This window comes from Dinoponera quadriceps, unplaced genomic scaffold (assembly GCF_001313825.1).
Source record: "Dinoponera quadriceps isolate SergipeBrazil2010 unplaced genomic scaffold, ASM131382v1 scaffold3164, whole genome shotgun sequence".
Classification (NCBI taxonomy): domain Eukaryota; kingdom Metazoa; phylum Arthropoda; class Insecta; order Hymenoptera; family Formicidae; genus Dinoponera; species Dinoponera quadriceps.
The window spans coordinates 358,584-430,672 of record NW_014557186.1 but is presented as its reverse complement, the minus strand read 5'-3'; the positions used below and the strand labels follow the sequence as shown (position 1 = coordinate 430,672).

Genomic DNA, 72,089 nt, shown 5'->3' with positions numbered 1-72,089 from the left:
AAAGCATAATTTATATTTCATGATTTACAATTTACATTTTATAATTTACATTTCATTGAGCATCTCAATAGACTCGCTAGTAAGTTATATGTAGAAAGAACTCTATTGAATATATAATCTATATTTCTTTCATTAATAATATAATTATTTAAACGATGAGAAGATATGATTATGCATTGCATTGAGTGTATATTTTGCGCCTAAAAAAATTTAGCTTTTTAAATTGTGTTATCAATTGTAAAAATGAATTATAAAACAAAATCATAATGAAACATAGTTATTTAATAAGTTTTACAAATAGCACTTTTTTAAAATGAAAAGAATGATGATGTTTGCATACATGTATGTTGTGTTTGAAAACGGTGTGAATGACAGTCGCTGATAACGCCGTTACATAAGTCGGTATAGTAGAAATCTTGAAACCGATCATAGGTCCCTACTTTATCATCGTATTAATATGGGTTTTATTCGACTAGAAAATGTCGCTTCTTTCATCACTCTTCGAGCGATATTTGTAGTGGGATCTTATATTTAATATTATTACTGTCTTAAGTTCAACTTCAGATATTTCATAGCTCATGAAATAAGTGGTATATCTCAAGACGAACTTAAGACGGTCTTAAATATAAGATCTGACTATAAATACCGGCCTTTATTGCTCGTATGCTTAGAACTAATCCACATTTAATCAGTAATTGAAGGCACAAAATTAAAAATCTGAAAAATCTCTATATTTTGGTCGTTACCTGTGACGTGACCAAAAATTTGGAGCAGGAGCTTTATTTCGATTTGCAATAAAAAATAACAATGGTTTAATGCCGTGGTCTAATACAAGTAGATAAAATCTCGCGTTCTGCATGAAAAAATTTCATAAATCAACGTAATGTGTATGACGTGTACATATGGACGGAAGCTAATCTTGATTTCTCTTCTTTTTGCATCTGCGCTGGGAAAATCTTAATCTAATCTAATTGAGCATCCTTTTTTTATTTTGTGGCCTCTGGGTGTAGGGGGACCTCCTAGATCACGTCAGTAGTATTACAGTCCCCCCCTTTCTCCGGGGGATTTCAGTCCGCTAACCGACAAAACTTTTTAAAACCTGTTCTCTGGCAATAAGGATACAGTAGTCTCGGAATCACCACTAGGAGTAACTAAAGGGTCCCCTTTGTTGAGTTCGCCTTACAGGCAGATGCTCTTCTGTAACAGGACCACACCGTTACTTCCATCCCTGTGTCCTTCTCCTTTCCATATACCGCTCTTCATCGACAAATGTAACCTAACCCAATCTAACCTTTCTTTTCCCATTTCTATTCATCCATATCCACTGAACTATATAGGACGTCTGTATGTTTGTTTCTCGCTGGATGTTAAATAAAGATAGAATGACGCTCGCGTCGTTGCGAACGTTAAAAGTGGAATCTGCTTATAGCAATGTTTGCCGATATCTAGATAAAGTTATTTAAATAATTTCTCATCTAAATATCTCATCTAAAAATTATCTGAAATGATGTTATGGTCTATATTCTGAATTCACTTTTCGATAAAATGAATGAAATAATATAGACCTATGCGTTAAGCCTGTGTCAGGTTAGAGATTGGAAATTAGATTTCAACAAACCAAATTTCAGTTTTGTTTGTTCTTTTTAGCTGCATTGCTGAACTGGTGCAACTAAAAAGAAAAGACTATTTGTTTCAGTTGGTCAATCTACTTTAAGCCCGCATCAAACAGTTGACTGTGAAGGCCGACCCGACTGTCGATTACGACTGTTAACTCTTGAAGGACCTATCATAGTGAAGCGTCAATAACTAGTTTATTGTAATTAATCCATTAAGAGTCACAGTTGGTAGTCTGATATGGGCTTTATAGAAGAAGATTGAAATAATAACTAGGTTCAGAAAACACACCGATTAGTGAGCAGTCAATGATTATTGGTCTTTTTTGTTCGACCCTTAAATTTAGAGCAATTATGTTGACGAATTACTTAACCGTTGTACGATTTTATGATCTCGAATAAGATATTTTCATAACCTGCAAAAATTGTCAGTTTGCAGTTGACAAGCAGTGATTTTGTAATTTCCCTAAATAACAGTATAAAAATAAACAAAAATAAAATGACAGTGCTCAAAGTAGCTTTTGCAAGTTCAAGTGAGAGTGATGATGAAAATATAGAATTTTTTTCTGGTGAGGAAACTAAATGTCAAAAATAACCAAGAGCAAAAAATTTTATTTAAACTGTGATCTGCGCCTGTAACCAAAAGAATTTATACATTTTTGACGAAGTTGACATGCAAAATACATTACTCGTGGCATTCCTTACATCAAGCTTAGTTATAACTAGTTATAACATATTTAGTTATAATTAGTTATAATTAGTTATAATTAGTTATAATTAGTTATAACATATCTGTGTCAACGAAAGTTGTGAATATTTGCTTAAAGTAAAACAAGTTTATGGAAACATAGTAATTGAATATCAATATTTAGCTATATGAATCAAGTATTCCTAACATATATAAAGTAATATACAGGGTGTCCGGCCCGAGTGTGTCAAACTACACCCTTGTACGCGAATTTTTGACCAAAAATTTAACGATTGTCATCGACCAAGCACCGTATTCGCCAGTTATGGCCCCGTGTGACTTTTTCCTGTTTCCCAAACTCAAATTACCATTTCGTGGAAGACGTTTTGAGTTCATTGAAGCCATAAAACAAAATTCGCAGAAGGAGCTGCAGGCCATATCGGAAAGTGCTTATAAGTGTTTCGACAGTTGGATTATTTGTTGGCATAAGTTTATCATATCAAATGAGACTTATTTTGAAGGCGACAAAATAAATTTGGATGATTAAACCAACATTTTGTGTTTTATTGAACAATTCCCGGTATTTATTTGACAGAATGTATGTATGTATATAAACAGTAGAAGTAGGAGAATGTTAAATTCTACATGTGAAAACAAGAATTTATTTTGTTTCACACATTTTTCCTAAAATCTTTTTTTTTCCGGCGAATTGTTCCCTTGAATCAGATATTTTAGTTTTGAGAATAATTTGTGAAGACGATATGAACAGATGATAGAATTGAGCAATGTCTGATATCAAAGTTTTTTTATATAATATGTAAATTTATATTACATAGTATGTGAACATATTAAGATGTTAGTTCATGAAAAAGAATTTTAGGCTTGCCCAGATTTAATATTGGTCGTAATTGAAAAATCCAACATTATAATCAGTTACCTTGAAACTTTATATAACATTAATCTGAATAATCTTCTTATGTGATGTTTTCTTTTACTAAAATAGTGGAGCTTTACACAAAAAATGTGAGCCATTCTGTGTTTATTTATGGGTACATGCTATAAAATTACTCAGTTTAATTGCTCCACTATTTTAGTAATAATACTCAATTTTAGGATATATTTTAATTCAGTTTAGAGCTGTTCTACATTTTTTGTAGTTATTTTATAGGATATAAATAAAAATTTTTTTTTCGTTATTGAAAATCAAGAAATTCTGTTGTATTTCTAGGCGAAATGAGCGAGTTAAACTGAATTTATATGTTTTTTTTTTTCAGTCCAATATAGATATCCAGAATGGAATAAAGATTAAAGAAGAACCTGTCGATGCAGTAATGGATATCAATGCTACCAACGATTATAAGCTTCTAAGGAGTCATTCTAAACTATTTGAAGGTGACAAATCATTATTATCCGAGAACGAAACACAACGTAAACACGTAAACCATAAAACAAAAAAGTGTGTACGTGATGATTATTCCGAGGATTCAGATAGCACTAAACTAATCAAGATTATTAATTTAAAACGTAAAATTACAAGAATTATGCGTGATACTTCGCCGATAACTATAAAGAAACCAAAATATTCCGATAAAATTGTCACCAATGACCATACCTATGTATCTAAAACAAAAATCCAAAATTTAAATAGAAAAAAGGACAGGCGACTCATCGCGTCAAAAACAGTTACTACGACTAAAACACAACATATAAACACTGCAGAAAAAAACATTCGCCAATGTGAAATATGCTTCATGATATTCAAGAACTATCGCAGCCTTAATCTGCATCGACTATATTTTATGAAAATTGGAAATTTTCTGTGCCGTTCTTGTAAAAAGTATTTCCCAACACAAGGACTATTATACTCACATTCTGCAAGCTGTCGCAAAGAATATGATTATTCTCACCAACATGATTTACTACACTGTAATTATTGCAGTCGTCAGTTTAAGAAAAAAGGCGTCTTACAATCTCATTTGTTTCACTTACATATGGAATTAATCTCTCCGAATAATGTAACTGAAACTAAAAATTCGAAAATCGTCCCTGAAAGTATATCTTGTAAGTATAATACTTCGAGGAATGACTTACATGAAGAGACGCCATGTCCAAGTAATTTTGATAAACCAAAAGAATTAAGTACTATGCTTATTAATAAGAATTGTAAACAGTCTCGAAATAGTTTCGATGACACAACGAAGATTGATAAATTAGTTGAAGAGGAGCCATCCAATGAGGAAATGCCACCTAGAAAAAAATTACGACAGCTAACATTGAATGAATGTATTGAATTTTGCAAAAGAAAACACGATGTCAAGATTAACCAAAAGAAGTTAAATATCACGGAAGGTAGTTGTTCCTCTACATGTGCTTCGAGTCATGATGAACAAGTAGGAGAAAATCGCAAACCAAAGCTTTCAGAAGAGGCAGTACACAATGGACAAGTTGATACTTCAACTAAAATATCCAATAATAATTTAGGACAAGTGACAAATGTTTCCACTTTAGCGCAAAGTGAAAAGCATGGAGAATGTCCTACCAAAGAACCTTTTGTAAAATTGCATGCAAAGGTTGAAACAATGAAGTGTTTTCTGGAAAGTCTTGCAGATACAAATATCAAAAGTGAACTAGCCGAAAATCAAACAAATAGCACAGTGTCACACGAGCATAGCATTCCCTATAGTTTACGGCCTATGCGGGCTATTCGGTTTTCGGGAGATTTAGGCAGTAAGTTACTTAGAAAATCTTCGCTTAACTCAAAAAGCAGTATTGAAACGAAACAGAATGTAATTAGTTTAGACAAAGTAAATTCAGGATCTTCAACAAGTAGAAATCATTCTAGTTTCAAGGATTGCTCAATTACTTTAAAGAGATGTGATGAAAAAGTGGAAAATCATGATCCCATTTCTACAGTTCAAACTACATCTGAACAAAAATTAGTCTCCACAATTACTGAGCCGAAGTCTGCGCAATCTCAAAAGAGTAGTACAAGCAATAACGTTGTGTTAAAAAAGTTAGAGGTTTCTTTGGAACGTTTAAAAACTGAAGCAGATGAAGATAGCCCGGAACTGGAAAAGGACGCCGAGACACAGGATAATTGCTTTTCATGCGGAATCTGCAAGAAGAGTTTTCCAACAAAATTAATGAAACGTGCACACATTAAGTCGTATCATATAGCATATATGTCAAGTATATGCAATGCGCGATATACGATGAAACACAAATTACTTCAACATTACTTGCGCGAACATACATTTAAATTAAATGAGTGTTGTGTTTGTAATGAATTATTACTCGATTCTACAGAGCTGAAACAACATTTAAATTTTCATTGTTTGAAATATCTCCAAAATAAAAACGATCAATATCCCATAAATATTGATATAAAATGCTCGACTAAGGGGACTTTCAAATGCATTAAATGTGATGAAAAGTTTTCGTCATATTTCTTGTGGTCAGAACATGGTCGTTATTGTCCGAACATGATCGTAATTGACAAGGAAGTGAAAGAAGTTCAGGAGAATCCTACTAAGGAAGCGAACGTGTCTTCAGAAGTCATTCTTCAAGCTGATCACAAAGAAGACGCCCATGAAAGCACAGTTAAACATGATGAAAGGATTCAACATGATGCCTCACCTGAACTTCTAGATAATAAACCTTTAGAAAATGCGAACAAGAATCAAGTAACGTCAACTGATGAAGAGCTGAGAAGTAACGAAGAGGAGCCGGAAATCATCATTCAAGATTCGAGCATCATTGAAGAGGATCTGAGAATTAACGAAAATGAGAAAGACTCTTTTAGTAGGAAAGCCATTTTCATCGTGGAAAATGTTAGATCTGTCAACAAATCACAAGAGCTTATCAAGCTTCCGGAGACTAATAACCCCACAATCATCAATGACCAGAATATTGCAAGTGTACAGCCGAACAGAATCACAGAATCAGGTAAGACGTATCCATGTGATATATGCGGGAAGCGATTTCAGAATAAGAAGAACTTGGAACAACATATACGCAGTTACAGTCGCGTCAATGTTTTCTGTCCGCTATGTAATACTGCATTCAGCTCAAAACGTTTCCTACAAACGCACATCGCCGCGGCGCATGTGCCACAGCTATCGAGGAACTATAATTTCCACTGTGTGTTTTGCAATCAAGGTTTCACAAAGAAATATGAGCTTCGGCCGCACGTGTTGCACCTGCACGGCCGACAGATGCTAGAAGCAATTATGCCCAATTTTCCCGATAATCAAGGAAAAGAAGAACCGGATAACGGAAATGCGACGTGCACCGTATGTAACTTGGCATTTGAGACCCTTGATCGTTACGTGGAACATACGATGTATTACTACAAGGATCACAAATTCACATGCACGATCTGCTTGAAAGATTTTCAAGGCATGTACATGTATCATCATCATAACAAGCTCACTCACTACTCGGAGGATAAACGCAAGTCCTACATTTACACTTGCAACATATGCAATGAGGGTTTCAATCACGAATTACATTTCTATTCACACAATATGCATGTGCATTCCAAGAAAGAAAGTTCAACCGATATCGCGGGGCAGCGCGCAGAAAATAATCAGCCGGTAATCAACGTGGAGGAAGAGGGGGAAGTTATAGATTTGTCTACGAATCAACAAAAAAAGGTTGAACTATTGTCCCCTGAGTTCATTTGCCAAATTTGTCAATTACAGTGCACGGATGCTGATGATTTGAAAAGTCACGAATTATTCTACACCAACGATGGCGATTTTAAATGTAACCTCTGTAGCAGACGGTGCAAAACTCTCGATTTACTTAATCAGCACAAGAGCTTAACCCATATCTGCCGTGATGTCTATAATGAATATATGTGTCCAAACTGTGAAGAAATATTGCCATCGGTCACTTCACTGAAATGTCATGAAAAACATTTTCATGTTAACTTAGTGTCCTGCGATAATGCGAATAATTGTAAGAACTGTAGCCAGACATTTTTTTCAAGCACTGAATATAAGGAGCATCAGTGTAAACCTACCAGCAGTAAGACTAAAGAGAAATACATATATCGTTGCTTTTACTGTGATATGAAGTTTCTTTCTCTCGATATGATCCAGGCGCATATTATTCAAATTCATTTCGGTAAGCTGTTGGCTAAACATATTGCTTCAAAGGCGGAACTACCCACCGTCGTTAGTGACGATAAGATTCAGAAGAAATCCATTCCGCAGCTAGTCGACCAAGTATTGCTGTCTAGAAAAAATCTATCTCAATCTTTTCCGCAATCTGATAAAAGCCCGAACAATACTTCGACTACGCAGGAAACGCAGGATCGAGTTGTCGTTGAACCAACTCCAGATCAACTCAAAGCTTTATTCCTAATTGATGTTGATAAGCAAACGGCTCCGAATGAATCTGAAGCCGTTATATCCACGACGATGGAAAAAGAGCAGAATAATCAATCTAAAGCTGACACTCCATTTCGCACATCCACCGGATCAACTAATCACTCAAACCCCAAGAAGCATCATAAGCAATTTTTATCTGATTCCTTTAATATATCGTTAGAGCAAATGTTAGATGGGCATTCGATCTTCTCGTCAACTGAGTCCGCTAAGAAATCTAAAGTAACTTTTACAAGTGTCCCATCGAAGCCAGTCACCGGATCGAACATTCCAATTGCCGTGGCGCCCATCCCTAGAAACGAAGAGGTGCAATTACAGAACCATGTATCAGTGAATAATAATACTGATTACACTTGTCCGTTGTGTCCATTACGGTATCCGTCTTTGATGTATTTCCACGCTCATCTAAGATATATTCACTCGGATGTAATCCGGAATGATTTGGTTTATCCACAATTGGACCAATTGACCGAGAAGATTCCTGCAATAGAATGTCTATTGTGTCCACATATCAGCACTAACGAGAAGAGATACAAGAGACATTTACGATATTCCCATTCGCCTCACAAGTATTTCATGAATTTTAAAGAGACGAAGAAGATCAGTAACGCGAGCATTTCCTCAAATGGACGAACAGTAATATCAGAATCACCCGAAGTTATTACTGTGGAGGATGACGATGATAATATCAAGAGCACCTTAGTTGGGCCGACAACTGCCAAAACAGCTGTCGAGGAAACCACGCGCATTCCTAACGTAGAGAATGAGAATATTGGTAAATTAAAAGTGAAACCCTTCGCAAAGATTATCGAGAACTTGACTATTGATCGTGAAATGGAGCTATTAAAAGGAAGTCACTAAGCAGCGCGTTCTTATGAAGGTATAGTTGAATAATTGATCTCGGGAGATGAAGTAACGACAACGTGCGTTTATTTTAAGGAACACTATCGAGAATCCCGACGATATTTCAGCCGGGAAGGAAGCGTTGCGTTTTACAATGCAAGAAAACTAACAAGTTAAAAAAGGATACTAATAGAGGAAGGTTGAATTTGTAGTTTCCCTGCGACAATGTGATGAAATGCGGCGGCGAATGGAGGAAGGAACAGATTTAATAAATAGATGACAAAAAGACAAGTTACATCGATAAAAGGAAACATTGTTTACATTTAAATTTCGGAAAAAATAGAGTAGGGATATTAGTAATAAGGGACAAAATGAAAATTATTGAAAAAGCAAGAAACGTTTCGGATATAACTATTCGTCGCGCGAAAATAGTTGAAAATAACTATGATGAAGATCGCTGACTCATGTATTACGACATTAAGCGGGTTTCCTCATTCGGTGTAAGAAAAATGAACATATTCCGTGAACTTTTTTGCGGAAATGGAAAGGTTCACGTAATCTTTTTGCACGTTGTTTATTGATGTTTAAAAAATGTTCTTAAATTTTCAGAAGTTTGTAATTAATAATAGTAATGATATTATGTTGAAAACAAGGAAATTAAAAAAATAATAGAGTCCATAATTGTTTTTCAAAATGGTCTGAAACGGATAAATAAGATTGCATCTTATTCTATATAACTGTAGCTATCGTCAATCCTACATCAATAGTTGTCAAAAACGTAAATAACAAAATAGCGGAATTTGTAACAAAAATGACCTGCATTCCACGCGCCGCTCGATTTAAATATTTATAACTTCGCTAATTTTTGAAATATCATCAAACCGCTTTAAGTACATATTTTTGAGACTTAAGGTTTGAAAAAATGCGAAGAGAAAAATCGAAAAATTTCAATGTTAAGTAAGGAAATCCTTTTCGAAAGAATTTCTTCAGTTTCAGGGTGAATTTAATGTATGGGTTCTACTATACACACGACATGTAATATTTTGCTATGTAATTAAACTGATATATACAAGTGTATGCATGTATGCGATAAAACTGTTTTTAGGTAAGCATATTGTCTGATTATATTTTGAATTCATAATTTTGTTTGTTTTTGTCAAGTTTAGGAACAATTAGTTGATATATTATATCCATTACATATTGATAAATACTATGAATTGTATATAATTTATTTCATGAAGTTAAATACTACTAAAATTGCATCTAATGATAAATATTTTAAGTTAAAATAATTCTCTCTCTCTCTCTCTTTCTCTCTCTCTCTCTCTCTCTCTCTCTCTCTCTCTCTCTCTCTCTCTTTCCCCCTTTCTTCTCCCTCTCTCTTCTCTTTTCTTTTTTCTCTCTTCTCGCTCTCTTTCTTTTATATGTATCTTAGTATTAAATTAAAAAAGAAGTTAGACTTTATAAAGAGACGCTTAGGTTTTTCTAATAGAAATATAACCTGTTCATTAGAATATAAATAAAATTTGTCAGTCAATCTTTGTATTACTCTAATATTCTTGGCGTTAGAGAAACAACATATTTAAGGAAAGCTACATTGTAAAATAAAAGTTTAGAATTCTCATATTTAAAAATTTTTTTAAAAGCCAAATATAATTAATAGAAATTTCATGTTTGACACTCTTTTTACTTATTTAGTATTATTAAATTTAAAGTTAAGTTTAACACGTTGACTGCCAACTACGAGATATCTCGTAGGTTGTTTACTTGCCCAGGACGCCAACTACGAGTTATCTCGTCGCTTCATTACTTGATTAAATCAAATTGGCTTCTTAGACCAGAATCGTGAAAAGTTCCGTGGCTGTCAACGTGTTAAAGATACGTATTTGCGATGTAATCAATGAACAACCACACGAGACTTATTTAACACATACCTAAATATAAAAATTGTATTTTAAAATATAAAAGAAATCCCTTTTTCTCCTTCCTTTTCTTTTTAAGAAATGGTAAGTAATATTATTATATATATATATGTATATATATATATATATATATATATACCGATTCCCGTGCTCATCAGCTTATGTAGATTAATTAATTTCTCATTAACTATTTGCGAAATGAATTTCCTGTTCAGTTTAATCTGTTCTACTTGCATGCCACGGATGCCGAGAAAATTATCGAACACTTTGTATATAATAATAATAAATAGTAACTAGTCAACTATAAATATAATAATAACAATGCACCGCGTACCGCGAGAGATCGAATGTATCTGCCGCATGATGCACGTTGGTCCCGAAGTTCTTAACGAACATTTGCAAGATTCTCCTCCACATTTTCCTCCGTCGGGTCGTGGGCCACTACCATATTGGTGAACTTCTGTGAAGCAAATCATATTATTGCCGCCAAATACTACGCGAAGAGAGTTTTACGCGACCGCAAACGTGTATAAAGTAACGACAAAAGTAATGATTCCATTCGTTACTACTATTACTCAAAAATGTAACTGTGTTACCGTTACTAATGTAAAGAAACAACACGTCGTTACCAAATTGTGATAGAAAAAAGTAACTTGTAACGTTAACAGAATTAAAAACACATTACTTCTCAACCTTGGAATATACTTGGAATATACCTCTCAATCAGATTTACCAAGATTTCAAGATCGAATTTTATGACTGAAAAACTGTCCTTTCGATGTTTTCCTTTTTAAACATTACGTTAAGCTACACAAAGATACAAATTAAGATAAAAATAATTGAAGATCGGAACAACGCAAGGATAAAAGTTAAGTCAAGTTAAGGGTAGAATTGGAGAAAGGTTAGAAAGGTGCAAGTATATAAACGTGGGGAAACAATAGGACTCAAAACTAATTTAGGGAGAGAATTTAACGGAGGAGGACGAGGAGAATACTTTCTCGCCAAGAATAGCAAGATGAGCAAACGAACGAGCCCGAATCGCTCCCTTTTGGGGCGTGAGGCGATGTGTAACAACGAAAAAAAATTCGTTTGCAAGAATAACGAGCGGTAAGTGCTCGGGTAAATTCACGGGTCTGAATAGTAGACCGCCGCATTCTTGTCGACGAGGGAGCGCGCCCCGGTACCCTCCGCGAAAGTAACCCGAGTACAAGAATGGTCGTGCTTGTCTTCGACTTAGTCTGAAATTAGCAATTAGTTAGAGGGCCAGGTTGTCAGGTGCCTGTGGTTGTCAAGAAACGTATGGAAAGTTTCCCTTGCGGTTTGCTCGGGGTTTCGTTTTTGGAGATGGGGCGTTTTAAACGGTGTACAAGCCCGTTCTCGCTGTTTGCACCGATATTCTATTTCAAACATTATTATGTATTCATTCTCATGGATACGATTTTAAGGAGTGGAGTTTTTAAAAGGTGTCGCGCGATATATTAGATATTTTAAACAGCCTGCCTTAAAGCCCGTCTACTTAGGTTGCAACATGCAAAACGCAGTTGAATTGTAACTTTCCTGCTGCCTTTTACTATGTTCTGATTGAGAGAGAATATATTAGAGAGAGAGAGAGAGAGAGAGAGGGGATATTAGCGAAACATTAGAGCAACGTTGCGTTATATTTTCAAATAAAAAGATATATCCCTAAAATGACATTTGTGATCGATACGACAAACTTGTAAATGTGTTCGGACGGGCAATTTTCTTTTACTCGAAAAATCGACAAATAAATTATCGAATAATTTCAGCATCTTTCTCACGCCGCTTGCCGCGCTATCAAATGGCAGCATTAATCGCTCGCTTGTGTTTAATTACACGGACGATAGCACGCGTTTTCGCGAGCGGCAGGTTCATCCTCTTTACGACAACCGGGTTTTCTCGGACTCTTAGTCCTCTCCCTCTTATCTCACACCATCCATCTTGCTCGCGCGCTTCTTTATCAGACGAAATCGCGAGGCACATCTTCTGGCGGACTAACCGGAAGACCTTAGGGACATTAATAATCTCACACTAAGCTGTCTAAAAAGGGTTACGATATATAACCGGGAGAGTATATGGGTTTAACACCACCAAGAAATTGAGTTTCATCGGCGCCCAAAGGCTATTGTGTTCTCCAACTAAATCATACCTGTCTGCGCGGAAATAGAGGANGGCAGGGGGGGGGGGGGAGAGTGAAACGGAGGATGGCGATGCGCGGAGAAATAAGAAAGTGTCGTTGCAGATAAAAGGGAAGTGTACTTCGTTGATGGAATCCATTGTCTCGCCTATCGATTACGTGTCTCCACGTGGATTGAATCGCTGGGAGGTCAGACGATTCGATCACTTTTCACGATTAAGCCGGAGCGTGACTATCGATTACGCTCGGCATCGCGAAAAACATTCCAGTGAAGTAGAAACCGTAGTTGCCGCGAGTCGCCGGTTTTGCGAAAGTGATTTAATCGATAAATATGAGTGAGAAATCGACCCTCATCATATGGCTTCCCGGTCCCTCGCTGCGCTTTATCTATGACGTCATAGACGGTAAAACGCATGCTCGAAATTCCTGCGAAATACGTTGAAATCAAAGGATGGGTCGATAAAATGTCACCCGCGATCTCAGTTGAGCACAATTGATAAGGTATTTCTAACCTTTATTCGCTCGAATCGAGAAAAACCGCGAGAACTGACGCAAATAAATCGACATTTGTGTTTCTTGACTGTGAAGTAGCCGGACTTGAAATGGCAGTTTCTATTTATATCTATGGTATCGCGAGTTTCAATTCACGATACGTATGCTTGCACCATTAGTGAGCGCGACACGCATGGTTCCCGTCCATCCGCTTTCACAGACCGGCAATGTTTTGCACAGCTTTTAGTTAAAGGCGCACGCCATTAAAATATATTCACAACTTTGTTTTCATTTCGAAATCGCTTCTCTATTCGCGCACGCGCTTTGTAGTTGATAGCAGGCAACAGTTTTCGTATACACCTGTATTTTCCGTTGAAAAGAGGCGAGATACAAACGACGAAATTGCACGGCATCATGCGACCCGTTACAACGCGGCCGCCTTCCTTTTTCCCGCGTGACAATGCGCCCTGGGAAATGCCATTGTCCTCGTTTTTTCGCGTAGAAATTTATTTTCCCACGCACTTTTTTCCCCTTTTCAATCGAGAATCATCCCGGTTCGGTTCTATCGTAACTTGGAGAATCGGAATATCGACCGGGATTCCGCGTAAGATCACATCGAATTGCACGTAACGTGGTCGTCGCACTGGGGTCGTCTCGACCCACCCCCTCCCGATATCCGAAGAAAAGGTTAAAGAAAAGGACGCCCTGAGCATTCGATCGCTCGGGGAAAAGGGAACTAAAGAGTCTCATTATGCAAGAGAAAAGTTCACAATTGCATTTCAGCCTTCCTCACTCGGAGCATTGGAGCATGTATTTCCTTTTTTTCCGATTCGGAGAAGTAATTAAATCGGTTGCACACTCAAACGACGCGGCTATAATCTCCCGAGAAGCGCGCCGGAGGAACGCCGTAATAACGAAACATAATAAGTCCGCGGAGGAATTAACGATGATGTAAAGCTTCGCTCGACTTTTATAATTTGTAATCGTCCGCCGGAGAATCGATCAAACCCCCCCCCCCCCCCCCCCGCTGCCCCGCCGCGCATCTATCCTTTCGCGTACTCCTTGTTTTTCTCCTTTTCCCACTAGGGAGGAGGAGGGCGATTGGAAATTATTATCGCGAAGTAACAGCCTTGTGTAAATTCGCGATCGATTGAGCCGCGCGTTCGATTGGCTCGAATAATACCCCCGCTTGTTGGTTTTCGTTGAACGATAATTTTACACCGATGTCAGCGCGCGCGCGAAGCGATAAGTAGCGGCAGCTCTCGACGAACGTCGAAACGTCGCATTGTTCAAGCAACCCGATCATACCGGGATTCCACGAGTTTTCCACGTTCCGCCGGATGTCCGAATAGTGAAAAAATTCACGTGGTTCGCGCCACGCGCCGCATTCGCCCGTGAGAGAGGGAAATCCCGGGGATGACCTTCGACAACCCGAGCTGACTTGAGCCTGATTTGAATTCGCGCCACTTGCTAGATGCTGATCCGAATTGTGAAGCAATATTGTAACAGATGAGCGCCGAGGCAATCCAGCTCGCGCGAGAGCGTTCGCGCCATCGCTAACGACACGTCGACGCTTCTATAAACCGGAATCATCGATACTTCGTGTTTCGTCGATTATCAGCGCGAGCTGATCCCGCGGCCGAGATACAAATTGCATTATAATCCTCTCCAATCTGTCGCTAGTTTAATGAAAAATCACAGCAATCCCTCAAAATCCGGGGATTAAGCTGGATTGTTCAACACAATTTATCAAAGATGCTTAGCCCGAGGGTCGGCGCGAATTCGAATTGCATTGCGAATTGTATTATGAATTTCATATCGCGCCAAAATCACCGGTGTAAAAGTCACCGTGTTCGTGCGCGCGCGGATTGACGTAACATTTAACGGGCGGATTTTCCTTCGACGTGAATTCATCCCGATATCTCTTCTCTCCCGAGCCAACGTATAAGTGCGAAATGTTTGATTGATATCCATAAATATAATTGGATATATATATATATATATATATATATATATATATATATAAGACTTTTCAACTCAATGAGTTCTACGCTGCCACAAAGCGGGGATACTCGGCTCTGAGACACCCTGAATGGATTGATTAATTCCTCCTTACCTTTCGCGATCTTTGCAAAATGGTATATGATTTTCCTGTTCCAGTTTAATCCGTTCCACCTGCGCATCACGGATCCCGAGATAATTATCGGACATCCTGTATATATATACTTTCAAAAAGCAAAAAGGCAGCGGCAGTTTTTACCGGGGGCTGAACACCGATATCGAATATTTGACAAGTGTTTCTCGCTCTGCCATTCCGGGCCGTAAAAGTTTCGCCTGTGTATCGGTATTTGTAATTGGAGAAAAAGCTGGACACTTCGCGATACGCCAGCCACACGGAAATGTGGATTATAACGACGTTCGCGCAAAACTAATTTCGACATACCTAAATTTAAATTCACGACGAGGAAAAAGGCCGGGGATGGGGCCTGATTTACCTTTTTCTTTATTGGCGCTAGATCAATATCGAGTATTTGACAGACTTCTCTCTCCGTCCTCTTTCCACTCTCCTTCTTACTCTCCCGCTCGCACTCGATCCCATTCCCTATCCGCCGGTACAAACGGAGGAACGTTGCAAGTAATTTATTTGAAAAATCATCAAAGGGACGTGGTCTATTCTGACGAAGCTTTTCACGGTTATTGCCTCAACGCTGATAGGTCCGGGTGACGTTTCTGGTTGGCTGACCGGCCATTCGGCGGAACAAACGAGATCACTTTGCACGATTACATCGTCGTTGAATCATGCGTATTAATGGGGCAATGTAACCGGAGTGCCTTTTTCACGCAAAATCCGAGCGGAAGGGTCATTTCCTGTTTAACGGGAAAGCACGATGAGATTCATATAAGTTTCAGCACACCTGTAGATTATCTGCGCCGAACATTTCCGCTCGGCGCAGAATCGTGACGAAAATATCGGATTTAATAGCTCGTATTTTCATGCGTCCGTCCGGAGATTTGTCGGAACGGTCGACGTTTGAAAAATCAACCAAAAGCGCGGCCCCCGGCCGGCGGAATCTTATCTCGTTTTTCAAACGTCTGCCGCGAGATAATTTCGCACGAACGAGATAAACTGCCGTGTGGCGTGCAATGGACAAAAAGTCGCTCGTTAATGCGATCCCGATCGGGGGGAGAGGGGGGATCGCGGATACGGCGGAAGTGCTTGTCAGTGTTTTCGGTGTCCTATTTCACGACGGAAATGACATCACTCGTTAACCGTATTACAAAGCGGCGCTTCATCGCATTGTTGGCGCACGTCCCCGACGGTAAAACCCTCGGATACATATGGCACCGTCATTGTTACACGTCGTGATTCATTTCGCCCACGGAAACGCATAGTTGATCGAATCGACACAATTTATTCGCCGCGCTTTCGCTGCGCCAAATGACAAATTACAATGTATCGGCAGCGGGCGATCCGCAAACAAGAAAGAGAGAGAGAGAGAGAGAAAGAGAGAAATGAGAGACGAGAAAGAGGCCGCCGCGGATGTTTGATTCGTGATGGGATTTCGCGAAAGACAATCAAAAGGTAAAGCGACTCTTCGTCTTCGTCGGAGATCGAGTGTAACTCATTCTAACTTTCGCCACCACTCATGCTGCCAGTTCGCCCTGCCAGTTGTGGAATTTGCAAGCTACCCATGCGGGGTTGCATTGATTGCGCCCTGGGGCGAATTGCATCCGCAGGCATGACGCTGATCCCCNCCCCCCCCCTCCCTCTTTCCCCACAAGTAGCGTATAATGTAACGGATGCAATGCTGAAATTGATGACGCGAGTACAGACGCGCGAGAGTTGCGTTGCCGATCGAACAGAAAGCGGGACAGATGGCGATCCCGCCAAGATGAATTCACCAAGATGAATCCTAGGGAATTCTCGAGCGCCGTACGTAATTTGGAAATTTGAAACGAAATTACGAGTCGGAATCTCGGTCTTTGTTTTCACCGCCGGAAATCCGTGCAAATGCGCGCGTTCAGAAAGAGCAAAAGAGAGAGAGAGAGAGAGGGAGAGTCGGTGGCTCCACACGAATTCTGAAAGCTTTGAAAGCTTTGAAGTTAATTTTTTTTAATGCATACGAGAGTGGTTTGTGAAGTAACTTGGTTTGGATCCTCATAGAGAACATAAGCAACAATTGTGATCATATAGTTTCTTATAATAATCCACGCGGAGTTTCAAGTCGTTCCGTCATTAATTCTTTGTTTGACGATTTCAATACAAACGTTTCGAGCGACAGCGCAAAATAGATAAAATTGGAATTCGAGGTGTGATTGAATTTCTTCTGGAAGGGAAAATAGCGAGGGAAATCTGTGAGAGAATTTTTCCTACATTGGGTAACTCATGTCCTTCCTATGAAACCGTTCGATCTTGGCTGAACGAATTCAAGCGTAGTAAGCATTGAAGATGCACCACATTCTGGAGATGTCATGTCAGAAACTATCGATAAAGTCCATGATATAATTTTGCACGACAGACGAGTGAAAATCTGCGAGATAGCGTAGGCATCTCAACTGAGTGAAATCGTCTCATATTCTATGAAATGACAATGAATTGAATATGAAAAAAAAAAAACTTTACGCGGAGTGCCGCGTTTGTTCACTGAAGAGCAAAAGCGAGTTCGCATGCGAACATCAGCTGACCGTTTGGAAGTGTTCAAGAAGAATCCAACGGATTTCATGCGGCGTTTTGTGACCGCATGGATGAAACTCGGATTCGTCATTACACACCTGAATTAAAAACGCAATCGATAGTCTGAACGAGAGGTGAAACGACCCCGAAAAAGGCGAGTACCGTACTATCGGTTGGAATGGCATCAGTTTTTTGGGATGAGAGAGGAATTCTCCTGATCGGCTACCTTGGGAAGAAGAAAACCGTTACTGACCAACACTATGGAACACATTTGGGGAAATCGAAGGCAGGAATCGCGGAAAAACGGAATGGCGAAAAAAGTGTTATTACACCACGACAATGCACATTTAAATGTTGCCTATCCGTATTCGTCCTATTGATTTAGCACTCTCGGATTTTCCATCTGCTCTCGAAATGCAAAATTTTCCTGACTGGAAGGAGATTAGGATCGAATGAAGAGACGGTAGAGCCGGTGAACGACTGTTTTGAAAACCTCGGAGAAACCTACCTCCGGGAGGAAATCGGGAGCCTGGAGAAACGTCGGGGGAAGTGCGTTGAATTTCGAAGGGATTGTGTTAGAAAATCAAGTACCCCGTGGAACTAAACCTATCGTCCTTAATATCAGGCCAAGTTACTCTTCAAACCACCCTCCAGGGCTCTTTCGCGTTATCGGGCCCGCGAGCAAGCCGCAAAGTGCATGTGGGGACGTCACCTATTGTTATCGAACACGAGCGAACAATACTGGTGCCACCTACCGTCGTCGTCGCTATCACGGGTATCAAAGTTGAAAGATAAGCATCGCGTTTCAAACACAATGTGCATATAGATGAGTCCTCGTGCGCGCGGCACCCAAAGTACCGAAAACTCTTCTCCCGGATTACAGTTATAATTTAATCATTCAAGCGCGTGCATTTGCGCGCCCGCACCATGGGAATCTGATAATCCCGCGAAAAGCACCGGTTTGTCGCTTTCGGCGGTCGACGTTGTCAATTAAAACTTCCCTCGTGCCGCAGTCAAACTAGTTCCGACGCGTGTGCGCGCGCGCGCGAACCGCTTTTTTCTTATCTCACTTAATAACCTCGCGCTTTTCAGCTCGATATTGAAATAATCGCCGTTTCAATTTCAACTCGGACTCCATTTTTCGGCGGCGGTCGTGTGTGCAACGCGCTGACGTGCGCCGAATGTAATAACAAGTCGCTATTCTGTCGTCTAACTGCGCATTGAAGAGGTCACGGTGCATTTTAATTTGATGCGATGAACTGCTCACCATGCAACTAATATTATTGTATTCTGCCCACGGCAAGCTGGAGGAGATGGCGACTCCTAAGATTTTAGAGCGGAGCTGACGAAGGGAATCGATTCGTCGCCATAGCGAATAAAGTCTATTCCATCCAGGTTCAGCTGGCGAATGAATCGACTGCTACCCACATACGTGGCTTTGCTTTTTTAAAAGGTGAGTTCCCAATCATGCCTCCCGCAAATCCAGCGGCTGGCTCGAATCATGCACTGGGTTCGAGGTCACTGGATTCTCGGATTCTGATAGGCCGCGACTTCGCGTCTTTGAGGATGAAGATAGCACCGTTCCTAACCCAAGCCCGGAGCCAATTATAGGCTCGGACAAAATCACGAGCCTCGTAAAACCTCCTGGCAGCAAAGTCCAGTCGCTCATTTATAGAAATGTTTCCTCTTCCAAGAGCTGGTGTCACCTCAGTATCCAGCAATACCCCCTCGAACGTCTCCGCGCCAGCAGGTCGCCCCTGAGAACTGAGAAAGACGGTCCAGCGAGAGTTCCCTGCGGACGGGTCGGTCGGTGGTTTGCCAAGGTGAAAGACCCGCTGGACGTCAGAGCGAGAAATCGCTACTTGGAGAGCAGCTCTTATGGAAGTCACAACGGAACACGAGTCCTTATCCGACCGTTCAAACCCCTGATAACAAGCCCGAATCTGCATTGACTGCGCTGCATTGACGAGGGCCAAAACAGTCGTTTGCTCCGTCCTCAATTGACCGTTCTCAACTTCCAGCGCCTCAGTACACCTTGGAAATTCATTATTCCTCTCCGAGTCTTCCCAATCTTCCATTGACCTCATCCAAACGAGATGAGAACTGATCGAATTTTACAGCAAGATCCTGAGAGAGAGAGAGAGGGAGGTACCCCGAATCAGAAATAGGAGGAAGAATAGGAGGAAGAGTGACAGCGAATGAGCTCGAAGAACCGTAAAAATATCTCCCACGCCATCGTGATGTACGGAACGCGGAGGGAACGAAGACTTATTCCCCCTTCCTCCCTGCCGGTGCTCGCGCATAGTTTTAGAGGCGAGGATTTACGGGCCTTGCATCCACACTCTCGAAAGCCCAAACTTTGTCCGATATATTAAGGGTCGCCTATGTGTCGCGCACTCGGCGACGGCGATTCGACAAAGATATTCCGGGCCATCCTCCGCCGCCGCCTCGGCACCTTCCGTCCCCGCAACCACCGCGCGAGCCAACTCCAGGCGGGGTAGAGACGCGACGTGCTCTTCTGTATTTGTTACGTTTTCCCCCGTGGACATAGGCACGCGGAAAATGCGGCCCGCCAAAGTTTCGTTTCCGCTGTATAAATAATGGAATATTTGCGCCTGCTGCAGCGAGCCCGTCCCACTTGTTATCGCACAAATATGCGCAGGAAGTTTAACAGCTTAACAATTAGTGTCGATGAAAAGTAGAAGAGAAGGTGGTATTATGGTGGTATTCGTAGGCGCCATGACTCCTCTTCGTGCCTTCACTATTGGATGGCGAATTCTGTCGATTATTTGCGGTATCGTTTATTCAGTGGCGCCAGTGTTGCACAATTGTGGGTAAATGGAGGCTCCACCATTTGACAAACGGCAATATTACCACATGCATATATATATAACACGCATGTCTGTATGGCCAAGCGAGGTTCTTCGAGATGCGCTTCGGAAAGTGAAATGAGCCGAGTTGGCGATATGAAAGGAAGGAGTTCGCTCATTCGCACGTTTCCGTGCAGATAGCGCGAAAAGTGAGCTCAAGGCTCGATATTTTGATCCGTCTAGACCAGAAGGTCCCCTCAAAAGTCCAAAGAGAGACTGTCGTCTCGAGTTCCTCTCTCGCGCTGGCTGCGTGGAAATATATAAACGAGTTCATTCTTTCACGCTTTTCACATCGCTCGGCCAGCTCGGCTCATTTCACTTCCCGAAACTGCGTGAATCTTGGAGGGTTTCGTTTGACTATACGGACATGTTATTTATGTGACAGCACCGTCGTAATATTTTTGTCAAGTAGTGGCTATCGTCTATACACGATTGTGCAACAGAGTGGCGCTAATATGCCAATACGCCGGTATTTGTTACATATTTAGTTTCGAACGTTTCGAAACATTTTCAAGATACATTTTGGAGCACTCTATTCTACTTCCGTATTCTTTTTAAGCTTGAGCGTATAATCATAATATACGTACATTTGAGTGTTTCGTTCGTCATTTAACACTTCACTCGACTGTACACATATTGAGCCGTGCAAAGTTAAACAATAGCATGACATTTTGTTACCGTGGCCCCCTAATAGTATTCGTAATATGACCTCTTTTCGAGATTTTCATTTCGAAATAATCACTCGACGAGACCATTCTGATTTATAGTCCACTGCCGCACATCTGTCTGCACATCTCACTGCACTGCAGTCTTTCTGACAGATCGCATCTACTGGCAAGTAAGTCAATATCTGCGTTAAAAATTCACGGTTATATTCATTATTATTCCTTCCCCAAGAGTTTATTTCGAATAAATATATAATTTTGTAACAGAACACTCTGCGTTATTTTAAACAAAACCAATTTCTGAAATCTAATTGGGAACTACGTTACCACACGCGTTTCTTTTTTTTTCTCAATCCATTATACAGTGTCGTCACATTTTTGTAAATAAAGTCTTAAGTAAAAGAAATATTTTATTTTAAGTCCAAAATCGATTGAACAACGGTTTGACGAATGCAATCGTTCGGTTTCCAATTTAAAATAAAATTGATTGTTGACAAAGTTATTGTAGAAAATGTAAATGGGGGGCCATACTGTCACTTTGTGCTCTACGCGAGCGGCTCTCCCGCGCGATTAATGTTGATGTTTCGAATAATCTTACAATTGCCGCTATCGTCATTGTTGTTCCTGTCGTCGTCGTCGTGATATCGCGTAACCGATAACATGATATTATATTTAAGCGAACTCTATGTATGTTATGCACTGTGCTACGCAACCGCCACGGCGAGAGTATCGAAGTTTTGTTTTTTTTGCATGGTCGGCCGGCTGATAGCCGGACTATTAATTTGGCCGATTGGATTTGCGCATTCTCGCCGCCTTGTATATTTGCTAGATCGTTTCGAATGATGGTGCGTTTTATAAACGCACGGGACGGTTGTAAAGGTAATCTAAATTGATAGAGTGGACGGTGATATGCCGGGTGAACTATTTGCGTTTTGTTTTATTAGTAAAACGTGGGGAAGGCAGGAGATAAATTTTACGGGGGAAAATGACGTGAAAAATGTTGTAAAAAAAGAAGATAAAAACAAAAACGGATCCTTTTCATCCTCCTCCTCCTGCGAGAGAAAGAGAGAGAGAGAGAGAGAAAGGAGGAGGAGGAAGAGAGGGGGGAGACCAGGTGGAAACTTTGATTCTATGTTAAACCTTGAATTATACAATACAGTAGGCGTTAAAATAGGAAAATAAATTCCATTCTGAATATACTGTATAATTCCTGTGACCATGACGCTGTCTGAAATTTCGGTTTCCGCCGTTTTCGCAGTACTCGTAATCGGCCGGGAAAAATCAATACATCGAAAACACGTGTACACGTTGAATTTTCTGGTATTGTAGCTTTTCTAGAGGTTCACCGCCAAACGTGCGTCCAGTCGCACACGCGCTGTCCAGGGATTATTTTCATCGATATGAACACTATCACTAGGTAGTATCTCGCACGCGTCCCCATTCCACGACTCCGAAGGGTATTTTACTTTCCCGAGATTGCGTCCGTGCAACTACGTGTGCGACAGCGAGGGGGAAAGAAAGGCATGGCTGCGTCCGCGGAATAGCAATACCTACTTTTCCGCTATCTGGCACAGTGTCCACAGGTTTACCGCAACTACAACCCGTTTGCTATATTCCTGCGCTCTCCCTGCCTCGTCCGCGCTTCCTTCTTTGGCACATATTTTCGGACACGCGAGTTTATACTTCACATTACGCGCGGACGTTGACATTCAGCTGTGCTGACTGAAAGAAATCACGATTCATGGGTGGTGTTTCCATCCTCCCGGGATGCGTTTTTAAACTTCTCCTTCGGTAAATGCCACCGCACCGACGTCCGCATGTTTCAGCTTGTCGACGGTTTGTGTTGACTAAGTTGCCGCGCCTAAAACTGTCGACACACACATACACACGACAATTTGCGTCGGTATGGCCATACGGGAACGCGCATTGCAGGCGGAAAGGCCGAGAATGGCTAAGAATAAATTATTATTACTAGGTCGACGGTTCCCGTTAAAAAGGAATATTCGATCTCGTAGACGTCGAAGATAAATTGCCCTGCAAAAAGATATCCGGGAGTAAAAGGATAAATGTAACTGCGACTCTTTCGCGCTTCGGCTAAAATTCTTTTCTCGCTCCCGCCAGCCGCACACTTTCGCCCACCACGCTCGAACTCCGTTCCTGATAAGGGAGTTCTTCCCGGAATACCAAAATTCCTCCTCGCTATCTAGTCACTCCGTTTATCTCACGACGTCGTTAGTCCTCTCGCGCAAAGCGAAGATTGATGAAGCGTACAAGGGTGTCACTTCAAAACGTGCCGTCGCCACTGCTTTTCCTTCGCAGCTCCGTCTTGTTCCCACGCGCCTGATCCTCCTATCGCCCCGTCCTGCCTCCCCCCCCCCCTCTCCTGTTATTACCCATCCTTTATTTCTCTCACTCTTTCTCGGTGCATAAATTTCGGCTGTACCATCTTTATTTTTTCGCCATTCACGATTGGTCGTCCTTTTCCTCAGGAAATGTACTTTCTAGAGCTTCCTCTTGGAAGAAAGGGGAATATCCTTATTGACCTTTGGAGGTAAGAGAAAGGACAGTTCTCTTGGGCTCATATTTAGTGAGGAGGCTCAGCTTAAGCTCCTTCCTAAGACCCGAACGAACGTCGGACTTGGTTGTGTCTAAGATTATCGGCAGCCATGAAGTCGCGTCGGGAGAATGGACGCCTGTTCGCCAAATAACTCCCTGATCAAAATCTCTCCCTCATTGACAATAGAGACCTTCGTTGAATCCGTAACCTCAGGATTAGAGGAGGTAACATTACCTGTTCCCTCGATACCTGATAGATCCTCTGAAAATACGGGCTCTTCGACGAGCGCCTCCGGCAAAAGACGAAACGTCCTCGGACAGGGTTCGCCTCGCTGGGGTTCCGAGTTCCTCCAGGTTAACTCCATCGGGGAAAACTCGTCAGCTCCGGGAATTCGGATAAGGTCTGCATCAATTTTCGATCAGGGAACGAAGGATGCGCGGAGGATTCTCTAGACCGTCTGGTGACCTCCTAGGGAGGTTATGTCGGGAGCGTGATCTCCTGATCACGCGATCGGACACGATGCTCGTGTTTTCTCGATGATTTTCTTCATCTTGAAGAGCTCCGCGAACGACTTCTCCTGTGTTTCGGCATACTTACAAAACGAAATCGAACTAAATAGGAAACTAAAAGTGAACTCTGCAAGAACGGGAAACATAACGTGGCCGGAAGGTGGTGCTGGCGCGCAGCGTCGGACGCCGGCGCGCTGCTTTTGATCTTGTGAACTCTGTTGGTAACGCGGAATCGAAGGCCTAACTATATAATTGTCCATCCGAACGAGACATAATTGGCATAACAGATAGATTACGCTGTAAATGACTTGCTGGTAAAACGATTGCCCGACAAGCGGAAAGCCCGAGTTCGATCCCAACCAAGTCCGACGTTTTTTACATCATATGACGTTAAAAGTGGATCGTAGGTACAAACAAAGATAAACCGCAAAGATAAACCAAACAGAAGAAAAACCGTAAAGATAGGGTTGTATGGGGGTTGTACCGACCTTTAATGAACATCACGTTCGGTATGGGAAATATTTAAAGGATATACGCAATCTACTATTGTAATATCCCTCGACATTCTCAGAATCTACTTGTGCTATCAGGGAATACTATTTTAGGTGTTCCTTAATTGCTTATAACAAAAAGTATAAAATTTCGATGGAAATATTATAGTACTTTATAAGAACGAATTTGTATAAAATAATGTGTAAAATACGGTGTCGTTCTGACGCGAGTCTGATGCTGCGGCATCGCTAGTTTCAATGTAAATCCACGGGCGCATGCTTGCACTTCTTTCTTGTAGATCAAACGGACAATCCTAGCACCTTGCGTTTTGTGTTGCAGATAACGGAAGTTCGTCGAACGAAACGTCCGATACTGGGCGAGGGCCATTATCATCCCGAATTGCATCTACTTACTGCGCGACCACATTAGGCGGGCATTTCCAGTGAAGCAGGCCAAGAACAAAGTTGTCAGAAACTTGGAGTGGGCCCCCCGTGGGCGATTCCACGGCTCCAAACTGTCATCGGTGAAGGTGCATTCCGCTTCATCCCACGTTCTCAATGTCGTCTTCATCGTCGTCGTCGTCATCGTGACTGCTGCGGCTTGCGCGTCTCGTTCAATTCTCTCTCGCGTGTCGTTGTTCCGCCGCTTACAACAAATTCCCGGCGAAGTTACGCGAGACCCGAATAGCGGATTGGCGCGACTGTTAATTAACCCCAGCGGTGTCGAGCGCACTAGACTTAAAACAACTTTGTCATGTCGATTTTCAAATTTACTTCAATTTCAATATTTTCGATATTCAGTACAATTCAAACGTGGCCTTCTGGAAACACTGGTTCAATATATTCGAATGATATCAAGTGCTGCCCTCTCACCACGAAGTCCAAGAGTTCTCAATCCGCTCCTGTATAGTACGTAACATTGGTACATAAGGAAACATCAGATGTTTCCTTATCAGCCCTTATCAGACACATCTGCATCTAACTCGCGCGTCCCTGATCAGGAGTCGATTCAGACTAGGTAAAATGGATCATGTTTCCTTCTCCGTCTGAAGCTGTTCGAGATGCGTGCCAATACATCCAACATGCGGCGCGGAATATCGCGATCACCTCTCCCATTCCCTCGTCCGGTGCTTCCTGTCGCGCTAGAAATGCGCAGTTTCTCGGCCTTTCGGCCCATATGCTTGCAATTGCGTTGAATAAAGCGAGATTTTCCTGGCGCGAGCGGCTCGGCTCGGCGTATTATCGTCGCTTTGATACGAACTCTCTTGGCGGCGGAAAGCCACGTGTCGCTATCGAAAAAAGAACGGTGAGGTGTCGCCGCTTATCCCATATCGCCGCCTCCTTCCTCTTCCCTCGCACCTGCTCAGTTCTTCTCGTCCTTTCGACGCGTATCCGTCGTGGTTCTCGTGAACGAAATAGGCACGGCTCGTTCGCCCGCTCGCTCGCGCGCGCGCATACTGCGTCGTCAGAAACTCGTTTAGAAAACTCTTCAGCGTGTTGATCTTCTGATACCCGCCGTTGAGGATTTAACGTCGTTAACTATTTTCAAATTCTTTATTTTGTACCTTCCAGTAGAGTATTCACCCATTTGCTCTGAATAAGGTTGTTTCAGTAATCACTTTTTTTAACACAATTTTTCAGCCGGATTCCTCTCGTCGTTTATTTTCGTAAAGGCAACGCAACGGCGAAGCGCGCGCACTTGACTCCTTTTTCGACTTTTCTTCGAAATGTTTTCATACATGGGCGAATGTGGCCCACATTTTTTTTTCTGTTTTCAACCAAATAGGTGTGTCGAGTGACAATGAAAAATTCTTCAGCGTGTGGAAAAATGTTTAACGTTAGCGGAAATGCATTGTTTAGCTTCCCGTGGCAAAAATTATGATTAATAATGATTTTCATGTTTTTTTTTCTCAACGCAAGTATCCCTCCAATGAATATCTCTTTCTGTATCTTTTTCCGCAGCTATAATCAATCAAATACATCGCGTCTCTGCGAATGTGGCGTGAGGAATTAATAATCAATTTTATCATAATATTATATATATTACATTTGATATTCTTGCTTAATGAGCCAAATAATATTCATGCTGAATAATCCGCACAACAATATTAAACATGCTAATAAAGCCCCTGATAAATTGTTTCCAAGGCAAAAAAGAGAGGGGAAGACAATTTACGTCGGAAATAAATCCTTGCTGTTATTACACATCTCGTGTATTACACTTCCTCCTGTGTCCACTACTTTATTTACTTGTCACGCCGGAATGACGACGGGAATAATTTCGAGGGCATTATTCCCGTCGTCGAATTCTTCGTTTCAGTCGCGGCGAATGTGTTTGAAGGGGGAACAACATTACATGGCGGGTAATGAAACATACAAGGTGACTCGACGAGCATTAACGATCGAAACGGGGACGCGGCGTTCTTTCGCGACGTGACGTCGTTATTAACAGGATATCTGCGTAAAGTCGGGTGGAAACCTCGCGTCTGCACCTTTCACATCGAGCAGTGATAAGGATACAAATCATACGGGATTTTTCGAATGGTAAATTAACCCCTTGCCACCCGCTGACTGACGTGGCAATGTGCGACTCCTGATACACTGGATACAGGCGTCATTCTGCAGCGTGCTAAGCCGAAGATCGCTCGCTCATATAATAACGAGGTCAAAATTCCTGCGCGAGGTATGACGATGTTTCCCCGACGTCGTAATATTCTCTTCTCGCGATATCAAAGTCCGCAGCCAACGTTCTCTCTTCTCCATTTCCCTCCATCTCGACTGTATTCGCGCCTTGAAATTTGCACGCAGCGACAGAGCGCGGAGACGCGAGCGATTTTTCAGATTGAATTCTTAAAATTACACAGACCCGTCGTGAATCATACCCGTATGGATCGTTTCTTAAACGGCCCTCCTCGTTCCGCGCGAGGACAGAAATAGGAATAAAATTCATGATAGCGCGAAATGCGCCCCATATATATTCCCGTCGATAACTGAACGGCGTTGCAGCTCTTTGACGCCTCCAACTCCTTCGGCCCGCCGAAAATATAAAGAACGGATCGCAGGAGAACAACGGGCGGGTCTTCTCGCAGCGTACGACGCGTACACATTTCTCCCACGGTGCATAATATTTTTCGTCCGCGCACACATATGTGTAAATTCGCGCAACGGGAAGGTTACACCAGCGGCAATAACATCGCAAACGCGTATGCGCGTTCTCTCAACTTTCCGAACGCAGCGAACAAAGCCTCGTGTCGCGCGCAAAAATGTTACGCGCTAGGATGTTAAGCGTTTTGAAAACTCCTCCTCTTTCGCTCCCCTCGGAAATTTCGGTACGAGCGTTAGGAAGAGAACCGACGTTAATCCACGTAGATCAGCCGGATCCGAGAGGGAAAAATAATTTGGAAGGGGCGGCGCAATCCTGTGTCGGGTGTCGTTAACGTTGCCGCTCTCTCGCACGTACACGCGAGCGAGTAAGCGCGTCTGTCCGTTCTTGCGTGTTTGTTTCTCGGTCTGTCCATTGGAATGCCGCCACTTGCGCGCACCATGACGGTTCAATGCACCGTGCCGGTCACACGGGGCTATATTTAACTGGTTTTCGATCGATACCGGCGAGCGGCGTAAAATGCAGAATGTATCGCATCGTGGGAATTACGGCACATTCGGCCGATATCGATGCTCGATGCCACCTTCGGCGCACTGATATTTTATTCCCCGTCATGATATTTATCGAACGCAAGCGAGCTAACGCGCCCGGGTCTCGCCGAATAAAGACGTTTTGGCAGTCCAGACAATAACTCCGGAATATTCCGTAAACACTTCGACGTTCTATTCACACACACACACACACGTACACATATATAGATGCACAACAGTCGGGACCGACACGGTCGATGTGAAAATGGCAATAACGAAACGTAAGACACCGGCCGTCCAGATGTCAAGTCCGTCGCCTTCGGCCAACGAGAGCCGAAAATCGAACTTTTATATCGCTCGTTACGAGATGGGAGTCACCACAACGCGCGGGCGGGGGGAAGTTCTGTGGGAAATACGTAATTATTAGGATTCCTCGAGCGATGTTTTCAACACGACGCGATAGATTGTATATATTCGACGGCAGACAAGACAATTTATTTATCGCTTTGCGCGCCCGACGCGCACAACGACGAGCAAAATAAATAATTATTATTTTCACGGAATTAATTATTAATTATCCGGGCTCGGATAATATTATAACGAAAATACAAGTTTATTTACACGCGGCCGGCAGATTTTAACACTAATAAGTACGCCGAAATACATATATTAAGGCGGCAACATTATCGTATTGTCGGAATTTATATTTAATCATTCAATGGTGAACATTTACGAACGGAATATTACAATACCGCGTGTCCACTTATCCATCTCGATATCTCCTTCATTGATCGACGCGTGTGTACAGACAAAATTAGGTTCTTTCCTCCTCCCCTCTTTTTTTTTTTCTTTTCTTACTTTTACCGCGTGCAAAACCGCGATTACGTCGCGTTTCTACAGCGGATATAAAAGAAGGGCAGTTGCGAGACGTATTCCGCGGGTCTTAAACCGGAGGGAGAACGGAGGGAATAAATTTGTAAAATTATTGGAATTCGAGGTGGATGAAATTAGTTATGTGGAGGGTTAAGATGACGGCGCGCGCTCAATCCGGAGCGACGAGCGGAATGTAATTATCGAGGATCAAATTTAGAATGAGCCACCCGCCTCACGATATTAGCGGCGCGCGTCGCGCAGGCTTGATACGTAATTGAGGATTAACTGGCATGCGACGTTAATCGCGCTGCCGGCGGGCGGCGTCTCCTTCGAATATTCATTAAAGACGAGGGCGGACGGAGACGGGGGAAAGTTCGTCTCGTTCGACTCAACCTTTGGTTCATTCGGGTCCATGCATTTTGCACACCGTTGAAACTTTTATCGTCGTTATGGAGGAGGATTCGCGAATGTATGTCGCCGGACCGGTTAATCCCGAGACTCGGTATCTTATAGGTCGTTCATTTACATGACACACGCACGTGTATGTACGTATTACGTCATCCGAAAAGTTCCGAGATCCCCTCTCATCTATTGCGCTTGAAACTAGTTTGCTCGGCAGTGCGTGCGGGTCGAGGCTGATGGGTGAGGGCTCGTTTGAGAGAGGAGGCTTTGCGCTTTCAAAATGCGGACTTTGATATTGGCGAACGGAGCAGACGATGTTGGATAATGCGATCGCGAAGATGGACAGCGAGAAGCTTCATACGCAACGTTGTTCTTCCGCTTTCGGAAACACCGCGGTGGAGACTACCCGTGAAATCTGTCTCACGGGGAGGATGCAAATCAAACAGTCAGCGGGATGGTTCATGCAATTCCGTAATGGTGATTTCGAGCTCGTGGATGCCCCACGGTCTGGAGGACCTTCCATGCCGCTCGAGAACCGCCTGAAGCCAAGCAGTCGATGAAAATCCTTGCGGAAATCTGCCGGAACCGTGGACATATAGTATGGACTGCGCTCGGGGTAGAAAAATATGACCAGCCTCCTCACTCGTGTTGAGGCGTTGCGACGTGTTCTCAAGAAAAAATTCCACAAAGAAAGGGTGCTCTGTTGTAGTGTGACAGGAAAACGAGCATGAGGGAAGTCGACTGAACCTCCACAAACGACCTCAGAGAGCGGACTGGCCCAAAGAAAGTTATGCTTTGTATCTGGTGGAGTTGCAGGGATGTTGTCCGCTTCGAGCTCCTTTCGGAGAACCACACGATCGATTCTGACAAACACCCGCGCCCAACTAGCTAACCTGAAGGAAGCCCTTGCCACGAAGCATCCAGAATAGAAAAGGCGTCTTCCAGCATGACAACGCGAGGCCACATGTTCATTGGTTTATTGTTCACAAGTTTCATTGGCGGGTCGCAGAAGATTCACTGAATATGGGTGGGACGTCTTTCACTCTCTGTATTCATCAGATATCAGATAAAGGGCTCAACAGTTCTGTTCGAGATCCGAACACTCGCAGAAGAATCTTAGGGAAGATTCTGGAATTCCGTCGGATTCCACTTGTTCCAAGAACATGCTTCATGAGAACACGCCTCGTCAGAAACATAACCAATGATTAAACAATCATTGATCAATCAAGAGGTCGAATTAATCATTGATCAATTAATAATTGAAATACTTTATATATGTCACTATTTAATCACTGTAAATTTTCGAGTAATTCTCTGTTTAAATTTCTCGAAGGGTCGTTGGAAGAGGTCGAAGGCCTGACTGGATTCTTCGAGGGAAGGTCCAAGTTATTCCGAGCGCGGAATTTTCTCTTTGCCCGACAGATGGGAAGAAATGCTTGATCGAAATGAACAATATATCATAGATTAATTGTTGGTGGAACAATGTCAATAAATTTTTGTTCCAGTGCCTCCAAAATTTTCAGATTCTTTTCGGATTATCTAATATATGTAAATTATATACAATTACGTACATATAACTTATGCACAAGATGGAAAAAGAATATTACTGATATAATATAATAATCTCGCGCGCATGGCACGTTATCGCTCAATCAATAGGATTACCGATAATTATTATTGCTTAATCAACCGTCTCGAGGTCTAATAAGTACAAAACGACCTCGTTAATTCAACTTACAAAGCGCGCCCTGTCGATGCCATTCGTTTTAGATTATCGAACGCATTTCACGAACACGATAAAACGCACAACAAATATTAATTGCGTTTAATTCCAGCGATGGCAATCGCAAGCGATTTGGTGTTCTATGCGTTTCTCCGAAAGCAGAGTTTAATTACGAGGACATTATTCGTGGCGATTGAATCACGAGATTGAATCCAAACCAATTTGAAGAAGGGTAGTTCCGCTTGGAAAATATTGCCGAAAACATTGTTTCGAATTAAACATTTAATTTAGCTTTCACGGGAGTTAGTTTTTCAAGAATCCCACGAAACCGTGTATGTGTGTATATGTGTGCACGCACGTACGTGTATATGTGTATACCATTAGTGTTTACACATTTCGTTCTAAAACTGTTTCTCTCTCTCTCTCTCTCATTCATAGTGAATATTTCTCGTTAGCGACATCTTCTTTTCTCAGCTTATTGTTTATTATCCTTTATAATCGAGTTACCGTTATCTCGTTATGCCCAGCGCTTTTTGTTTCCAACATTTTTTACGGATACGGAGTTAGTCGGGTAAAAAATGGAGACGAAAGTCGCGAGAGCAATGCAACGAGCACGCTCGGGTTCGGATCGATAGCTAAATTTAAGTCGGCCTGACAGGCGATCTTAATCGCGTCTGACTTCGTGCTATTAATCGCATCTTTCCACTCCGAGAGAAGTTGTTAGAGGAAGATGAGATTACTGGACTAACGATATGGCTGTTTTAAAAATGATAATGCCTCGGCGAAACGCTTTCTCGTCCCTTCGTCGGAAAGTTCCTCGTAAATGAGGTGCTACAGAACCCTCGCGCTCACATATCTTCACGAGTATTTCGTCCTACAGCGTGAAAATCCAAAGCTACCGACGAACTTTTTAACACTGTTCCATCACCCGCAAAGGGATGAGAAATATGAGAGTCACTTTCTGAATCTTAACTCGTAAGGCTCGATCTCGCGGATTTTGCTAATTTGTCTGTTTTCCAATTCCTGAATCCCAGTTCGTTAAATTTATTTACATTCGATTTTATAGCCGTGGATTTCTCTTCTTCTATCCTATTACTCGCACTAATCTTCGGGTCGATTTGCGAATTTGCGGATTTTCACACGGAAAAAAATGCCGTTAAATTAATAGAATTTTCAACAGTGTATTTAATCGAAGTAAATCTTTTCAGCAGCAATACATCATGGAAACTAATAATTCATTTATTAAAACAGTACGTGACATATTGGTTTTAATAATATTGCTATTGAATCAAGAAGAGACTTACTCCAATTAAATGTCCTGTTGGAAATTTTATTGATTGAACAGAATTTTCTTCGTATACTTTCATCGAGACTTCTTAAGTCTTCTTACTCCCTCCTTACCTCCCTCTCCCTTCCGCCTCTCTTCCTCACTCTCTCTCTCTTTCTCTGGTACGATCTGCATACCGAGAACTGCACCATCGTGACTTCTCATCTTCGATGTTTCCCCTGCACGCTAGATCGGCTTTAGGACAGAATACACGGTTTCGCCGCAAAGCTGACATCGGACCGATTGAATTTTCCGCGTCGTTGGCCGCGCTATACCTCCAAGTTTCGTAGTTTCACGGAAGAAAGGAAGCGTATATATCGTGATCCGCGATGGAAATGCCTGTCGCCAGACTTCAGATGTTTGTGTTTCGGGTGAGAGGACATTTCCCGACGAAATGCGTGTCATTGTCGAGATGGATACGCGTGTTGACCGTCACATAAATTAAATTTAGCCTAAACGTTTACACATTGATAATCGAAGATAAACGTCGTTGGAAATGTCCAACTGTACAGGGTGCTGCATCAACATACAAGCCACCATAACGGATTGTCTACGCACTCTGCTCGCAGGAGTGCGCGCGCTCGGATACGGACTCGGCAAAGCAAGGTAATCTGCCCCCATTTATGGTTCCAGTCCCAATTTCGGATCAAACTTACAAGGAGGAGACGCAGCGCCTCATCGATTTTGATCTCCTTGCGTACGATGAATTCCCATAAAAAATAAATACTGTCGCGTCCGAGCGTTTTGCGTCCGATGCGCCTTCTAAATAGTAATTCTTAATATTTGAAATCTCAAGCGTTCAGTGATATACGTCAAGAACTCGACAGGAAGGAAACTAGCGGACAGATTTTGGTTTACATGAAGGCTCTCCAATAAAAGATGAAAAAATATAAGCGAACTGTTCAAGTTCATATTGAGTTCGTTGGGCACCCGCGTGCTCGCCAGCGAAGCGAATAAACAACCCTAGTTGTACTGCCCTATTATATTTGTATGACATCCTGTACATTTCTGCGTTATAAACTGTATTGTGCTGGTTGAAAGGTCAGATCTACAAATTGAACCCGTCGAACGTTCGGGTTTCGAGAGCGCCGTGTGAAATATTCTTTAAACTTTGCGGCGGGATCCCGGGAGAGGATTCCAACAATAAGCCGTAATCGGGTGAAAGACAGCCCGCAGTTTTTCAAGTAGTCTGCTGTTCGCGAAAGGATCCCGAAGAGCGCGGATGGAATCGCGCCGTGCATCACTGCAATGGGAATCTTAACCGACTTAATTAACCGCGAAATTGTCGATTCCTTGAAATTCGACAGATGAGAGTAGCTCACAGCCGATTCTTGGGTATCCAAATTAAACGTTGGGTGAGAAGGAGGAAGACACCCGATTAATTTCCCGTTTAAATTGATCGGTAAGAGTCCGTCGACGGAGTTGACAAGCTCTTTTTTTCCTGTTTACTTAACATCTCCTCATTACGCGCGTCGTTAATCGGCGATTTTGCCGTTGAATCACGGAGACGCTTGTATCACGAGACGTCCGCGAACGCTCCGGTCTCGCTGATTCGGTTTGACAAAGACCGTTCGCTAAAGGACGATCTCGAGGAATGCAGGCAACAGCTCAGGGCTAAGCACCGACGTGTCGTTTTAGTTTTCCGTGCGCTTCGTAGGAAAAATAAGCGTTTCCCGGCGGGAAACTATCCGGAATATCGACGAGCCTAGCGACGACGTGGCAAGCCATTCCGCTGAAGTATCACCCACTTCTGAGGGTATAGTCTTCTATATGTAAGAGCGAGCTGAACTATACAAGGTGTCCCGCAACGGGATACCGGCACATCAGCAGCTTTACGTTATTAACTCGACGCGTTACGATTATTGTTATTATTATTACTCGTACGTCGAGTCAGCTGCCTGGGTCGTTAACAACTGGGGGGACAATCGCACGATTTCCACCGAAAGTGCGACACCGTGGACGGGGTTGCTTTCACCCGCGAGATTTCAACGAGAGGTTTCACTTGGTAGCTCTCGCAAATAAAGGTGTGCGTATATAATGTCATTCGCACAAATGTCCCGTTGAGGATACACACCCTGTATATCGAATACGGGGGAGGTAATATCAGGCCTCTGCCGACGGGCAAATTGAGAGTTATGCATCTCTCGCTCGCGAACTCTCGGCGCATAGCGTGCAGCTGCGCTCACAATGCGTTCTACTTGATCCTACGAGACCATGTATCTTGCGTACGGAAAGAAGGTATTGCGTTTCAGGAAGATTTAACTGCGACGGGACTCCAAAGCCGACAACGTTCGAAGGCCATATTTCCATTTTCAAAGGAACGCAGTGGAAAGATCGAGCGAGGTATGGAGAACGGAAGAGGGCAGAGGACCCGGGAGTTTCGTAAAGTGTCCCGTCGTTCCCGCTGAGAACGACGCGTATGTCGGTTACGATGGCTCGAACCGTCCCAGAATTCACGAGATCGTACTCGTGATGCGTTCGAGTCGATACGTCGAGTGTACGGCGGCAGGGTGATTGCCTTAGGACATCTGAAATTTCTTCACGGAGGTCTGGAACAGCCTCCTTATTCGCCCGATTTGAATCCACGCAATTTTTCCTACGGAGTTACCCTCAAAGACAAATATTACGCTGTACAGCCTGACAATACCAAAGAGTTGATAGATATTATTCGAAAATTCATGTATTCACGGCATCCCCGCGGCCATGTTCGATAATATAATGGAAGGTTTCTGAAAACGATTGCAATCCCGTGCCGATTCCGATGGGCAATATTTTGAAAACATATTCCGTTAGTTCATGCGCGCAAGCGAGCGCGTGCGGGCATAGTAATATTTGAGGGAAAATTCCTCCTGAAAATCTCTCGAATCTTTCGTGAAAACATCAATCGCACGCGGCACATCTACGTACGCGATGACGCGTTTCATACGTTCGAATCGTGCACGTTTCGAATTTTCGACGAGTGGGTTCCTTCCGTTACGGGTGATCCTTGTGGCGCACGTCGACAACAAAGATGTTTCCAATTCTCGGAGAGGAAGGAAGTTTAAAGTCGCTTGGCAAGCGGCCAACGCCCGTACTGCTGTACCCTATTTCAAGATTACCAAGAAAGCAGCCAAGTAAACGATATTTCTTCACCATCGCCACCCTCGAAGTCGCACGACTCCCACATCCCCCGTATCAACCCCTCGGGCCAGAGGGAAAGGACAAAGAGTGCGCGCGGCTCGAAAGAAAGATTTAATTTATCGGAGCCGAAGAGTACAAACGCGCGGCTGAAAGTACCTGTCCTCTTTAATAGTCATCGACGTCGCATTTATCGTAACGAACTCATTCTTCTCGAGGATAGCGTCACGAATAATATCACCCGGACGTACGAAGGCGGGATTTCGCTCCGATGCCTTCTCACGGCGCGTTTTATGCGCTGAATGCCGCCGTAAATCGGCGAGTTTCTTTTTTCTCCTTTGCACGAGACGAAAAGTCGCAAGTTGACGTTAAAAGCTCACCGCCCTCGCTATATTAACCGTTTATTCGCTATAAATTCGTATTGTTCGGCTCAATGGAAAATTACGAGTAGTGCATGCCATTATTAATGCAATATAATTAATAGATAAAGCCATGTTGCGCGCTATTGTGACATTAATTTCGGAAGATAAATTGAAATAAACGTTAGCATTATGTGTGTATTGCAACACGCGACGCGTGCTGCAGTCGTGTAAAACTATCCGTATGAATTTCAAATTTCATGATAATCGCGGCGCGATATCGGATATTGTTAGATTAAACGATTAAAGCGAGATGGTCGATGCGATATCTATTGCGCGCGTAAGACAGGTACGCACGAAACTTTCGAAAGATTTTTCAGAGTTTTATTTCCTCGCCATCTCGATTAATGACGTCGCAAGCGAGGAAACGTATGCCAAAAATTCTTGTTGGAGATAATGTTATCTTATCTCAAAATTATCTAAAACGATGTTATGGTCCATATTCTGATACTCACTTTTCGATTAAATGAATGAAATAATACGGACCTATGCGTACTCCGTGTTGATACACTGGTTGTACTTTAGAGAATAAGCAGTAAACAAATTGGCGGACTATATAATCGACTGTTTCCCTTACGGTTCAAGAATAATCAACTGTTAGTCAATTTGTTTGCAATCTACTACTTACGTTCTTGAGTGTTCTCGGTCATCGGTTCTATCGCGCTAAAAGTCTCCCGGCGAACCACGATTTCCGTATTCGCATTCAACTATCGCATTCACGACAGGATCGAGACAATGTGGTTACAGTCAATTAAGCATGTTACCGTCAAGACAAGTACCGTCCGCGGGATCCTTATAAAAAGTAATACTCTGAAAGGAAGCAATAGCCAACCTTTCAGCCCAAACCACTCGAGGCACTACGTGAAAGGTTTAGATAACAGTAGATAGTTACTTAAAACTTCGTCCAGCTTCCTTCTCGGAAGTGGCCGGTCGCGCACCGTTCCTCCTTTTTTCACTCTCGCCGCTCTCGACACTTCTTCGTCTTCGTCCCACTGCTGTCCGCCTCTTTTCTGATCTTGCGCGTCTTTCCACCGTTACCTTTCATCCTCCGAAAGGTCTTCAGGCACGCCCGCGAACTTCCAAGCGACAGTTTGACAAAATGCAAATTTCGTTTTCCTGACAATAATAGTTTTTTCTTCTCTCTCTCTTTCTCTCTCTTTCTCTCACAGGAATGAAGACTCAAGTATCATGTCGAGCTCCATAGAAAGTAAAAGACTGAGTGAGAAGAAAGTATCCAAAGATGCAAGGTTTAGTGAATTATATATGAACGTGGGTGATATGTAAGTAATTGAGGAAAGAAATCAAAACGGAGGTGTACAGATACGTGTCTTGTATGAAGATCTTTCATCCGAGTTGCCATAAGCAGCACAATGTTTACAATTCATCGAATGGATTAGTACCTCGCACAGAAAAAGTGGAAGTGTTTATTTTGAGAGGAAGGAATTCAATGGAAGAACGTAAATTGTTAATTGTCGAGGGAAGTAAAGCGTCAGGAAGCGCAATCGATAATAAGCTGGGTGACGTGTATAAATGGATAAAAGAAATGAAAGATAAAATAATAGAAAAAGATGCAATCAGAGAAATCATAATGGAAACCATTGATGAGGAAATGGACAGAGTAAGGCAAGAAATACAATGCTAGATGGTAGCAAAGTCGAAATTACTGATAAGCGATGCTGTGAGAAATGAAATACAGAAGACAAGCAATTTGACGAGTTACAGGAACGAGGAAGAGTTACAGTTAAATTATGAAAAATAAGGGCGAGTCGGTATTAATCATCAAACCGAAGGAAGAAGTGGACAACTCAAGTGAAGATGCGAAGAGGGAAATTCAAAGTAATTGGCATATGTAAAACTAGCCGAAGAGCAGAAAATGTTACTGCCTGATGGTTTTCAAATGTTTCACAGTTTACCGTATGAAATCAAGAGGGAGCAAAGGTTATAAAGTTTTAGGAAAATGTTAGCGCAGTACATAAGAATAGAAAGAGTGGAGGAAGTTAGGAGTACGACTTAATTGAGGCTAATAAAATATGAAAATAATACATTTCAGTAAATAGATAATGATTATTATATTCTGTAGCTACTGGAGCTAATAAATGTCTCCCCCTCCCCCTTTCTCTCTCTTTCCGTATATCTATCTTTCATTCTCTCCTTTCTTATCGCCAATTTTTTCCTCTACTTCTTCAAGATTCACTTCAGCCTCTTCGCGCCGATGTACTCTAACCCTGCTGTCGACAATTGCGCGTTCTCCTGATCGCTCGCGCTTTCTCTATTCTCCAACGGCTACGTTCCTCTTTTTCCTTTTTCTGCTGTCTGCTTCTATTCGACTCGTAGATCTTCGACCCGCCGTCAGACACCGTAGAGCAATATTCACGAGAGTTTGCTACTAGAGACTCAAGTGATTAAATTAACCCCAGCGAATCTCGAGCAATCCCTTTTTATTCGCTCGGTATCTACGCGCGTATTTGTTTGAGAACGAGGCATCAAACTATTTCGTCCGATTACATATGACATCTGCACGGTCGTAAGCGCCAGGGTCTTTATGATAAGCGATGTTGGCTGAAGCCCGACGCACGTTTTCAAAGCGTAATAGAAAAAAAGAGGAAAAGGGGAGAAAAGGGAAAGAGAGAAAGGCAGAGAGAGAGGGAGGGAGAGAGAGGAGTGAGAAGCAGGAAGAGAGAAGGAGGGAAACGAATCCTCTCATGAAGTATCTCCTTTTCACGGTGGATGAATCCCGGCGAACGGCGCCCCTAAAAAGAGATAAGCGCGAGAAAGGGATTTTTTTCCAGCAAGTTGACGTGGTCGGTCGCTCGGACAGACAGGCGGACGGTGCAACTTCTCGCTCTCCAGCCTTTCTCATAAATAATAAATGGCCAAATGGGGCTTGGTCAGACAGCCAGTACATTCACGTCTGTCTGAACCACGTAGTGCTTTAAAGCGCTTCCCACGTGTCGCTCGAGAAAATGAAAAAAATGGGAGACGCGTGTCTTATCTGTTGTTTTAAGTGCGCCGATTATTCTCAATCGCACGGAAACAAGCGCCGGGCTCGAAAGGGAAAAATTCGATCCATCGTCGCTCGAAAAATCGCTAGGTCGTGGAAACTAACGGCGTCCTTAGCGACGGCGAGCTCGCCATTTTTCCCGCGAAACTTTTCCGCCCGGTGACGAAGGATTTTTTTCCAGGTGGTATTCCTTTCTTATCCTTCCGTTCCGGGCAAAAAACAGGGCGGAAGTGAGCTTGGGAAATTTACAGGATACACATGTTACATCCTGCGGACTTTGCGCGCAACATAAATTGTTTTTCTCATGATAGAAACATACACATTTGGCCGAGCATTGATCCGTAATAAAATCGAAAAAATTAAAGGAATGATAGAATCTAACGAAGCCGACGGGAAACTGTAAACGTTATCTTGCCATAAACTTGCCATAGAATGTCCATCTATAAATTTTCGGCTAAATATTTTGAAAAATATGTATTTTTGACCAAAAGTGTTATATATAAAAGCTGTAAAGTTATATGTGACGTATTAAATAGTAGGATTAGTATAACCTCAAATAGCATTGCCACGGTCACGTGAAGGTCCTTCAATTTCTTAAATAGAAATCCCCATTTTTTATTACATATTCAAGTAACTCATCTCGAAAGTTTTGCAAAACACTATAACAACGTAGTTTTTTGTAAAGTACTTTGCGAGTTATGAAGTTTCCAAGGTGTACCACGTGAAGGTTACACGTATGGATTTATATCCCTTTGTATGTCACACATACACACACACACACGCACGCACGCACGCACGCACGCACACGCGCACGCGCGCATATTTATGCAGTAGGAGTCAATATAAATGAAAATTATACTTAATAAAAAATTGCTACTATGCATCGCTTACGAGATAATCAGCGTCTTAAGTATTAAACTAGATTGTAAACTGATTGTTGAATTTGACTGGAATGTCAAGGAGGCTGAAGCAAAAGGAATAAGATTTTATCGATGAAACATTAATAAAATAGAATAAAATAGATGAAACATTTGTTAACGCATAAACAACATTTCTCATTGTTGATCGTAGCATTTTTTCTGTAATGCTTTCAACAACCATAATAATCTTATATCGTAAATCTTCTTAATTTACAGAAATAGTTGCATACACAATGTCCTTAACAGAATCCTATACGAGTCTCCCTGTTGCACGGACATTTATTCATGAATATAGATGCCTAGGATATCAGATTTTGTGAGCAAGGCATTTTCGATTTCCTTGTTAAATTCGATCGATATCGCGGCTACTTTCTGATTTATGGGGATAGCCTCATGGTGAAACACAATAACCTACATGTCTATGAAAAATGGGACTCGTTTATTCCGGCGGGCAACGGCTCACGCGTTTAGCGCATCGAATACGCGAATATCTGATTTTCGCGATTCGACGTTCTATTTCTCAACCTCGGCAAGAATAGAATTCCATTAGCGGTACACAACATACGCACGTATACGTACACACACGAGCGTGAGCACGAGTGTGCACGTGTCCGCACATTTTGATACAATAAGTAACAAATATTGATTTTCCGCAGAATGATAGAAGGAAGGGAGGATGTGTATAGACGCCCTCTTTTATATATTTTACTTCCTCAAATTTCGTAGCTCGGCACGACCGTAGCAGAGGCCCTCTGAGAGCTTTGGACCAGCCAGCGCTTCGGCACAGAGAGCCTCTGACCGAAAGAAGATATAATTATTTCCGTGGTAACTCAATATCTGTTTAAATTCGACTTCGTGCCATAATTCGCGAAAATCGGTATTTTCCTCGCTGGCGGCTTTAACGGGCTGTAATCCAGAATGGGTAGTACCGTTGTGCGGACGATCGGCGCGTTCGTAAGTGTTTTCGATCCTGCCCTGGTCCTGTGTCGCGAGTACAGAGACGAGAACGCGGCCACCATCAGGTAGTAGAGTAGCTCGATGACGCTGAGCAACGAGCCGCCCAGAAATAAGCCGATTATACCGCCAAAAGACACTAAAAAGGGGTATGCAAATTATTCAGGTCGAGTCGCTAGTTTGGTGATCGTGGCGAGGAAAAGGAAGAACATAAGGTGATTGTGAATGTGCGAAAAAGAGGGGAAAAAAGAGGAATAATGTTTAGGATAGTATTGATGGACAGACCTTACATTTAAGATTGCATCAAGTTCATCTCCGGATTCTGCACGGATCGTTTCAATGGCTACGAAGTATTTAAAAATTAGAATGTCTAAATAGCACGATAAATTCTTAAAATATTCTTGAAATGATCTCCTTTCCCGAGTTGTAATTTTTCAACAATTCACAGAAGATTACTACGAGAATATTTCAAGAGGTTACATATATCATGATTAGAATTCTTGAGAACTTTTTGTAATCATATAGAATTATTTCATATCAACGAATGTATATTTTGTGAATTCAAGAGGAATAGAATGTTAAAAAAATACAGAGAGAGGACGACAAAATACACAATAAATACCAACTAAAAGTAACATTACAGCAATATTACAGTTTCCTATTAAACAGTGTAAATATTATATGAGATATGACGAATGTCCTAGGAAAGTATTATTGGCTGTTCAATAATAAATTCCTTAACTCTCTATCTACAGTAAGTGGTAGAGTAAGAGCGTATTGTTCATATCTCCACTAACAGATGGCGCACAAGTTTCCTTAGTGTTTTCGTTTGTCGGTACCTTAGCGTTTAGGTTATACCAGTAATTTGGCTTGTTATTGAATCGCAATGTGACACAAAACAAAATGAGTGCAGCGTACGCTAGTCGGTTCGAGCAGTGTTTCTGTGTACACACCCAAAAGGATAAAAAATGACCTATGCAGCTGCTGCCTGATACATAAGTAAATCTCCTGAGTTCGTAAGAAAGTAGGTGAGGCGTTATAATGAGACGAAAACGGTCGATGATCTGCCAGAAGGGGCCTCCAGCGCGCTACGGCAAAAAGAGAGGACAAAGTGATCGTGAGGATATTTGAGAAGAATCCTGCATGTTCTTTACGACTGGCTCAGAAAATCTTAACACATTAACGGCGGGCGATCTCGACGAAAGTATGCTAGGTAGCGCGGCGGCCGCCCGCCTCGTTTTTCGGTCTAGAGCGGGCGATATTCTGTGTGATCATAAAAACTTTAAGGTACAGTCGAGCTAAATCGTATTACTACGACTCCCGCCCTTAAGCAGCAGTCGAGCTAAATCGTAGTTACTACGACTCCCGCCTTTAAGCAGCAGTTGAGCTAAATCGTAGTTACTACGACTCCCGCCCTTAATGTGTTAATTAAAAAAATATATAGAAGTGAGAACCATCAAATGTCGATTGCTTGATTCTGGTTATAAATGGCGAAGTACAGTACCGAAACCACTTTTGAACCCGAAACACGTTAAAGACCGATCGCTGTGGGCAAAGGAAAATATTGACCGTGATTTCTCGAATGTTATCTTTACTAATGAAGTCTCATTTTGGGCATGGGTTCCAAAGAAGCGTCGTGCATGGTCAACTCATGAAAATCTTCTTGTCCAGCGCACAATAAAACATTCTCTTAAAATACACATTCTCTTAAAATACACATCTGGGGATACTTTTGTAAATAGGGATTTGGAGTTTTACTTTTTTACGGACAATTTAAATGCTGAAAAGATGAATACGATTTATGAAAAATGTTTGTTGAAGTCCACTAAGAGATGGCTTGGACCTAATAATAACTCGTGGGTGCCCCAAGAAAATAACGATCCCAAACACCGAAGTCGTGCGCGCATGGCCTGAAAACGTGAAAATGGCAAATTTCATATATGATTTTTTTTCCGGGCTTCCAAAGACTTTGGCTGAAAATCTTGTCGAAAGCATGTTTCGATGTCGCCGCTTCTGAATGTTTCGTTTCTTTTGTAATAATATTCAATGATCGTTTGGAAAGACCGGGATAAAATGGGAAAAATATGGAAATCTTTAATAGCTCCTGCATACAGGAGCGCGGCAACGCTTACCGCGTGGCGGAAGTTCGCGTGATAGCTAATCAACGTGCCACTTTTCTGTAATAACCTTCTAGCTGCTTCGGAAAGCAGCACATTGATTGTGTTTTTCTGACATGTTTACTAAGAGGTCGCCGTGTATTTTAGTATAGTTAAAGTATGCTGGAATATTGAAAAACTCATGCAGCTAGTGTCGTTCAGCAGAAAATCTCACGAACGGAGGCTGTTCGTAGTCAATCATTAAGCGCTTTGTGAGCTGCTTTTTCCACCAAATATCACCAGTATGCGATAATTTTATTGAATATGACATTTAATTTTAGATACACAATATTGGAAAAAAGGAATTAATAATTGCCAGCTGTTTGCATCCCAAACTCTTTTTATCCCCGAGTCACTTTTTACCAGTAACGGTAAAAGTAACGCGTTACTTTTAAGAAATAACTTTCCCAATTCCGGCCATATCCATCATACAAAGATAAAAAAGGTGATGCACCTATGTTGCTTACAACAAAATATTTTCAGTCGTGCGATCTTGATTGTTCCGTATCTTCTTTTTTCGTATATAGTAACGAATAAAATTTTACCGACTTTTCACTATTTCCGACTTTTCTACCTGCCCCCTTTCCATAAACTAATGCGTTTTATTAATCCGACGCGCGTCAAGTTTGAAATCCTTGTTTAAACGCAGTATGAAATTTTGTTCCAGATGGCAAAAAACCCTATTCAGAACGAAGCCGCTTTAAATTCATTTGTTATCTCCTAGCGGGAACATATAAAGGAACACTTTGTAAGGAAGGAACGCAATAGTGCATAACAAACGCGGCTTTAAAACATGTAGAGTAATATACCGAGAAGGTCCAGTTGCGTGATAACTATGTCCGTCTTGTAGCGGAAAGTAGTTTGTCCGATGAAATGCACGTCCAACACTACATCGTTTATAGCATGCAGGGGCACGTTGGAATAGCGGCTGTTGTAGACGTAGTAGTCGCATTCCGGCGGGCAGTCGCAGATCATAGCGCGACTATTCTCAGGGACTTCCTCTTCCGCGTGAACGACGTAGTCGTTGAATAGATCTTATTGTGTTCGAAGAACAAAAAATAAAAATAAAAATATCGCCAGTACGTATGGTTTACGCGATGTGATAATATGACAATTGTTAACTTCTCTTTCTCTCTCTTTCTCTCTCTCATTCTCATGTGAACACCTTTAATTCTACAAATTTAATTTAAATACTATCTTAAACAGCTTATTTTGACGCCAAAACAGCGAAAACGGAAGTTAAGACTTTATCAGGTTCAAAGTAGGACTAAATTATATTATTAGAATTAAAATTGCGTGAAGTTATTTTGCTATCTTAACTTCTACCTTCTAGTCTTCTACTGTGCGTTATAGAATTCAAGATTTAATACAGGACCGAAATTTCGACTGGGGTGAAGACACTTGCTTACCGTTAAAATTGGCCAGACAGACGAGATCCACGGCGTTGCAGTCGCGCTCCGGGGCTGAAATGTAACGAAATGTTAATGACGTCGACGCCGGTGTCGACGTCGATCCTCGAGATGTGAAGTCGTACTTAAGGGGAAGAAAAACGACGGGTTACAACCGCAATGCTTGATGACGTAGGTGCGTTTGCATTGCGACAGACAGGTCTCCTGGTTGTATTCGCCGGTCGCGTCGTACTTGCACGGCGTCCTGCTCTCGTCCAGTTTAAGCACGCCCTGGGTGGCGAAACCGGAGACGCAGTCCACGGACAGACTGACTAACGAACCCGACGGGATCATAGTGCCACTATTGGGCCAGACGTGTGGCTCATTTATTAGCACCACAATACCGCCGATCTCAACTGCAACACACACACACACACACACACACTTACATCGCCGTTGACTCGCGCACGTCGCCGGCTCGCAATCTTTCACGTGAGAATTTTCATTGAGAACGGAGAACAGGCACGGTCAGAAGACACTCGTAATTTTCCTTTTTCAATTTGCGAGCCATTCGTTTCCAACGCTTCTTCTATTTTACACCGCCACTTCCGTCGCTAACTACGTTCGGAACAGCTTAGAACCGATACCGGGGAGAGGTCTTTGGACGCGACATTTAAATAACCGCTTCGCAATACGGCGCCGATACATCGATTTTGCAGTTTGCGATAAATCCCCGGCTATTCCGCACCCGGGTAAGTAATAAAGGAGGGACATTATGGTCGGAACGGTAGTCGCGCGTTCTATTCAAAATGCGTCATAGTGGACGGCGGGCTTCGCGAGGATATTAAAATCGTATTTGCAAGATTCCGCGGCGCGTTTGCATAATGCGCGGATTAGTATAGCAGCGATATGTCGTTTGTATACATTTCACTGCTATCATTTAGCGCGAATACCGACAAAAATAATATTAGTCATTAATCCGCCACGATTTACCCGAGTTTACGTTCCGCTTGCTATTATGGTTCGTACCGACTCTGCACCTTTCGCGTGCGACACGTAAGAAGGTAAATAATCAATTATTACGCTAACGTACAAACATGTTGATGTCTCAAAAACGGTTGAGTGTTCGATTTACGTTTGCTAAAGTTTTTCTACTCAGTAGAGTTCGCGTTATCTGCCATATAGGTATTCAATGGTTTTTCCGAACGCCCTGTGTATGAAACAATGATCTCCTCGATCAGAGTGTATGAATTGATCTTGAATTGACTAGTTTTTCTCTTCTGCATACCGCATCCGCTCAATCCGCACAATCTTAACACCTTTCTTCGGTTCTTCGCGTCGGAAGGTCGAGGGCCGCGCGTCTGGTCACGTAGAATATTGCGTCGGTGTCCCCCTTCAGTGCTACTTACCGGAATCCGGTGGCTTCGTTATGTTTCCCAGATGAATCGTAACCTTGAGACCGCTCCATTCGCCGTAACCGGACGCTCTTCGTGGCCGCGACTCCGGATGGCGTCCGCCGTGGGTGTTCCACGATGGTTCCGCCACTTCTGAATTGAACGAGTAGCAGAATCCATACTCGGTGCGCTGCACCTCAAAGATTTCGCAACAGTTGCGATTGCCGTTGCGCCACCAGCAGCCGGACATGAACTCGTCGCAACGCGGCATTGCTTCGTACAACACCTCGGTCACGTTGATATCTGCTCGCGATGACAATCCCTCGTTACTTCTGATAGTATGCACACGAAGGTGAAAACGTTTCGGCGAGAGTGCAATATCGATTTCAGCGACGTTGCCAAAATCTATACCGTACTGTAATGCTGCTGATGTTTCATGCAAATGTACACATGTGTCGATATTCTCGACTAGTAAAGGAATGAAATTGGCCGAAGTAGAGAGAGTACGTTATAGGTCGGGCATGCTTGCACGGTAAAGTCTACAGTGAGCGCCAAAAGTTTCGGAACGGTATCGAAATAATCAATTTTCAGGAGGAAAATATTAAAAATAAAACAATAACAAGCTGTGAGATTTAAATTAGGTGTATTTAATGGCGGTATTCATTTGACCTTGGATGGCGTTGCTAAAATGAGGTCAAAGTTAGCTTGAACTTTTTCAGTGAAACCATATGATTTTTAATACGTCAAACACCGAGTGGTTACCGATCGGATTTTCTGTTCATAACGCATATTTTATGCTATTTTTTGTCTTTATAATAATGAGTTTTGTCTTACAAATATTATAAAATATAATATTATAAAGATATGTAATAAAAATATATAATAAATGCCGTGATCGTGGATTCCCATGTAAAGTCACCAGACATTATAGCGGGGCCAACGCTTGCCCGATGCTACGGTAATTAACTGTTGGCCAAAGTTTCGACAGCCAGCATTGACAAATGACTGGTTATCTGTTTTACAGGATAATCCGACATCACAACGGTGACTAACATCGGCTTAGCCGATGTACGGCTGCCAGCTCGTCGGCCAAGATTTTTCCAGCCAGTACTGGGCCAGCACTGGCAACTGACTTTCCGCCAATTTACTGAAATCAGCGTAGTATGGTAACGTCGAATACTGCTGCAACATAAGGTGGTCACTCACCCAGTATGTGTAGCAATGTGTTGCCAGTATTGCGCCAATATCAGAACTGTGGCAAACAGTACTGGACCAATACTAGGCTAATTGTGAAACCCTACATGGATATATCAATGGTCGACGCGGCATGAATGGAAAGTCACATTAAAAATTAGCACTCAACGTATTAATAAAAATCGATTCCTCTAGTCATTCTATAAAATCAATTATTAAAAACAAAGAAACAGAGGAGAATTACAAAAGAGGATTAGTTTCATTTAACAAATGTATTTCGAACTTTCCGAAACTTTTGCTGCTCACTGTATATAGGAAGCAAGGAATAAGCTGTCCTACCCGCGAGATTATGAATATTTTGACTTTGATTCTGCAGAAAATCCAGCTCGTCGAAATCCCCGAAGCTCATCATGGAGAGCCTGCCGAGTATCTTGCGAAACATTTCGAGACTCGCCTTGTCCGTGACATTAGGGAAGATCCTCCGTTCGAATTCGAGGACTCGGTTCCAGTCCACCCGGTCGTTCGAGCACAGGGTCACGCTGGGAAAGGGCAGGCTGGAGATTTTGTAATGCATCGACTCGATGCCGATCGAGGTCGGCGCGGCCTGAACAAATTTATGCGCCGGTTACATTGTCGATGCCGTAAAGCCCGATGAGAGGAGTCCTGTTGCCGCGATATCATCGACATTTGCTATCACCGAGCGGTATTCGACATCGGAAATAATTGGTTATTCAAATCTTTGCGAAGAATTATATACAAGGTAACTCTGTCGAGGAAATTGCTCACATACGGCTAATCGAAAGCTAGATTGCTAATTCCTTTGTGCCCGAGGAGAAAAACGGGCCTCTGAAATTACGTCATGCGTGGAACAAAGGATACGTACATCTGATTGGTTGAATATATATATATAAGCCGATGTTCATACACACACGTACCTGCATACGACTATACAGGGTGCGCTGTTAGAATCTGGAAAACATTTTATCAGAAAAGTCGTTTATTACAGCCAATTATTAAAGACGCAAAGAAATACTTTAATATTCAACTTAAGGGATCCTTCCTGAGTCCTTTCACTCGACATGCACCTCGACACTGGTCTTAAAACGCGAGCGTGCCATCTTCAACTGGATCCGACGACTAACTATTTTCATTAATTTCAGTAGCACCGCGCAAAACATTAACGAAGCTTTCTTTTAAGGGTTTATTCGATATATTATGAAAGTCCTTCATAGATAGAAACATTCTAATAATAAACCAGATGTCACTCTTTAACGAAAGAGTCGGAGATACCTTGACTTTTACTTGAAGGATTCTTGAAGTTACCTGGTAACTCATCGCCAACGTATAGATCACTTTACTGGCGATGACAGAAGACGCGGCGAACACGACGAGCCATAGTAATCGTTCGATGACGTGTAAATCCGAATCGACGACGTATCGCAGACCGTGGAAGGACGTTTGCGTGCAGTAGTAATTCAACGCGTGCAGGATTGTTTTGAATCGCTTGCCCGGACTGCGGTTCTTACGCGGCTCAACTCGTGCGGCCGTTTTCTTCGCGACTTTCATCAGTTTCTTTAGCTGCCGCCGAGTCGGCTTCATGTCTGAAATGACGGCCGGGGGAGCGTGAAGAAGAGAGAGAGAGAAATCTGTGCGATCTTCGAGGCTCAAATCGAAATTAAAAGATCCTCGAAAACTCGAGGCTAATTCTAGCAGTGCACCCTCATGTTCGGGACAAGTAAATTAGTAAATCAAGAGAGAGAGGAGAGAGAGAGGGGGGAGTCACCCGCAGGATAAAATAATCCTCGCTCAGCCTCGTTCCGTCGACACAGCTGAGTCCCGGGTACTTAACACCGACAGAGTGAATACATCTTATGATCACCCCTCGCGGTCAGAAGCGGTACTAAAGCAGCCCTCTTGAAAACGTCCTCGACAAAGGGAGGAAATTGAGCACGCCTTATCCTACTCGTCCCTCCTTCGCCCCCACTTTATCACTGGATCCGTGTAAATAAAATTCCATCAATTATAAGTGAGATAGGGACATGCGAAGGTCGAGGGATGGAGGTGCACATGTTTGAACGCGCGCCCGATGTGATCAGGATAATTCGGTTAGCGTGATTGTTGCGCAAACAGTATCGACACGAACGAAAAGGGACTCCTCCCTCCTCCCTTTCTCTTTCCTTCACCATCCCGGCTTCAATGTCCACGAATAATGAAGAAGCCCCCGGGGGTCGCGAGAACGCTGAATTTGATTGCATCCCCTGGTATAATTTGGACGGGAGAAATCAGAATTCGGCGGTTCGTTCGGGCAACATCACGCCGCGGAAAGCCATCGACGTTTCGGCTTTTCGATCCTGATCTCTCGAGCTCGACGAAATTTCGGTTAATTAGAAGCGCAATATTCGTTCGGTTGACGTGCGCACATCGGTTTTCGTACGACTGTTTCAATATCGGTCGAATGAGTTCTTTGGGCAAGGAATAACTGATTTATCGAGAGATGGAGAGAAAGTGGGAAAAAGAGGTCGGATTAATAACAGAAATTACTGTTTGTTCCACGAATGTGCAGCTGTTCTTTTATTTATCCCGTTATCCTTCTTTATTCGAACGCATAACTTTGCATTCCTGATTTCCCGCATTCTTCCAGCACTCGTGGATTATTTTAGATTGTTTCGGGAATTTTTCTAGCATTATTAAGCTCCGTTTCGACCCGAGATGCACCGCTATTTCGGTGCATTTATACTCGTTCGCCGATTAAACGAATGGCTAGCGAATTCACGATGGCAATTTCTTCGTTCGAACAATCCCGATGATGCAATCGACGCCACACTATTTGCGCTTCGCTCTAGCTGCGCTTCATTATCCGGCGGATGGAACCGACGTTCTATTAACTGCGCGGCAGCAATCGCTGTAATATTAGTTTCGCTTAAACATCACAGCTTTTCATTCTGCACGCACACCGCATGCGTTCGATTCGGTTCGTGCGGCGCCGCAGCTTGCGAATCGATCGAATATGTAGTTACGTCGCAATTATTTGTATCTTGATGCTCTTCGAGCGAAATATTAACAATGGAGACCTTTTGAAAAATCCGATTGGAAGAAAGTAAGAGAAAAGGACAGTCGAAATTTTCATGCTATTTAGATGCTTTTAAAGATGGTTTTCGTATATTTAGATGATTTATTAAGTCGATCAGTCATCGGTCGATGGTAAATATTTTATTAGTTCACTTATTAGTCATGAAAAAAGGCTTAGATATCACAGTGACATATCTGGGCTAATAATTAATTATGGCTTTGTGAGTTTTTCTCATCTAATAATTATCTTCGACATTTCTAATGATCTTACAATAGAAAGAAAATTGTTTAATAGAAATCGAGAGGGTGCCCAAAAACAGCCTTACTGACCTTCCTCTTTTCGAATATTCACAACATTTGCTTTATCATTGATTCGACACTCTCGACGATTATCGTTGTTCTGTTGTGATAAAAAATTCACTTCTTACTAAACGAGCAGCGCGCTCGAAAAAAATATTTTCCTGCCTTATAATTCAGTCGTACGGTAACTCCTAAATATTTTGAATTTTATGACCATTGTTTCCCCGATGTTGCGGAACAGTTAGAGATATACGCAACCGCCATGTACTCGTGACACGTTCATACACGTGAGAACGCACACAACTGTTCTACGAAATTTCTCACCCGGAATTTCACCGATTCGCTGCACGCGTATTCGCGTGCAAATCGCGCAACGATCGAGCCGAAATTTTGCGCGTAATCGAGGCGCGGCGGTCCGCGAAAAATTTCGACAACGTCGAAACGACTCTCAATTCTCTCTTTTTGCCTCTGCCGTAGATATTTCTCGTTTTTCGTTTCTCTTGTACCCCTTATTTTCTCGATTTTTATCCCGCAATTTCGTTATCGTTGTTCTCACGCACATTTGTTCATTTAAATATTATCTTGAATAAAAGTTGCGTTGTGTGTGCGGCACAATTTGTACGCGGTTATCTGTCGGTCTCCTCGGTTTCATGATCGTCTCAACTACACACCCGTTTCGACGATTGTTGTTTCAACGTAAGAAATAATTAATTTCTTCCCTTCATCCTTCACGGCTTCGTTCGACACGTCGGTCATAGAGCGAGTTGCAGATTTCCAATTTGTATTAGTTCCATTTCACCGGCCGAGTTTTATTTTCGAACACAGCCATTGTGTTGATTGTACCAGTCGTAATACTGCTACATTAGTCTCAATGTCGGATCAACGAATGTTGATTTATCCGTCAAACGAGCAAGCCACTCTAAAATTCCGAAGTTACCCCGCCGTAATTCGAGTCTCCGACGAAGAGAAATTTCTCGAACTTCTTTCTCCCTCCTTCTCTTTCTTCTTCTTCTTCGTTTTACCTTATTTTCAAGTAATTCTTCTCTTTAACGTAACGCGTGTCTGTACCGGGAAGTGTCAAAGCAAATATTTTTTCAACTCCTCTTTCTTGTCGAAGAAACCTTTCTGACATTTTCGCATTTAGAAAAGCTCATCTGAAATACGATAACAAATCTTTCGTTCCTAATGTCCGTTGTAATTAACCCTCTAAACGACGATTGTTTGTTAACACTAAATTAGTGTTGCTCGCGCTAAATATTGAATTGGAAGGAAAGTAATGTCGTATTTTTCCAACAGACGACTTTAGTGTGCTTTACTACATTTTGTTCTCTTTATCGATTTGGCGTTACATCATGCGTTTGTGACAAATGTGGCAATTTCGATTCGATCGAAGGACTCTCGAATGAAAAGAATCTGGAAGTAGTTCCAGGACACCTTGTATATTCGCGTGGTATTACATGCTGACCGATGTCCGGTCGATGATCTACGATAACATAGACAAATAAATGACTATACCCGACTACTTAAACAGCAAATAATCGTAATCCATCATATCTGTCAGAATTCACGTCTAGTCGATACAGATAACGCAAATCGTGCGCCTAATCGTTCTTACCACTTTTGTCGATTCGTTCAAACGATTTGTCGATTCCTCTTTCAAGCGCGAAACATTAGTTAAATGTTCGCTGATCCATACGTCGCTCATCCACGAAATTTATTTCCTATAGAAACACCACGATATATTCTATAACAATAATTGTACTTGTAGTAACTTCTTAGTAGCATTAATTTGACGTATTCAAACTAACCGACATTGCTATACATTAAGTTAATAACCGAATCAAGGAGAGAACCGCCAATCCCGGTTTTATCGCAACGATCGAAGTGTTACGCCGCAACGCTGGCAACATGTTTATTTCCGGGTTATTTCCAGTTTTAATCCTCCACGGAAGATTTCTATAAAAAAGATAAAGAGAAAAAAGAGAGCGGGAGATGGAAAAAGTCGATGTAATACTTCCACAATAGAGGAAAGAATTATTAATCCCCCGATAACCCACTGTGTTAAAAAAAATATATTCGTTTTAATATGCCGGAAGGTAAATATCGCCAAGATTAAATATCGTAGATATCATTGAGTGGCGAGATTCATTTTAATTTTTAAACGCCACGAGGAGAGATTTGAGCAACATACTGTAACAATAATCAACACCGGGGGGATGGGGGGGAGGCAAATATATATTGCATGTTTATCATGCGCGATGTTTGACGCTACTAATTAATTCTTTTTCTCCACGTTTTCTGCGTGTTCTTTAACCCACGGAAGAAACGCCGTACACGCGCGGTTTGCGATTTGTGGATCGCGCGCGGAAACGTACTCTGCTCTCCGCGGGTGTGTATACTTTCGTAAATGCGGAACTATAATGTACGCAACGTAATAAGTATGTTAATGAGGTGTCGGCTTACGGTAGGAGAAAAAAGCTCGTTTCCGGCTAGCGAGCGAGAGAGAGGGAAAAGGAGGTGAGGGGGAAAGAGTGAGAGAGCGAGGGAGCGAACGAGAGTAGTGAGAGAAGGAAGATAGGAAGAATTAAGCCCGCCTCGTTTAAGCGTTAATTGATAATTATATGCACTTAATCTTACGAATTGCGAATCGCGATAGCGGCGGTAAATTTCCGCGAGTTTAATGAAACTTTAAAGCGCCCGAATGTTTCAGAGCGCGATGTAGTAAATAAAAAATACATACGTAGTACGTAATGCCGGCGCTCACGAGGCTGAACATCGTTTCGTCTTGCCGATACGCGCGTTGTATCGTCACAAACGCTGTTACGTGTCGTAACGAGCCGTTATCTTCTTTCATATTTTTCTTTATCACCACCTTTATTCCTCTTCCCTTCTGAAATCTTTATTACCCTCTGCTATCTTCCGCTCGATTTCTGTGTAAATAGCTTCACTATTTTCTTCATTAGCTTCACTATTTTGTAGATCAGACCTTGGCCCTGAACTCACAAATTCCGAAATAACCCACCCCAGGTAAGAATCGATGTTGGACTATTGGGCGAAAGCTGGGCCAAGCTTGGGTCAAACGTCGACCGTCAAGTTTTGGGGCCGGAAGCCGGTTCAAGCTTAGTCCAGCCTTAGCTGAGCGAATTCGCCAAAGTTTAGTGATGCTAACCACTATGGCAAACTTGGGCCAATATAATTGCCATAACACCAGCAAATTTTCGTACGTTCGTCCAATGAAACTTGAGCCGAAATATGATACGCTAATGTTGGCCTAAATGTCGACGTTCGAAAAATTATGTCTAAAATGACAATCTTTTGTAAATAGCTCCTAGTTTATTCAACTCAATAAATTATGCGATAATTAATTAACTTTCATATTATTTTATAAAAAAAATTCCCTCTTGCGTTATATACTCTTTCTCTAGTTATTTCGCTCGCGGTCCCACACTCGGTAAATGGTTTAAGTACCTTGACTGAAATTAGGACCACCCAGCGTACGTTCGCGTCGGTGTAAAGAGACCTTTCTGGTCGGTGACCCGCACAGCTGACATACAAGTACGTTCGGGATTTGCGCTCGTGAAAACGGCCGCTGCCGTTCACTTCTAAAACGCAACATTGATATCATTTAGTTTCCGAGATATTTCACCTGTTACGTTTGAAATGTAGCACCCTGTATACGATATACACACCGGTCCTTTAGTCCGGAGACGACGGTTCGTTCAGTTCAGTTCGTTTACTATAATTCGTTCAGTTCAGTTCGTTTAGCTTCATTCGTTTGGTTCAGTTCGTCGTACAATTCAGTCAGTCAGTTCCGTTTAATCAGTCTTGAACCGTCGCTCGTAAAAACCTGCACTCGTACCTCTAATCAGTAAACAGTCGCCGTTACAAATAAAGTCGGTACGCTGAGGAAATCCGCTTCATTAACTCGTTTCACTCCGACGACGATCCCGAATTTTTATATATCACGAGGAGGCTGCTCCTCGGGAAGAGATGCTCGCAACAACAACGCGCGCGCGTATAATACATTTGTTGCGCCGTTATAACAAACTTCCTCTGCGAATTTCTCCTCGCGAGCCTGTTCCGAAATTAACAGCTACCTATTATCCGACAGTCAATAATTTTCGCTCGTGCTCTTGCAGCCGGGATAGCTCTCAATCTGCGTTACCTCGTGAAGCTCACTCTACGGGGGTTCGAAACTTCCGCGTAAAAGAGAGAAAAGCGAGAAGTTCGATAATGAAATTACTGGTTTCGTAGCGCTGTTCGCCATGGAAATGTGAAACCTTCGACGTGCCGTTCCACTCGAAGGAAATTTCTTACTTCCCTACATCCCAAAGAAGGGATAAAGAAAGAGAGAGAGAGAGAGAGAGACAGGGAAGGAGTAAGTGCGAAGACGATATTCACAAGATTCGTGTCACGTAAAATGCGTTACGCACGGTGTTCGCTACGAAAAGTTCCCGCTCGTGGGAAAATGTTTCTTCTTTTACCATAAAGTTCCGAAAAGCGGCCGTAAAAGCAAGTCCCACCGGAGAGAAAGAGAGAGAGAGAGGAGGGAGGAGGGAAAGGGAGAGAATTGCCCAACGATCATCGTGTTTGGTGACAATTTATAGTTCATTTCTTAAAAGGCGACGCCGCGACGACGTGTATTTATAAATGCTGGTGTGTTAACACGGCGATGTACGAAGAAGAGACGATTAGACGCGCGCGAATATCATTACTCTTCACGAAGCATGTACGACGATTTTATATTCTTTCGGCGCCTCTCACGTTGTTTTTCTGACGCAGAAATGTTCGCGTCTCTCGCATCTCGAGTATCTCCGACATTCCTTTGTACGTAAATAGATGCGCTCACGAAACTCAACAGTTGCACATCCGTTGAATAAGCGGCAGAGATGTGTGCTGATCACCTCAACTCTATTATTCCTGATCCGCGCGATTTAATTGCGCATAAAGAAAAAACAGCGTAAATTTCAAATCCCCCCTAATTCGCCGCGTTATTATTATTATTTACCACTAGATAATAGCTGATGCACGTCAAACGTTTCGGTTATAAGACATTCTACTATACATTTCCGCATTAATATTTACATTCTCCTTATTCATATCAATCACGGGCTGCGCCACGTTGGATCAGAAACTGATGAGTAAAGGTAGCGATGAATTTTTATGATGAGATAAATGGCGATCGTTCGGCCAACACGTTGCGAGTGAGCGCGTCGCTTAGTAGCGTTCGGGAGAAAATCGTTGCGCAACTGTTGAGTCTCGTGAACGCAATATTTTGCATGAACATACAGAAATACGCGTCGTCATCTCATTCCCGATCCTTCAATCGCACACGCCCTTGTCCTCTCGTCCACTCACTCTTCCGTCTATCCGTATGTTCGTTCAATCCTGTATTTTGAGCAAACAACACCGAGTTTCTCGAAACTCCCCTCCGCAGGCGACATTTTACGACAGATACATATAACAATTTACGTCTTCGCCGGGCTAAAACGGTATTGCGATAAAAAGACCATTTAAACGCCAAGCACGAGCTATTAAATACCGACGCAAAAGTTAACCAGCGTTTACGCCCGACCTCTTTTCCCTACTTTTTTCTCCTTTTCTGTAGAGANGGGGGGGGGGGGGCAGAATGTGCGCGGAGAAGGTCGGTGGTGGATGCCGTTTCGCGGCAGACAGTTTCCAATTGTGTTGTATCTCGCTTCCTTTATGTTCGCGAGAGTGAACTTTGGGGCCACCGGCGGAATAACTTCGGCAATAAAATTACGGTCTATCGACGTTCCTTTCGGAACCCGCGATGAAAACGTAACGCTCTCCGCTCATTGCCGTCGCGAGATCGTATTCTCGCACCCTCGTTTGCTATTGCACTCACTCACCTTCTCGCTCATCTACTGTTCCTCCTTTCCTCGCGGAGATGGATTACCCTCTCTTCTCGATTATGGCGGGGGATCCTTTCTCCGACGTTCCCCGTCGTGTCTGCCCGGTGTTGACACAAATAGCGGAGGAATACGAGTAAAGGATAATTTCGGCGGGACGATATTTTCGCGACAGTCCCTTCGAAGACGGGAGGGAGAAGGACGCTGAAACTGTCCGTTCGTGTGTCTATACGGCGATCCTCACGCGTTTTCGCATCACGGATATATCAATCCCGCGCGATCTTCGCAGACGCGTGGTCCTCGTCGCCGATGAGGAGGTTCGGCAAGCGTCTCGTGTCGTCGAGGTAGCGTGCTTTTTCTCGTGCCGTTGAAACGCAGGCTTTCCGCCGGTGAATTCAGCGTGACACTTCCGGGGGTTCGGCTCTTCAGCTGGAAAGCCCGCTTACCGGTCGCCGAGCGCGAACAAAGTTCCGGGGCCGGATCAAAACTTAGGCGAGATCTTCAGGAATCCGCGAGTTTTGTTCCACGGCTGAAAATTTAAGTGGAAGAAACCAATCCTGCCGCCGCCGCACTTCCTTCTTCCACTCGCTGTCTCTACCTACCTACTATCTCTACTTAGAGCACCACTCCGCCTCCCTTTCTATTTCCCTCCTTCTCGCCCTCCCTGTTAGAGCCGTGAAAGCTCAGGGATCCTTTTTATCCCAGAAATAATATCGATTCGCTACCTGACCTGGCGTTTAGCAGCTTCAAAGACAATTCTGAATTAACGAATTATTGCGAGCCGGAATTATTGGGAGCAAGAGAGTTGGCGGGAGAAGGAAAGTAGGGCGGAGAGAGAGAGAGAGAGAGAGAGAGGCAGGAGCGAGAGAGCTTTTTCAATGAAATATTAATTTCGAGCTAATAAACGTCAGACTTTCGCTTCATTAGATTGAAGTTGCCTGTTTCATGAGGTCGAACGGAAACATTATGGCTATTTTTTACGCCGCGCGCGCTTCATATCGTGGGACATCCCGTTTTCACGTGATAATGCGAGGGTAGTTTCAAAGAGGGCGTCATTAGCGAGATGATTTCTCATAACGGACTCCGTATCGGGATCGAAGCTCGGTCAATAGAGGGTTTTTGCAATAACGTTCTTCAGATACGGTGGACGCTAAAGTGCGTTTCCGGTATTCACTGCCATTACTGCGAATCTACAGTTTGTGTTACATATCTATCTAGACTTAAAGTGTTGGCGGTGATACCGGAACGCAGTTTAGCGTTCACGATATCTGAAAAACATTATTGAAAGAACTCCCTATTGTCTCGGTAGGGACATGTCGTTTTTATTCCAAGCTCCCCAAGAGCGAAAACGAGAAAGAAAGAGAGAGACAGATAAATAAAGAAGGAAAAAAATCGAGAGAGAGAGAGAGAGAGAGGAAGAGAGAGAGAAAGAAGTTCTCGCAGTTGCGTTAACTGTTGCAGCCTTTAAGCGGCGCTAATCCTCTCTCAACGCGAAAAGAAAAAACATCCTAATGCCTTAGTTACGGCTCTCTCCGAGAGGAAATTCCTCACCTACCTATCTACCTACCTGTGTACCGGGAGTTGGTTTCTCTTACCGGCTATTACTGGGCGATATCTTTACGATAGCGCTTAAATTTCGAGCTCCCCTACTCGAGTACAACAATCATGAAATCCTGGGAGATCCGGGACAATAAGCGCGCGATTCGTCCCGTGAGGGTAAAACCTGTGCCCGCGAATTGATTTCCGTAAAGCCGGATTAACGGCGTCTTATCTGGGCTAATTAAAATCGAGCTCCTGACGTTGGTGGAAGATAGATACCGCCATCCGGCTTAGTCGAAGGTAGAGATGGGCGACACAGTATCGATACTTCATGTATCGATATGTTTGACTGCCAAAATATCGGCACGTTGCATCGATATTTCACCGTTAGATATTTCTCCGTATCGATGCGCGATTTTCGAATACCGAACTTCTATACGGCTGTGTTGATCGCTCGTGATGGCGATTGTTTTTTCAACTTGACCGTTCTTTAATGGTCCATCTAAAAGCTTTAGTAATTAGATATTAGTCATTAATTGCAACAACACTGTCCACGCCCTGATCCGAGATATTCTTTCCTTCTCTCTCTCTCTCTCTCTCTTTTTCTCTCTGAACGGCATTTCGCGCGTTATATTTGAATATAGCGGAAGTGCGCATTAGCATGTGCATATAAGAACATATTCGCGTTACGTAACGATTTAAATTAAACCGCGAAATTATCACCCGATCTTCCAGGAACACTCGGCGCATGAGAGAGGTAGGTTAACGTGTTGCATGAAAGATTTGATAATTGCGTGGGTTAACGTTGAAATAATCCCATCGGGGCCGGTTAAAACGGGGTCTCTTCACTCGGTACCCGGTAGTCGTAAATATTATCCAACGTAACAAATAAATTTGCATTACTATAGCCGCGTACAAGAGCGGACAAACGAGAATGGACGTCGCCCGCGAAGTATTTTTCTTCTTGCAACGAGTTTCTTCACGCGACAATAAATTCCCGGACACTTTAACTAATGCAATCGGAGCAGAGCGCATCGGTCCAAACATCAGCCGATGTCCGCCGGTAAATCACGCTTTACGAAGTCAGCCGTTTCTCTCTCCTTCTCCCTCTCTCTCTCTCTCTCTCTTCTTCTTCTTCTCCCACTTTCTCTTTTCATCTCGCGCGCGCGAAGGGTGCTACAGAAAAGTAGCATAAGTTCTGACCTTTTTATATGCTCACGTGTAATGGCTTACGGCTTTACGCGGAAAGTTCGCAGCGGGAAAAATTCCTGCGCCGGGATTATCTTTCAAAGTCGCCGTAATCCAACGAGACGCTTCAATCCTCGATTATCACGGTTAAGTCTTGGGGCGGAATACTCCGGAGCGGCGCGCTACCGACGGCTCCTAGTTTTATCCTGATGAATAAATAGCATCTGCTTCGTGCGCGAATCTTACACCTCCATGTATAGATATATAAATTTCTAAATTTATTGTACGCTTGGAACTTCCTCCGTCTCTCTTTTCTTCTATACGTATATATATATATATATATATATAGACACGTTTTCCAGTTTGGACGCTTGATCCTTCGGACAAATCCTCGGCCTGAGTGATTTATATCCCATGGAGTGGCGATAAGGGCGGGAACTCGTATAAAATACTCAAATGCACTGGCGAAGACTTGAGGAGGCGGAGGGACGGAGTGGCAAGGAAGTGTGAGAGGACTATCCGTCTTTAACCGGCGAGAAGCGAGTCTCGCGGCGATTCTTCGCGACCGATTTCCGGAAGGATTAATCAGTCAGCAGTTAGCGACGCAACCCTTACACGTCTCTCTCGGCCGCATCCATTATCGTGTTAACGTAGCTGCATTTCAGGGTCTTCGACAATATCTCTCGCCGCGGTGCATTATCGGGGCACCGCAATGTAACGCTGCCGGTACGTAAAACGGACACGGGAAATTACAACTATATTATACGGCGTTACAGCGCGCGTCTACCGACACCACCACCACTTTCACCACCACCAACGCGTCGTGGAACGCGCAGCATGGATTTCGCTGTAACGCCAATTTCCGTGCGTATTGCGCGCAGCTCGATACAATCGCGTCAATCTTTCCACTTAATCGCACCGTGACGCCTTTTCTCTCTTGCCATTTCATAATAACGCATACATTTCGCCGCGCATCTGTTCCTCCCGCGACAGAAGTCCGCGTACCGCTTCGAAACGTTACTCGGTGAAAACCTCCTTGTGAATTTCACGCTCGAGAGATGGAGCTATTTCGACGCGGTACATTGGTGAAGAAAAATGGGGGGGGGAAAAAAAGCAGAAACAAAAATGGAAAAAAAAATATGCCGTGTTGTTTACGGGCGTGTATAGGAAAGGGAGCAATGGGGACCCCGATGGGTTAATAAAAGCCGCGCCACTTCGTTACGTCATCTCTCGCCGAGCCCCAAAGGGAATATTTTGTTCAGCAGCTGTTTCCAGCTCGTTAGCGATTTTCCCGTCAACAAACCCGGCGAAACGCAATTTCGAAAAGCCGATCCTTCAATAGCGGATCGAGTTACCGGCCAGCTTGCCTGCTTGCCGTACGGTCGGCCGGTCGAACGGCTGGCGCGAGCACCGATCTGGGGAAACGCGCTTTTAAAATTACGCTTTTTATACGGCAAAGTCGAAATTGCTGGTAGTCGGTTTTCGAAAATACGAAACTTCAAAGCGAAAAGAGAACGAGCAAGTTTGCAACAATCGCCATTAAAAGTACGCGCGCGCTTTTGCGAGTCCGCAACTGTCCGAGATTCTCGCGTCGTCGTCTCCGATTACTCGCCGTGATTCGACCGCGCAACATTTTCCGAAACTCTTCCCCCCCCCCTTCCCCCTCACCACGGCCCCTTCCCGGTAGGAATCCCGGAACTCCGCGGCTGTTATGCCGTGGATGGATATCACGGGAAATTGTTCGGGAATCGAAGTAAATTTCCAAGCTGAGCCGCGCAATGGAAATGCATAATCCCGCGTGAGTGTGTGCGTAATACGTGCGAGCGGGCGTCTGTGATCACGAGCCGTAAATCCGCGAGAGCGAAATCGGCCGAGGCGCATTCGCCCGGTTGAAAACCGGTGAGCAAGATGTAACGGCTCGCCGGCATATGCGAATCACAATTTGCATTGATCAGCCATGGGCCGGGCCTGACTCGATGTTTGAATTTAATAAGAATTTTAATTGAATTAAATAAACGGCGCCGAGCCGATCGAGAGAATTATGCCGGCATATGCATATATATATATATATATTTTTTTTAATTTTTCTATTCTATCTCTATTTCACCCCGTATTTGCAGCTCGCCGTCGCTATCGCAGCTGTTATCGGGTTATAGCGCTTTTCCGCGAAATACCGCTAATCTTCGGTCATTCCCAGCGGCGATCCGTTTAGAAATAATCCACGGGAACAGCGTGGGCGAGTGTTTTTTTAATTAATTGACTAATTGAAAATCCAATATCGTGACGATGAATACAGCCTGACCATACGAGCCACTCTCCCGCTTTTCTCCACGTCCTCGGAGGAATGAAAATTTTCCGCGAATTAATTTCACGGGAGCGATAATCCGCGCCACGCGGGAGATAAATCCGAAACCGAAAATCGCCCGAATTCGTCGAACTTACGACGGAGAGCGTTCGAGCTTTCCTCCGGCAAGTTTCCTCCTCACCTGCTGAACGTCGTCGCACCGTGATTGTTCGTTAATGCGTCATTCGATCGGTCTGAATAATTACTCGAAATATCGTGCGCGTACGCGTTCGCGCGTTGTGGCATTTCCTTCGGAGCGATAATTAATCGCGCCCATTTAGTTCGGAAAGTGCGCGCGGAAAGTTCGAGCCGATGCAACGGCGAGTGCGGTAAAGCCGAATTAAACTGTATATTATCCCCGGATAGATGTCCGGCAACGTGAACTGTCAACGGGAAAGTTTTCCCTCTCGTTTCACGTTTTCCCTTCGCGGCGTGTGAGAGACGAGAGAACTCGTGATAATAAACGAGAGGAAAAAGGGAGGGAAACCGACGCGATTACGAACAGACGCGCGAATGTAAACTCGTTTTTGTCGCGTGAACGGAGGCACGTGTGATTCCTTTATTTCTAATTACTGTATACAATCACGTCGATAATGAAATACGATCTGAAGCGAAGTGTGCAAAGGTTAAAGACCTACATTCTCTCTCCCTCTCTCTCTCTCTCTCTCTATCGATCTATCTATCTCTTTCCCCCGCTCTCACATCGCACACTTAGTCTCTATCCGATTTCTATCTTACGTGTACGTGTCTGTGAGCGTGTGCATGTCTCGAAATGAAATCTTTATATTAAGGAGATTAACCTACGTATTAGAGAACGACGCGTTTAACGTTAAACGCGAGACGAGAATACGGCGGATCAAATACTCGTTAATCAGCGAATTAATTTAATTAAACTCGCGCCACGAGTCGTATTTATGTGGCGCGCTCGCGAAATGGTCGCGCGGACATGCGCGCGACGAGAGAATTGCCGGATAAACGAAAAGCGAGAAGTTCCACGCGATGCTCTGTGGAAGCCACGGCAGCGATAAATTTCGCGATCGCGCGCGGACGCAAATGCTGCTTCGCTCCGGAATGAAACTACTCCCCGCTGGCCACTTAACAGCAGTCTATCGTGCCCAATTTCCGAACGAAATCATCTTCCGTTGATGAAAAAGGAGATAAAAAACAAAAATAGAAGAAGAACAGGAACATTGAGGATGACGTAAAGAAGGCTAGGTGGGGGAGGAGGAGGAATAGGACAAAAGGTAAAAAAAAAAGACACGGAGGAAAATCGCATGAACGGGGCAGAGACGATTCTACGAAATTAGATCGCGCGTCCTTCCCGAATAATTCCTCTCGTTTATGCCGGACAATGAATAAGTAAAATTTCTCGGCTCCGTGAGTGGTAGAGATATTAGTAAAGACCGGATTTCAGACAAAATTTTCCTTGTCGGCCGCAGAGAGCTCGTGGAATCGTACGGTCATGGCGCAAGCCAATGACGATAACCAATAACAGTAGCCAGCGGCGGATAAACAATTGCAAACTTAATTAACAAATATTCCGTCGCGCTCGGAAGAGGTTTACACGACTAAAAATGTATCGCGTGGCGCGCCGCGCTGTATCACTCGGCGATTATTAATGGACATAATTAATGTGAGACGCGGACGCGTGCGCGGTAGTACAATTAGGGCGATTCGGCTTAACGGGTGTACAATTATGACGAATATCTGTCATAATTTACGAATTCAAGCCGGGTAAATCGTCGAGTTAAATGGCACGGCTTCGTCAAGCACGGAAGTCGGCTTTCTCTCCCTCTCTCTCTCTCTCTCTCTCTTTCTCTCCTCTCTTTTCTATCGAGAAAAATTTTCCCGACTAGAAATTTACCCCATAGAGATCCAGGGTTAATCTTAACTGGTTATCGGGATTATATAAGGTTATAGGGCTCTAAATAGTCATGTAACGCTGTGCAGTGACTGTTAGAACCTTAACCAGGATTCATTATAATATCCTCATCAGATTATACTATAGAAACCCTATCATATTTTACCTCAGGTAACAAAAAGGATTATGATTAAATTAGGATTTATAAAGAACAAGGAGGGCTGAACTAGTGAAAAATACGAACAAAATATATAAATCGAAGAACAAATAGTATTAGAATTAGACGATTTTTTACTTTAATAATGTAAATAATATATTTAGAAGCAAACAAGTCACTTACATAATCAAAGTTGAGAATCGTCCAATTCTAACAATATTTGTTCGTCAATTATATACGCACAGAGTGTTTGAAACTTTTATCAAGCCGAAGTATGAAGATTAATTCGATTAACAACCATTTTGCAAAATTCACAATAATTACTTAATCATTGCAAAATGATACATTTCTGTTCAGTTTAACCTGTTTCACTTACATACTATAGATGTATTGACAATTTTCGGGCATCCTGCGTACAATAAATCTTTAACAAATGTACAATCAATGTGTGTGTATAATATTAGATATACCTGATAACAATATCTAATCAGATTCTCCCGAATGCGCGCACGAGAGAATATATTATCGTGAAATGATGCAATTGAGATTACGTAAATGCCGAGTCGTCCAATTCCAATATCCGCGAGGTAGCGGCCGCCAATCCACCTCGGTGATGCGGATTTGGACTCGAAAATCGGGATGCAGTGCTGCCTCTCGATGGCTCGACGACTCGATGTCGCCGCTGAGAGTCGCCGAGCAATAATTCGTAAGGATTGAATTCACTTAAGTTGTCCGCAACAACACTCGCCTAGGGAAAACACGTTCGTCCTGCCTTTCACCCTGGAGGAGGAGAGGAGGATCCGCGTGATTCGATCGGGCGGCTGGCGAAATGGCTGGTGTAAAACCGCGAGAGATAGATCGATTCCAGGTATCGCGGTTTTACGGCCACCGGCTGGCGTATCCTGGAATTGGCTGTATTTACCGGCGAAGCGATATGTTTATTGGCCGTGAAAGCGTGGCCGCGCGCAAGGGAGCGAGCGGCTGCGAGATAAAAGCCGTCGATGCGACTTCAAGTTGAGCGTAGTGGTTTAACAAGTTTTACACGACGATAAACTCCGTCGTGGCCGTAAAAACGGGCCTCGAAACTCCCGCGAAACGCCTCGCGTGCGTCGCAGATAATTGCGGCCCCGGCACTCGCGAACCCGAAGAACGTACTCCGCGAAGTGTTTTATCGATAGCGACGGGGTGATCACCGGCCAGAAGTTGATCATGTTATACGACGCCTCGCCCCCGTAAACACGGTAGTTTCCCGCGCCCCCGCGGAGAAGAGCGGAGGTTCAGCGAGACGACATGCTTTTTGCGAAATTTGTTGTGAAAAAAACCACCGGGGGAGGAGAAAAAGAGGAGAAGCGAAAGCTGCCGCACGGGAGAGACGTACAACCGGCGAGAAATAATATCTCTGTCGCGAAAATAGTACGCGCGCTTGTAGTATAAATATGATATATTTAATTATATTTCATTGGGTGCGCGCGAGAGAGCGAGATAAAGTAACGTTTATGCGGTGCGAATATTCACGGGTTAAGGGCTCGGTGGCACCCTGAAAATAAGTGCGTCGTTGACCTCTCTTTGTTTGGGGATGGTTCTTGGCTCGCGTCGCCGCGTCCGCCGCGAGATAAAGCCGCAATATTTTAATTTCAAATGAGGTCACCCGTCGTCGCCTCTGTCGCGAAGATCAACGACGACGTCGCCGTCGTCATAGTAGTCGTACTCGCCGCCCACTTCCGAACTTCCTGCAAGCCGTTCAATTTGCGCGAGTTCACCGTTAACCGTCGTTAACCGAGAGGAGTCGCGATTATCCGCTCTCTCGAGCGCGCGAAAAATCACCGGTCGGCGCGTCAGGCGTCGAGGAGGTCGAAGGGATCCCACAGGTGACGGACACAACCTGCTAAAAGTGGAGAATCGCGATTGTGCCGAGTTGGGAGGAGGAGAAGCGAACGAACAGTGCTCGCTATTAGATTCTCAAAGGAAACGCGCGCGCGCGTACGTTCGATCTTGTTTCGACGGCCCGAACTTCATAATTGGCAATCCGAAAACGGACAACAACAAAAGACGGTGGGTCGCGTTTGTTTCGAGTAATCGGAAATCGTCCCGTCGATTTCCCCTTCCATCTCGCCTCGTCTGCGACCGATACGCGTCAGTTATCGTCCCGTCGAGTTAGACGCATCTACCTTCTTTCTCTTCTCTTCTTTCCTTTTTTATCCATTACTGACCGAAGTACTCTGCTTCCACCGGAGACGCAGGTTACCCCGCTCTTCTTTCCCACCCTTTCTTTTTCCCTTCGGGGGAAATCGAAAGGAAGGACATCGGCAGGACGAGCATCCACGGGCGGGGATTTCTCGCGGTTAATAAACGTGGCGAGCGAGCGAGCGAGCAAGCTTGAATATGCGAGAATAAATGGAAAACAAACAGAATGTGACATGTCGGCGTGGTCCTGTTATCGGCGCTCCAAAGAAATATATCGCTGTTACAATAAGAATTTGCATCGATGGATGCCGCAGATAAAAATGCGTGCGCGCGCAAAAGAGAGAGAATAGACGCGCACGCTGTAGTGTCTGATATTTATTCCGCACGATCAATGGAACAACACTCCCTCCCTCCCTCCCTCTCTCTCTCTCACACCCCATTTCGTTCTCTCCCTTTCGTTCTCTCTTGAATACTCGAATAGTCGAGGGGTTTATAATCGGGACAAAGTGTCGGGATTCGCGCGGCACGCACTTCGAGATAAAATTCCTCAACGGGATAATTAAAATACAATGAAGTGATTCGCGACAGTCACAGACGGTCATTGCGCGGAAGGGTAGGGAGGGAGGAAGGAAGGGGGTGCTAATAATACCCGTTGCGCTCCGAGGCGAGATAAGGGTGAGATGCGGCGCGAATTCATGCTGAAACTGTCGAAGTCCCTCACTAACGATGGCGAATGTAAAAAGCGGACGGGCAAACTAGCCTCCTAAGTTTCGAGAATTTCACTCGCCTCGAGCGTCGCGCGATTCCTGGGCTTGTCCGCCCGCTCGGAGGATCTCCCCGCAAATAGCAAACAAAGAAATTATTTCGCGTCTCTTTCAGACGCGTCGCCACAGAGGAATGAGTTATTCCGGAGGACGGGCAAATTTTTCGCCGGCCGGCTGGCACAAGGGACTGCGGGGAAAAAGTGCAGGGGGGGAGGGGAGACCCGACGATGAGAAGGGCGATGGTAGATGAATTTGCGGCGAGCTCCAAACGGGAATAAATTAGGATAGTGACAACGCAAGCTGCCGGCAATCTCTCGAAAGCAAAGTGGAAATTCACAAAATGTCGGCAGTCTCAAACGCGGATAATAACGAGCTTCGTTTCTTAAGCAAGAGCATTCGTCTTGTTTCCGCGACGAAGATGAGAAATCTTCTTATCGTAGTATCATCCTCAAGGAACGAGCCGGAAAATCTGTTACGCAACTGATTGCATAGCGACGCTTCGCTCAGGATCGCGAGGAACCGAGCGCAGCCGTTGACGCGCGTTCTCCCACAAAAACGCATTTTTAACAGAAACAATAACGCCGAGCGAGTAGTGATCGTTTCGTCGTCAAGCATCTTGCGTCAAATTTACACGCAATAGAATCGAGAAAATGTGTATAACGTAGGAATATATATGTAACTTTTTCTTGTAAGAGATTAAATTGTAATTTCATTTAATATACATTTAATACACATCATTTAATATATATCATTGAGATGATAAAGGATCCTACCTCATTTTATTCATGGTTTGGCCGCCTCTGACGACGAGCGCCGCGAGTTTCAGTTATGCGTTCGGTTGCTACATCGCGGGAGACAAGGAGAGGAATATGGGTGTGCACTTCGAAATCTGACGGAAAGTTGTATTTTTGCGAAGGTCTGCACTAGAAATATTATAGTAAGATATATGATGTATTTATTTCGTTTCTCAAATATTTTTGGGGATTTCCTTTCACTTTTTTAAGTAGCAAATCAATCTATATCTACAACGTCCCCAAATAATAATCATAGAGCAATCGGTAATACACTATATTTTGTTAATAATAGAGATTTTTTAACCTGGGTCTAAAGTGGTGATCGTTTATGTGAGAAAAAAATAAGGTGACTATTCCCGGGTTAAGAATAGTTTGCGCATACTATTAAAAGTTTACTTTCACTATATTGATATTTATCTTTTACTTTCACTATATTGATATCTATCTTTTCTCTTAAACATTCTTTTCTACAGAAAAATTTAATTTCAATGCTGTCTTTAACAATCTTTTTTGACGTTAAAATAGCGTCGAAATAGCGAAAACGGAAATTTGACGTTGTCAAGGTCAAAATAGGAGTAAATTGTTAGATTTGAAATTGACATTATGTTATCTTGGTACCAACTTTGTCGTAGAATTAAAAGTTTAACATAGGGCCGTGCAAAATTTCGACTCGAGCCAAGGTAAAAGGATAACAGGTGTGTTTTCGATAGCCAAACACTATTTTAATAATATTAAGCAAGCCCGAGTGTTTTCGGTGGGAAATATTTGAAAAATGCTCGGTCATAAATTACGAGAGATAAAAATTTGATGACTCATACTCGGTCGGGAGAACGAAACTCTTCCGCCGACTTGACAAAAAGGTTGCTCCGCGCGGAAACGTTATCATCACCCTCTCCCTCCCTCCCCCCCTCCATTCTTCTCCCTCTCCTTCTCTTTTCCTCTGCGTCCAGCGAATTATTTTAAACGGCAGCGAAATTTTCGTCCCGCGAAAGGGAAGATGATCTCGCGGTTAATGAACATTGGCGAGTGAGCTTGCACAAATTCGGTGGAAGCAAGGCAGAGCAAATTGAGTGAGGCGGCAACGGGACTATTGATCCGGGTTACTCCCCCGTCTGGTTCCCTCCTTGACCCCTCCTTTGACGCCCCAAACATGCCGAACCCTTCCCCGTTCCCGTTCTCTCCTTCTCCCGCTCTTCCGTTCGCCCTGCAGCGGCCTTAAGTCAGACGAAAAATTCCGTCTGCCAGACGCCGTCGAGGGAAATGCGCGAGATTTTTCGAGACTGTGGCGTTTATCTCGACGGGTCTGGATACGAAATCGATGGCTCGTCCCCGAGAAAGGGAACGAAAAGGAGGGTTACCGTTAAAAGCGTTGGCCTTTTTTCACGATGTAAGGACCGCTAGAGTGTTCAGTTAGTCACCGCAAATCGTGCAGTTTCGTGGCAGTTTTCTTTTTCGCGCGCAGCAAGAGAGAGAGGGACGGAGAAATATGTTCGTCCCTCTATTTTTTTCTTTTGCTCGCGGCAGTGAAAAAATAATTAACTGCCCGTCCACATTAGCGGCGCCGCGTTAATCCTTCAGTTAACCCCCAATCATGAAGTGCGATGTCACCGGCACAGAGTGCTCGCAATTTTTTTCCCCCAGTCGTCATAGCGACTGAATAGATTGTCATGATTTTAACAACTCGATTTCGCCGTATCAGCGAGCGAATTTAAATTACTAGATCGAACGGGCGGTTTTGTAAACAGCGCGCGCGTGAGAGAAAGAGAGAGAGAGAGAGAGCAAAAGCGAGAGAGTACAGGGGGACGGCAGAAGGGGTGGGAGACGAAGAAGAAAGAGAGAAAGAGAGGGTGGCTTTCGTCGAGCTGATAACCACGAGCGAACATTGCCTTCCACCCACATCCCCTCCCTTCTCTCACCTCTCATCCCTCGTTTTCTATCTCGCTGCTATCCCTGTCGAACATTCGCGCTAATCTACCTGCAATTACAGGGAACGGATTTTCGGCAGAACCGTATAATTCGACGCCATCGTTTTCACGTTTCGCCGATAATTCGACGCGCGTACCGCCGCTATTAGCGTCGAATCGCGTCCCTCAAAAAGAAAAAAAAAGAAAAGAACTCGACAGCAGCGTTTAAATGTATGTTAATGGTGATAATAATTACGTAGCGCATTGTTGCCAGATATTGTTAGATAATTATCCAGCGTGTAGCTCGTAAACGGCGTTAATGAGCAGTGTGATCGTCCGTTTAGACGGTTCCTAATTAGTGCTCACCAGTTCATCCGTCGCGATTAGCGAGCCTTTCCGTCGGCAGACAAAAGGCGCGCGCGCACGTATCGTGTGTGACTAATGTGTGAAATTGTCAAAGCAGCCTAGTTGACTCGTGACAGCGAAACGCAAAATTAAGTATTAATTCGTGCCGAACGCAGGCGCGGCGATTGGAATTTATCGGGAAATAAATTTTTATTGTCACGCGTCGCATTCAGCCACTCGATTTCCACATGTTCGCTCTCGACGCCATGTAAATTCCCTCCAAGATGTAAAGTNGGGGGGGGGGGGGGGGGGGGGGCCGAGGGGAGGAACGTTAATTATTCATCTGTTTTGCGCCGCGATATCTATCTCTCGGGCGCATTTTCCAGTTCGGCCGTCGCCGCGGGCGTCTCTGCCACTTCCTTTTTTCCGCAGTAAATCCCCTCCTACCATTTTTGCGCCTGCAATATCTCGTCACGCACGATTTCCAATGTAATTTATTATCGTCAGCGAGCCGTTGATATTTATTCATTTGTTATTGATTATTTACTTTTATGCTCGCGCGCGCCCGTATTTGGTATGCTGCGATGCGGTGCGCGATTAATTTTGCCGAGAAGATAAAACGTCATCATGAAAAATCGCGCCGATACAAGTTTTTCGAATAATTCCTCTCTCTCTACCTCTCCCTCTCTCTTTCTCTCTCGCGCGCCCACACCCGTTTTAACACGCGAAATGAAAGCTGGTACCTGCTTGGCAATGTACGTTACCAAAAGTAGTTGATATATCTTGGATGAAAAATCAGCGGCGCGTGTTGGCAGGGGTGCGCTTTTGACTCCATCAAGCTGCAATGGAGCGGAGAGGAGAGGAGAGGAGAGAGAGAGAGAGAGAGAGAGAGAGAAATGTGGGGGAGCAGGAGCTGAGCAAGCATCGGAAATCGATAACGTAATCTGGCCGGCGTCGCGGCGAACGTTTTGGCATGACGGCGATATCGGCGGGCTGATATGAGCCGCTGAATGTGACAAACGTCCATAATGCAAGCAGGAAGAAGAAAACGCGAAGGGTGTAGGGGTGGAAGTTGGTGGTCCCAGCTTGAGTGGCCGAGCGACTCCGGGTCGGAGGCGTGGGAATAAATGGACACCATCGGTCTCCGTCGCAAGTGGCCGCTTTCGCACCGCCGGGTATTGTTCATTAACTTTACCGGCCGCCGATTAATTGCGCGGCCCTGTCGCCGGCGAAAAATCTGTGCGAGGTCCCCGGGAAACGAATAGAAGCTGCTGAAAAAGCGACTATGTGCGCGAGAGGGCCAAACGCTAAGTATTAATCCCCTCCCCAACGGTTAGGCCCCGGTGCTTTCTCTTTTCTTCTTTCCCGGCGGAATTGTCTTCCTTTTTTTCACTCTTCCTTCTCTCCGCCGACGTTCTATCGTCTATCGTCGTCGGGTGTAGCGCGAAACTGTAGTTAACGATCGCGCCGCGCGAAGAGACGCTTCTTGCCGCTTGGATTTTACATCGCACCACCGAATTCCGTCCGCCGTCAACGCCGGTGTTCCACGGGCGATGGCAAATTTGTGTCTTTCGGATGACACGCTCGGAGCCGGGGATCGATTGGACGCGACAGTTCGCGTCTCCCCGGAGTTTGCACGGCGGAGGTAAGAAAGAGCCCGGTTGGAGGACGAAGAGAGACAAGAGGCGACGGCGACGACAGCGATAGCGGAGAAAAGATGGAATTGTGTTTTCACGTGGCGCAAGTTGCCTTCGACTATGCATATATATATTCCGCTCAGGCAACCACGTCCTGCCTTTGAGCGGGGGTGGACTCTCGCGCGCGCGGGGAAATCGAATTGCGACCGCGTACGCACGCAAGAAATATTAAAAATATACGGGGCCAAAGTGTGGAAAGGCTAAACAAAGCGCGACGGCTTTCGTGCGCGCCGAAGGATTTTACATTTCGATGTCCCGCGCGCGCGCGAAAATACGCCGGCGCGGATCTAACGTACGGAGAAACCGATCTTTCGTTCTTCCGGAATAACTCGATTTGGCGTCTCTTAACCCCCTGAATTGCCATTTCTCACAGAAATGTCATATAAGTGACTTTCTATCTTAATTTAGTAATTAATTATTTTCGTATTCATTTACTTGTTTCATATTCAGTTCGGTGTCTCGCGTATCTTGCTCTCTTGGATCTTTACGTCGGTTCATCTGCGACTAGTTTTCATTTGTCATTATTTATACTGAAGGGTTTCTTCCATTAATATTAAGAGATTAATATTATTATGATTATTATAAGATTGGAGAGTATGTTGAAAAATCGACCAATCGAAAATTCGAACAATCTAACGCGTGACATACGTGTTATCTTACGTGTTTTATAATATCATCAATGTTACAATTCGAAAA

At 43.5% G+C, this 72,089-nt stretch overlaps 2 protein-coding genes across 4 annotated transcripts in view; one reads left to right on the top strand and one right to left on the bottom strand.

Moving 5' to 3' along the window:
• Nucleotides 1-9,874, top strand: part of LOC106748772 — an 11,142-nt gene extending 1,268 nt beyond the window's left edge. For all 3 annotated transcript variants that reach the window (XM_014627630.1, XM_014627632.1, XM_014627631.1), the window contains one exon: nucleotides 3,576-9,874. In XM_014627630.1, coding sequence (XP_014483116.1) covers nucleotides 3,576-8,555 — 4,980 coding nt within the window. In that variant the 3' untranslated portion in view covers nucleotides 8,556-9,874. The remainder of the gene's footprint in view (nucleotides 1-3,575) is intronic.
• Nucleotides 9,875-41,118: 31,244 nt separating this feature from the next.
• On the bottom strand, nucleotides 41,119-47,235 carry LOC106748762 (pickpocket protein 19-like). The gene is made up of 5 exons (XM_014627609.1): nucleotides 47,148-47,235; nucleotides 46,196-46,603; nucleotides 44,933-45,202; nucleotides 44,808-44,861; nucleotides 41,119-41,381 (listed from the first exon to the last, which is right to left on the bottom strand). The coding sequence occupies exons 1-5, from the start codon at nucleotides 47,233-47,235 to the stop codon at nucleotides 41,119-41,121; spliced, it is 1,083 nt and encodes a 360-aa protein (XP_014483095.1).
• Nucleotides 47,236-72,089: the final 24,854 nt, after the last annotated feature.

Coding starts and splice junctions, on each gene's coding strand:
- LOC106748762 (XM_014627609.1), bottom strand. CDS start 47,235: ATGTTAGTCACCGTTGTGATGTCGGATTATCCTGTAAAACAGATAACC. Junction 46,604..47,147: donor TGTCGAAACTTTGGCCAACA/GTTAATTACCGT, acceptor AAACATCAGCAG/CATTACAGTACGGTATAGAT. Junction 41,382..44,807: donor CTGTCTGGCCAATTTTAACG/GTAAGCAAGTGT, acceptor ACCCCTTTTTAG/TGTCTTTTGGCGGTATAATC.